Source organism: Lathyrus oleraceus, chromosome 2, assembly GCF_024323335.1.
Source record: "Lathyrus oleraceus cultivar Zhongwan6 chromosome 2, CAAS_Psat_ZW6_1.0, whole genome shotgun sequence".
Lineage (NCBI taxonomy): Eukaryota > Viridiplantae > Streptophyta > Magnoliopsida > Fabales > Fabaceae > Lathyrus > Lathyrus oleraceus.
In genome coordinates, this window is record NC_066580.1 from 108,732,532 (window position 1) to 108,804,620 (window position 72,089).

A 72,089-nucleotide genomic window follows, 5' to 3' on the forward strand; every position below is an offset into this window, starting at 1 on the left:
TTTCCCTTTATGTTTGTCGTTTCGTTTACCATTGTTGGATGTTGTTAGATTAAACTCCATTGCCGGTGTTACCTTCGTCACCACTATTTGTGCTTTTCAAAAAAATGAAAGAAGTTGTTTGAGAGAAGGTGGATTTTTTTACAAAGAGACGAACACCACCGTTTGCTCTGGCTTGTGTTTTGCCTTTGGTTTTATTTTGAGTATTTGTTAATATTATCATTAATGGTTCGGTTGGCTTGGGAAACAGAGCTAGCGGTGTTTGCTATACCCAACGTATATTTGATGTTCTTTTTGCCGTTTCCCCATGAGCAGCTGACTGTTGGTCTTTATTTGTGACTGTGCGTCACCTAGTCCCACCGCCCAAATGCTCGGCCCATGCTGGCATTTTGTTATTTCGTTTATTATTTTTTTTTTTCTTTTCTTTTTCTATTTATTTATTTATTACGTTGTTTATATATTTGAGTCACTGCAAGTCTAACAGTAAGTTAGTCATGGCCTGGTGGAAATAGAGGTAGCTCAACTCCTCTTTGGTCCTGTGTTCGACACCCATGTGTATGGTCTTGGTTTTTCAACATTTTTGATTTTCTCATATTTTCTTTAATTCTCACATTTAATTACTACTTAACTAACATGTCTCTATTGTTCATTCATTTTTTTTTTTTAGGTGATTATTCTTTCTTTGGGATTGATGTGAATTATTTATTTTTATGTGTGAGATATGTTTCAATCATGATAAATCATCTCAATTTCATTGATAAAAAAAAAAAAACATTAAAAAGAGTAACAATGATAAATATCACTTAATTCTCGATTCAACGTCGAGCCCATTTTCATACCCTTGTAAGTCGATTGCTTTTAAGCATCGCCATCAACCTCACATGGCTTACTCTTGGGCCTTCTTACAATGAACTTAACTTTCAATAATTTCAAACCTCGGTACTTTAATTGTTTTAATTTAATATTCAAATTGTTCTTTAAATAAAACGTGAAGAAAAAGATTACCTGGATGGAATGTCCAGTCGTAATCCCGAATATTAGGCTCAAGCTGTAAGAGCTTGCAAGTCGTTAATATTCGTCTTCTCTTTAATACTCTAATATTCAAAATCATTTTCTAAATGAAAATTGGAAGAAAAAGATTACCTGGATGGAATGTCCAGTCGTAATCCCGAATATTAGGCTCAAGCTGTAAGAGCTTGCAAGCCGTTGATATTCGTCTTCTCTTTAATACTCCAATATTCAAAATCATTTTCTAAATGAAAGTTGGAAGAAAAAGGTTACCTGGATGGAATGTTCAGTCGTAATCCCGAATATTAGGCTCAAGCTGTAAGAGCTTGCAAGCCATAAATATTCGTCTTCTCTCCAAAACATCTGTAAATATCTCAAACCATCTTCTTAATAAAGTTGGAAGAAAAAGATTACCTGGAGGGAATATCCAGTTGTAATCCCGAATATTAGGCTCAAGCTGTAAGAGCTTGCAAGCCATAAATATTCGTCTTCCCTCCAAAACATTCATAAATATTCGAATCATTTTCTTAGCAATGTTGGAAAGAAACAGACTGCCTGGGTGGAATGTCCAGACGTAGTCCCGAGTATTAGACCCAAGCTGTAAGAGCTTGTAGGTCACAAGTACTCGTCTTTCAAACTTAAAAATACCTAATTCCTACCTTAATACTTTTTCAATAAAGATGGAAATGGAACATGGTGTATACCATGCACTCCTGAGGCTAGGATTCGAGATGTATATCTCGCTCATCCAAGTTCTCGCCATCACTCAAAATACATCCAACCAATCAAACTCTTTTCTCGCCGCCGTGCGATTAATCGAAAACCTTTTTTCATAAACGAAAGATATATTGTCTTAAGTGATACAAAACAATGTTTCGGCCACGATTGTTGAGTAGAGATAAATGACGCTTTTTCGAATGTAGATTTATAAATCCGTTCGATGTGTGGTATGCGTCCACTCCTCATCTGTTTTGGGTAAAACGATGTTTTTATCGATTAATACAATATAGCTTTCGCTAAAATCGACCAACAAACAAACATTTTTCTACCCAGAACTACGTAAGCCTTGACTTCTCTATTGAGATACGTAGGAGCAGGATTTGTAAATCTTGTCAGGCCCACTAATAAAAAACTTAGGTTTAGTCCTTCGTCAAAAAAATCCAAAAATATTTCTTCTTTCTTCGATTATTTCTTTCCCACCTACTAATTTGAAAAGCCTAACATTTTAACTAACATTAACGCACACAACTGACCTAATGGTTCCCGTTGAGTACAACGGACGTGAGGGGTGCTAATACCTTCCCCTTGCGTAATCGACTCCCGAACCCGGATATTGGTTGCGATGACCATATCTTATCCTTTCATTTGTCTTGGGTTTTATCGATATTTCCCCTTTCCTTTTTAGGAATAAATAAAGTTCGGTGGCGACTCTGTTCAGTCCATCATTGCGAGCGTGCGATCGCGCTTTGCTTTGAAGTCGTATCCCCATTTTTTTTCGAGGTGCGACAGTAGTGTTGAAGACTTGAGGTCCTATCTTGATAGGGAGAACCACTTCACCATGGACAACACTCTTCGCACCATCGTAAGCACGCACCACAACGTCACTAGGTTTCAGTTCAATGCTTTTACAGTCAAGTTTATCGAGCACAGCTTTCGGCAGCACATTCAAAGAAGAGCCATTATTGATCAACACATGAGACAAGGTGATCCCCTTACACTCAATGGAGATGTGTAGAGCTTTGTTGTGATTCTTTCCTGCTGGCGTCAGGTCAGCATCGGCAAAAACCTAGGCCATTGTCAACAGTCAGGTTAGCAACATAGTTTTCGAACTGATCGACAGATGTCTCCTGAGGTACATGAGCGGTCTTCAGGAATTTTATCAATGCATTGGCATGAGATTCAGAAGATAACAACAAGGATAACATCGAAATTTTAGACGGAGTATGTGTAACACCCTTCTAAAATACCCCAAATGTTTAATAATAAAACAACAACAATTAAATCATACATATCAGAGTAATCATGCATCTCAAGGGTGTCACATAACAACTTCTTCACAAAAGTCAACATAAAATCAGTCATGCTCAATTTTATTCAGCATAAAACTTCTTTAACAATACGCAGCGGATAAAATATTTCAACATCTGTAATTCATCAAAATTAACATTTATTCAACAATTCAACATCCCGTCCCGATGTTACATCTATCAGAGCATGACCCTCTAACCACACTAGACTTCAAGCACTAGCTTCTATTCGACTCACTGCTCGTTACCTGAAAAATATAACTGTAAGGGTGAGTTCCTCAATCGATATAACAAATATTATAAATCATCATGTTACGTTAAGTAACTTTACACGTTAATCACCCACATCATATCATGCATTCGGTAGCAGCATATTCAACTCAACATCATATTCAAACACAACGTAAATACAACTCAAATGAGACTCGACTCTTCATGCATGTGGTACCATTTGGAGTAAAACTCCCAACTTAAATCATTGCCAGTTTGGTGGGCATCAAGGCATAAGCCTTCAACTTTCAACTTAAAAATTTGCCAATCCAGGCCAACGTGGTGTGAGCAAAAGCCCCATAATTTTTGCCAATCCAGGCCAACGTGGTGTGAGCAAAAGCCCCGACTCTATGCATATGAATGTATATGGCATGTACGACTTGCAACTTCAACAACATAATAACAACAGCAACACAACAGCTTTTTCAACAAAACAACTTAAAATCAACGTTGGCTCATCAGCCTACAACTTAGTATTTTCAACAGAACAACTTATATTCAACTTTGGCTCATCAGCCTACAACTTAATGTTTTCCACAAAACAACTTATCAACATATTTGCATCAATATTTCACAACATAAACTCAACAATTTTATTCATCACAATTAACTGCAATAGGCCAACTACCAATTGCATTTACAACATAAAAATCAACTATTTTTCCACACTGCAACAGTGTTAACCGGTTAACGCTATAGGTTAACCGGTTAACGCAGGACAAAAATACCATTTCTGGCAAAACGCAACAGTGTTAACCGGTTAACGCTATAGGTTAACCGGTTAACGCAGGCAAAACTCAACATTTTCTCAATTTATAACAGTGTTAACCGGTTAACACCCTGGGTTAACCGGTTAACGCAGGCGAAACAGCAGTTCCTGCGCTAACACAAGGCAGAATGCAGAGTTTCCGCATTTTCCGCCGTTGGAGGACTTCCGGACCTCCGATTCCAAATCCGTAAAAAGCGATACGTTCAGAATCTCACAACTCACACAGCTACCGATCTAATTTCAGCTTAAATTCAACTTATTCATCATAATATTTCAGCATCCATAATCTCAATTCGGTCAAATTAACAGCTTATCACTACCCATTACATGTTAATCGATAATACCCGTTAAACGACGATAAACCCCCCTTACCTGAGATAATCCGACAAATCTCCAAGCTTTAGCTCTTCCGTTCCTCAACCGCGCTTTACAGCTCTTTGCCCTTTTCCTCTTCTCTGCAGCTTCTCAACTTTTCACGTGAAAACCTTTTCCAACAAATGAAAACCTTTTCTTTATTCCCACTTATATATTTTCCAAATATTATTATTCCAAAATAATAATAATAATAATAATCCAATTTATTTAATTAAATTAATAAATATATTATCAACTTAATTAAATAATTCTTTTTTTCTTTATTTGGGGTGTTACAACTCTCCCCTACTAAAAGAGTTTTCGTCCTCGAAAACATACCTCAAACAAATAACTCTGGATAGGACTCTTTCATCTGACTCTCCAGTTCCCAAGTCACATTGCCACCCGCTGGTCCTCCCCAAGCTACCTTCACCAAGGCAATCTCTTTACCCCGCAACTGCTTCAACTCTCGATCTTCAATCCTCATAGGCGATATTTCAACAGTCAGGTTATCTCTCACCTGTACATCCTCTACTTGGATCACATGCGACGGATCATGAATGTACCTCCTCAACTGAGACACATGAAAAACTTCATGCAAATTCGCAAGTGACGGCGGTAAAGCGATACGATAGGCTACTTCTCCTATCCTCTCCAAAATCTGATAAGGACCAATAAATCGAGGTGTCAACTTCTTCGACTTCAAAGCCCGACCAACACCTGTTATCGGAGTAACACGAAGAAACACATGATCTCCCTCTTGGAACTCAAGTGACTTCCTCCTCTTATCATGATAACTCTTCTGACGACTCTGAGCAATTCTCATCTTCTCCTGAATCATCTTAATCTTTTCTGTAGTCTGTTGAACGATCTCCGGTCCAACCACAACACTCTCACCGGACTCATACCAACATAACGGTGTCCGACATCTCCTACCATACAAAGCTTCAAACGGCGCCATATCAATGCTCGAATGAAAACTATTGTTGTAGGTAAACTCAATCAAAGGTAAATAACAATCCCAAGCACCTCCCTTTTCCAAAACGCAAGCTCTCAAAAGATCCTCTAGTGACTGAATCGTCCTCTCAGTCTGACCATCAGTCTGCGGATGATATGCAGAACTCAATCTCAGCTTAGTTCCCAAAGCCCTCTGCAAACCTTCCCAGAACTTCGATGTAAATCTAGGATCTCTGTCCGAAACAATACTCGACGGAATACCATGCAAACTTACAATCTTCTCAATATACAACTCGGCTAGTTTCTCTAACGGATAATCCATTCTGATCGGAATGAAATGGGCCGATTTCGTCAATCTATCAACAATCACCCAAATAGCTTCAAAATTCTTACTTGTCCTCGGCAAACCAGAAACAAAATCCATACTGATACTATCCCACTTCCACTCTGGAATAGCCAACGGTTGCATTAGCCCAGACGGCTTCTGATGCTCAATCTTTGACTTCTGACAAGTCAAACAGGAATAGACAAAACATGCAATTTCTCCTTTCATTCCCGGCCACCAAAATAACTTTTTCAAATCATGATACATCTTCGTAGCTCCAGGGTGAATACTCAACCCACTACGATGTCCTTCTTCCAGAATACTCTTCTTAAGTTCGGTAACATCCGGAACGCACACCCGACTACCAAATCTCAAAACACCATTCTCATCAACTCTGAATTCGCCACCTTGACCTTGATTCACTAGAGTCAACTTATCAACCAAAAGCATATCAGATTTCTGACCCTCTCTGATCTCATCCAGAATACCACTTGTTAACTTCAACATTCCCAATTTAACACTATTGTGAGTACTCTCACACACCAAACTCAAGTCTCTAAACTGCTCAATTAAATCCAATTCCTTAACCATTAACATAGACATATGTAATGATTTCCGACTCAATGCATCAGCCACTACGTTTGCTTTACCCGGATGGTAATTCAACCCAAAGTCATAATCCTTCAGAAACTCTAACCATCTTCTCTGCCTCATATTCAGCTCTTTCTGATCAAACAAATACTTTAAACTTTTATGGTCACTGAAAACCTCAAATCTTGACCCGTACAAGTAATGTCTCCATAACTTCAGAACAAACACCACAGCTGCCAACTCTAAATCGTGCGTCGGATAGTTCCTCTCATGAACCCTCAGCTGTCTTGAAGCATAAGCTATAACCTGCTTATTCTGCATCAACACGCCACCCAAACCCAACAATGAAGCATCGCAATAAACTTCAAATGGTTCCGACGAACTCGGTAATATCAGAATAGGAGCAGTAGTCAGCCTTCTCTTTAACTCTTGGAAACCTCCTTCACATTTTGAGTCCCAAACGAACGCTTGCCCCTTTCTAGTCAACATTGTCAACGGTAACGCCAACTTAGAAAATCCCTCAATGAACTTCCTATAATAACCAGCCAAACCAAGAAAACTTCGAATTTCAGCAACAGACTTAGGAGCTTCCCACTTAGATACCGCTTCTATCTTAGAAGGATCAACAGCAACACCACCTCTTGAAATCACATGACCAAGAAAACTAACCTCTTCCAACCAAAATTCACATTTGGACAATTTAGCAAATAACTTCTTTTCTCGTAGAACTTCTAAAACCACTCTCAAATGCTCAGCATGCTCTTCTTCAGATTTCGAATACACCAAAATGTCATCAATAAACACCACAACAAACTTATCTAGGTACGGATGGAAAATCCTATTCATATACTCCATAAATACTCCAGGCGCATTAGTCACACCAAAAGGCATTACAGAGTACTCATAATGTCCATACCTGGTTCTGAAAGCAGTCTTCTGAATATCCTCGGTTTTCACACGAATCTGATGATACCCAGATCTCAAATCTATCTTGCTGAACACACTTGCACCAACCAATTGATCCATCAAATCATCAATCCTCGGCAACGGATACCGATTCTTGATCGTCACTTTATTCAGTTGCCTGTAGTCCACACACAACCTCATAGTACCTTCTTTCTTCTTAACCAACAACACTGGTGCACCCCACGGTGACACACTCGGACGAATAAATTTCTTATCCAACAGATCTTCCAACTGACTCTTCAGTTCAGTTAACTCAACAGCAGACATACGGTACGGAGCCATCGATATCGGCCTAGTACCAGGTACCAAGTCAATAGAGAACTCCACTTCACGCTCTGGCGGCAATTCATTCACCTCTTCAGGAAACACATCAGGAAAATCGCACACCACGGCTAGATCGCCAATCACTAGTTTATCTTTAACCTCCAAGGTTGCTAACAGCATAAACAACTCTGCTCCATCAACTACTTCTTCATTCACCTGTCTTGCTGATAGGAACAAACTCTTTCCTTCTTCAATCTCAGGAAAAACCACCGTCTTATCAAAACAATTGATAGAAACTCGGTTAAACACCAACCAGTTCATACCCAGAATAACATCAATCTGCACTAGCGGAAGACACACAAGGTCTATCCCAAAGTCTCTACCAAAAATACTCAAATGACAGCTTAAACAAACCGAAGTGGTAGTCACTGAACCCTTCGCAGGAGTATCAATTACCATACTACCAAACATCTCAGATATCTCTAACTTAAGTTTCACAGCACAATCCAAAGATATAAAGGAATGAGTCGCACCTGTGTCAATAATAGCTACAAGAGGAAAGCCATTAATATAACACGTACCTCGGATCAAACGATCATCTACAGAAGTCTCAGAACCCGATAAAGCAAAGACCTTGCCTCCTGACTGATTCCCTTTCTTCGGCTTCTGACACTGGCTTCCAATATGCCCTTCTTCACCACAATTAAAACAAATCACTTCCTTGTGCTTGCAATCAGCTATTGCATGCCCAGTCTTACCGCAACGAAAACACCTCTTTACTTCAACAGTGCATACATTACTCTTATGACCAGCCTGACCACATTTGAAGCAAACTATACCAACAGGAGTACCTCCCCCACTAGCTCTCTGAGCCGGAGCAGCTCTTTGCTTCCCTTTTCCAGCTGGAACATCATACGGCTTGCCACGACTTTGATGCTGCTTTCCCCTGCGGTCACTGACAATCTTATAATGAGCATTATTGTCCTCTTCAAATATCCTGCAGCTATCAACCAATTCAGTAAAAATGCGTATCTTCTGATACCCAACAGCCTTCTTAATCTCAGAGCGCAATCCGTTCTCAAACTTGATGCACTTTGAAAATTCAGCACCAGCACCAGTGTAATGAGGATAAAATTTGGACAGCTCCACAAATTTTGCAGCATAATCAGTGACAGACATGTTTCCTTGCTTCAGCTCAAGGAATTCAATTTCCTTCTTACCACGGACATCTTCCGGATAATACTTTCTCAGGAATTCCCTACGGAATACATCCCAAGTAACGTCTTCACCTGCCACGGTCAACCTCTCGTGAGTCTCTAGCCACCAGTCATCAGCTTCGACTGCTAGCATGTGAGTACCATACCGAACCTTCTGAGCTGGAGTGCAATCCATAACACGAAAGATTCTCTCAATCTCTTTCAACCATCCTAAAGCTGCATCTGGATCATGCTTCCCTTTAAACACCGGCGGATTCTCTCTCTGAAAAGTCGCCAAGCTACGTGATCCAGCATCTCCACCAGCATTTGGCAAGTTCTGCACAGCTTGTGCCATTGCTTGCATTGCAGCAGCCATTGCAGCGTCATTCCTTCCAGCCATTTCAACTTGTCACTACAACACAACTTAAAAGTTAGACTAGTAACAATTACACAATTGTTAGACAGTAACGACACGACAACTGGCCGGACAGACCGACCTGCTCTGATACCACTAATGTAACACCCTTCTAAAATACCCCAAATGTTTAATAATAAAACAACAACAATTAAATCATACATATCAGAGTAATCATGCATCTCAAGGGTGTCACATAACAACTTCTTCACAAAAGTCAACATAAAATCAGTCATGCTCAATTTTATTCAGCATAAAACTTCTTTAACAATACGCAGCGGATAAAATATTTCAACATCTGTAATTCATCAAAATTAACATTTATTCAACAATTCAACATCCCGTCCCGATGTTACATCTATCAGAGCATGACCCTCTAACCACACTAGACTTCAAGCACTAGCTTCTATTCGACTCACTGCTCGTTACCTGAAAAATATAACTGTAAGGGTGAGTTCCTCAATCGATATAACAAATATTATAAATCATCATGTTACGTTAAGTAACTTTACACGTTAATCACCCACATCATATCATGCATTCGGTAGCAGTATATTCAACTCAACATCATATTCAAACACAACGTAAATACAACTCAAATGAGACTCGACTCTTCATGCATGTGGTACCATTTGGAGTAAAACTCCCAACTTAAATCATTGCCAGTTTGGTGGGCATCAAGGCATAAGCCTTCAACTTTCAACTTAAAAATTTGCCAATCCAGGCCAACGTGGTGTGAGCAAAAGCCCCATAATTTTTGCCAATCCAGGCCAAAGTGGTGTGAGCAAAAGCCCCGACTCTATGCATATGAATGTATATGGCATGTACGACTTGCAACTTCAACAACATAATAACAACAGCAACACAACAGCTTTTTCAACAAAACAACTTAAAATCAACGTTGGCTCATCAGCCTACAACTTAGTATTTTCAACAGAACAACTTATATTCAACTTTGGCTCATCAGCCTACAACTTAATGTTTTCCACAAAACAACTTATCAACATATTTGCATCAATATTTCACAACATAAACTCAACAATTTTATTCATCACAATTAACTGCAATAGGCCAACTACCAATTGCATTTACAACATAAAAATCAACTATTTTTCCACACTGCAACAGTGTTAACCGGTTAACGCTATAGGTTAACCGGTTAACGCAGGACAAAAATACCATTTCTGGCAAAACGCAACAGTGTTAACCGGTTAACGCTATAGGTTAACCGGTTAACGCAGGCAAAACTCAACATTTTCTCAATTTATAACAGTGTTAACCGGTTAACACCCTGGGTTAACCGGTTAACGCAGGCGAAATAGCAGTTCCTGCGCTAACACAAGGCAGAATGCAGAGTTTCCGCATTTTCCGCCGTTGGAGGACTTCCGGACCTCCGATTCCAAATCCGTAAAAAGCGATACGTTCAGAATCTCACAACTCACACAGCTACCGATCTAATTTCAGCTTAAATTCAACTTATTCATCATAATATTTCAGCATCCATAATCTCAATTCGGTCAAATTAACAGCTTATCACTACCCATTACATGTTAATCGATAATACCCGTTAAACGACGATAAACCCCCCTTACCGAGATAATCCGGCAAATCTCCAAGCTTTAGCTCTTCCGTTCCTCAACCGCGCTTTACAGCTCTTTGCCCTTTTCCTCTTCTCTGCAGCTTCTCAACTTTTCACGTGAAAACCTTTTCCAACAAATGAAAACCTTTTCTTTATTCCCACTTATATATTTTCCAAATATTATTATTCCAAAATAATAATAATAATAATAATCCAATTTATTTAATTAAATTAATAAATATATTATCAACTTAATTAAATAATTCTTTTTTTCTTTATTTGGGGTGTTACAGTATGCCCCAACTGTTCTACCACATCAAAATCACTCTTGCGGATGATTTTCAGCATTTCTTCCATTTCTTGTTTGGCAATATCTTCGGTAATAACTTCGACTGGTGTCCTTGACTGAGAAGTATTGATTACTGGTTCCTTTCCTCGAGTTTCAGGGGCGGGAGGTGAGATTTCTGGAGAGAAGATCCTTCCACTCCGAGTAATTTTACTAGTCCCAACAATGCCATTAGGATTAGCAGAATCATCAACTTGCTTTATGCCGTGGATGTAAACATCACCTCCATAATTCCATGGAATGGCTTTGCTTGAGGAATACGGTATTGGGCCAGGTGTAGTAATAATTAGGGGAGCTACCTTGGGCTCAGCAGTAATCTTCACAGGCACTCTAGTAGCGGTAATCTTCACCGGAACTTTGGACCTAGCGATCACAGATATTTCTTCAACAGGGTTTTCCACTTTAGGAATCTTTTCAAAGAGAATTGTACGATCATCCATCAGCCGTTGAATACCATTCCTCAACTTTAAGCAATCACTGGGTCGGAGTATACAGAGATCACAACTTTCAGCACAACCTGGAAATAAACCAGCTTGCAATAAATTCTCCTTGATGATTAGGAGAGGAGATGTTAAGTCAGCTACTATAGTAATGTGAGAATTGTCATCCACGGCATTAACAATCTTGTCATGATTAGGCATAGGAGCAGTGATGACATTAGGGGTCTCCGGAGGATCAAATTCAATTTCTCCAGCGTCGATCATATCCTGAATCTTATTCTTCAACAACCAACAATCGTTTGTATCATGCCCGGGACTATCGGAGTGATATGCACACCTGGCATTGGGATTATAACAAGGAGAAGCAGTGTTGACATTTGCAGGAGGGCCTCTGAGGGTAATTAGATTTTCCTTTAGCATACCCTGCAGTGCTTGTGCTAAAGTCATATTGATCTTGGTAAACTGCCTTCTTGGCCTGTCTTGTCTGTGCTGGAAGTTTTGAGATGGCGGCGCTGTAATCGTAACTGCTCCAACAGTATGGTCACGATTTTTCTTGTTATGACCCCTTTGAATGTACACAGCATTTGATTCATTCTTCCCCTGATAGGACTTTTTGGTGCTTGCAGAGGTAGTCACCTGTATCTTTCCACTTCGAATGCCGCTTTCAACACGTTCACCTGTCAATATAAGTTCAGTGAAACTTGATGAAGAACTTCCCAGTAGATGGCTGTAGAACGGGCCAGTCAGTGTACCCATGAACATGTCCACTAATTCTCGATCAGTCATAGGGGGTTTGACTTTGCCAGCCAAGTCTCTCCATTTTTGGGCATATTCTCTGAAGCTTTCTTTAGAGCCCATAGTCATATTCTGCAGCTGTAGCCGAGTAGGCGCTAATTCAGAATTATACTGGTAGTGCTTGTAGAAAGTTGTCGCTAAATCAATCCAGGTGCGGATGTTAGAGCTCTCGATCTGATAATACCACTCTAACTGTGTGCCGGACAGACTCTCTTGGAAGAAATGGATCCATAGCTTCCTATCAGTGGTATACGGTTGGATCTTTCTCACATAAGCTCTCAGATGCATCTGAGGACAAGACGCACCATCATACTTAGTGAAAGCGGGGACCTTGAATTTGCAAGGAATGACCACATCAGAGGCCAAACCTAAGCTTTCGAAATCCAGACCGGGCGCCTTCTGACCCTCCATAGCTAGCATACGTTCTTCCAGCAACTTATACTTATCATCTTTCGGAGAGTACTGTTCATTTTCATAATTTTCATAGACGTCCTCAGGGTTGAAGGGATCAACATTCTCATCTTCCGAATCATTTTCTGTCTCATCTTCTTTATCCTTCAGAATTCCAAGCTTGACTCTTGGAGCCTGTCCTTTAAGCCTTCTTCCCGGGTTAATGTAACACACAGATTTCTTGTCCTTCTTCTTCTCGAGCAATAGAGTCTTCAGTTCCTCCCGCCCCTTGGATAAGTTCAAGATCATCTCCTGGAATTGAGCATTCTGAGCCTGGAGATCCTTGACAGTTTGTTCGAGGGCCATTTTTCTGTTTGAGAGGAAGACCGTGAGAACATTGATCCTTTAGAGTACCTGTTATGCAATGTTATGTTATGTTATGCAATGTATGAATTGTTTTCAAGGACTTTTGGAATTTAACTTTGCGTAAACCACCAAAAAGGGGAACTTTTATTAATAATTTCTTTAATCAATGTTCATTACGAGAAAAAATGAAAGCTCAAGTCTCCCAGGGACAGCTTCTTTTTGGGCGGAGATATGCATTGAGACTTCGTTCCTCATTAAACTGGATGGTGAGCTCTAATACTTTCTTCCTTTCAGCACAGAACTGAGCTTCAAAAGTATCCCTTTCCTCTCTAAACTGGATCCAAGATTTCTTCAATTCTTCAACATTGGTAGGCATATCTGGATAAGGAATGATCTGAGGGGTACCTCCTTCAACTTTTGGTTCAACAATCAGAGGTCCGATTGCAAGATATGGCATGATAAGCTCACGAGCTCTGGCGCCTACCCATCTAAGATAAGGTTCCATAGGAATAGAGTTTTTCTGTCCTAAAGTACTTCTTTTCACCCTGCCCCAAGCTCGTACAAACCTTTGACGGAGACCTTGAGAATCGTTGTCATAGTCAAACACAGTGCCTTGGATAATTATTTCATGTGGACCATCTCTTCGAGCATAACCAAACTGATGTAGGGCTAAAGCAGGATTATAAGTAATACCTCCTCTTATCCCCATGAGTGGTACGTTAGAGAATTCTCCACAACGGTCAATGATGATAACATTTTCTTTGGGTTGGGGACACCAATGGATGTCTGAATGGGAGAGCGACATTATCCTTTGAGACCATTTCAAGTTTTGCTCATTCTTCAAGACTGATTGAGGAAGGTGCGAAATAAACCACCTAGATAATAAAGGTACGCAGCACATGAGAGTCCCTTGCCTTTTCATAGTACGAGTGTGAAGGGAATGCAAAATGTCTCCAAGCAAGGTGGGCACAGGGTTATGAGTGAGAAATATCTTAACAGCATTCATGTCTATGAATTGATCCGGATTAGGAAATAACACCAAACCATAGATCAGTAATGCTAGAACATCTTCGAGAGCGTGGACACTCATAGCTTTTAGGAATTCTCGGGCCTTATTTATCAGAAATTTGGCAAATAAACCCTTAACTTCACTTCTTGTTACCCAATTAGTTTCAATGTCGGACTTTGTCATGTGTAAAGCCGCGGCAACCTCTTCAGACCTCGGAATCTTTTCTAAACCACTGAAAGGTGTTTGATCAAGGATAGGTATCCCAAGCAACCTGGAAAATTCTTCTAATGTGGGTACCAACTGATAATCTGGGAAGGTGAAGCAATGATGTTTAGGATCGAAGAACTGGAATAGAACTCTCATCATATCTTCCTTGAAACCGGTGGTAACTAAATTGAGGAGATAACCATGTTTCTTGATGAACTGAGCATGATCGGGAAGTTCTGACACTAAATCCTTGAGTTGAGGAGAGGTCGCTACAAAATTGATCTGGATGGTCTTCCTGGAATCCATAGCCCTACAAAACAGAGCAAAGTTAAATCCCTAAGTCCTCGAAATGGTTAGTACAATGCCATGATGTCATGATGTTATGATGTCAAGTAAGTAACAAGCACAAACAAGTCACACCACAATCATTCCTAGGTTTTAAGGCTTGCATGAGTTCCATAGGTAAGTACCCTCCCCACTGAAGTTTGGTTGGTTCAACCTGTCCTAGAATAGTAATCGGGTTCTAGAAGGATCTCAAATCATTGACCTTTCCTTAAGTCCACTTCAGTGCAACACCAAGCGGTTGACCAAAATTTCCCTAAAGTCCAATCTCAAAGAGTGTAGTATCGAGTATCAACCAACCCCAGTCGGAACCGAAGTCAGTTATCTCACTACTTTCTAATGGCTAGGATGAGTCAATCAGGGTTCTAAAGGTCTGGTTAATGCTTTGGTGACACCACGCAGACGCCAAATTTTTCCTCAAGTAAACATGAGGAACATCAGGACATCCAAAGTGTCACATTAACCGTAGCCATCATTTTAACCATTCCAGTATACGCCGGACAGTCACGATGATCTCTTGCTACTTACCTAAGGTACACTAGATCCGGGTGTAGGATCTTTCACTCAAGCATAGAATACCCAAACAATCCCTTAAAAGTAAATCAGACAAAGAAATAATTCGAAAACATAAGTGATCTTATCTTTAAGGTAACCTCTCTTTTTAAGATTCCCCAGCAGAGTCGCCAGTTCTGTGATACGGTGAACTGACTTTGGTGTTTTTGCTTTGAAAAGCTATGTTGCGGATAGCAAGAGTCGCCACCGACTTTTCTTTTATCCAATAAGGAAAGGCGGAAAAGAACAGGAAAGACCTTGATTAGATTTTGAGTTCGGGAGGTACATTATACAAAGGGAAGGTGTTAGCACCCTTTGTATCCATGGTTATCCATGGGCTCTTAATTGCTTAACTCACTTATGTTTTCCTTGTTTGAGAAAGTGTTTGAGAAATGTGGCGTGTTTAGAAAATATTTTTAAAGGAGAGTTTAACTTTGTAATGATTCTTGTACGAATGTATACAAAGTGTTTATCTCGTTTGATTTTGAAAGATGTTTAGAAAAATATAACTCGGCAATGATTCTGGTGCGAATGTATACCAAGTGGTGATTTTGTAAAAGATGTTTTGAAAAGTGTGAGGTGTGAAAAGTATTTTAAGCTGTGAGCAAGCATTTAAGAGTTATACCTAACCAAGGTCTTTATAGGTATTTCCTATCCTTAGGAGGGTAAAACTGTCCTTACTATTGAGAAGTAAGTAGTCTTATCCTTTGGATGTAAAGGGACATCGTGGGGTCGTCGATTGGTCATTGAAGGCAACATTTGTAAGGACACCTTAGCATTCGAAGAGACGATCATCATTTAATCGTAGGCTACAACGAAGGGTCATCGAGGGACAAAGTCATATATTAAAGGCAACGTTCGAGGGACAAGGTCATATATTCGAAGGCAACATTCGAGGGACTATGATTTATCTTGTAGGGACATTGACCTTTTGATCGAAGGGACTATGACTTATCTGTTTAGGGATGATGATGATTTAATCGAAAGGGTCTTTGCTAAGGGTATCCCCACATTCGCGGGACATGACCGTAATATCGTAAGGCAACAAAAAGAGGGTTACCCTAGAGGTGCAAGTGTTGAAATGATTGGATTCAGATATATTATCTTGAATTAATTTATCTAAGTTTGATTATTTATCTTTCCATGCAATCCTATTAGCATACATGTAGACAGTTATATTCACAGTATGGAAAAATTAAAGTGCGAAAAATAAGACTACGCTATTACATGGCTTCGGGATGGGGGGTACATAATTTAAAAGGGGATATAAAATATCTAAATCTTAATTAACGAGTACAAAATAAAAAGGGCATACAAAATAATAAAACCTAATTAAACTAAAAAGAAAGAAATAAAGAAAAATATAAAAACACTAAAAAGCTAAAAAATAGGTCCTGGGGGCTCGAACCCAGGACCTCTACGTTGCAACGAAGGGGAGCTACCAACGAGCGATGTTGGTCCATTCATTATTTATTCGCCTTCATTAAAATATATATTAATTCTACATGGATTTTTCCATTTTTGACACAACACCACCATGCATGTTACAGCTTTCTCTCTTACGGTAAGCTACTTTATTTTTTTCTCATGTTGTTTCATTCATGTGAATATAACAAACCTGTAACTTCATCTTATATCAAACCACACACATAAAATAAGATCATATGTAATCATCATGCAATAATAAAAATAGTCATGCACAAATCAAGAAGCTTATATTATTTTACTCATGTATTAGTTCTCTTTACGGCAAGTGATAATGATAAAATAAACCTTACACATACATGTTAAAGACAACCAAGGATTTATATTATCATCATTATATCATCATCATCATTATTATGTAATAACAGCATGTGAAATAAACATAATCATGCTAGAAACAACACTCATATAATAATAATTAAATGGCAGATATAATTCTTTAATCATGCAAACAGAATTTCTCCAACATGCTATGACATATCAAGAACAGATGCATACTTGAAAAAAGCAATATCAACATCCACCAAACCATGAATACATCATCTCAATATATATATTAAACCAATATTATTCATGCATGAATTAAGGAGTATTGCAAGGTAATCATGCTGGATGCAAATTCCCTAATGAACACTTACTGGGGATTTGATTCTTCTAGCTTGCTCATTGTATGTGTGTTGTTCTTATTCAGGTTATGAGTGTTTTATGGTTGCTTCTCTTTTCCCTGCCCGTGAATCTTCTTGCTTCTGCCTTGCCTTGTGTATCTTCTTCTGCTGTATCTCTCCTCCTTTTCGTCTTTTTCTCTTGTCTTGCTGCAGCCATATGAAGTATTTATAATGGTGTGGATTAGGGTTTAACCTTGCTAAATATTTGGATCCCTTCCTACACTTTAGGGTTTAATCTTGCTAAATATTTGGATCCCTTCCTATACTTTAGGAGAGTTATGGTTTAACCTTGCTAAATATTTGGATCCCTTCTTATACTTTAGGAGAGTTAGGGTTTAACCTTGCTAAATATTTATTAAATACCAATATTATTATAAATAATGAATAAATGGAACATGAGTCACTAAATTATAAAAAATAGTTATTATAATTTAATGAGCTTTAACAAATAAAAAATTAATTTAAAATTTTAATTATACAATTAAAATTCAAATCTATTTTTATTTATCATTAAATTAAAACTATTTTATTTATATATATAAAATTTATTTATATCATACAGATAACCAAAATTATTATTATTTTTCATATCTGTATCACATAATAAATAAATTAAAATTTATAATTTATATGAGAATGTATTCTAATGAATGAATGCAAATGTGAAATGAATGTCATGCATGAATCAATTTATCATAAAAATTAACAGGTAAATTTTGGGGTATGACAGTTGGCATCTTTCTAAAATAAGGGAAAGGTTAGTTAAACAATTATCAAAAGAATAACCAAATACCGAAAAGTCATCCATGAAGACCTCCATATGCTTTTCAAGCATGTCCGCAAAAATGGAGGTCATGCATATTTGGAAGGTGGTTGGAGCATTACATAACCCGAATGGCATTCTTCTGTATGTGAAGATACCATAGGGGCACGTAAAAGCTGTCTTCTCTTGATCTTCCGGCGCAACAGCTATCTGGTTGTATCCAGAGTATCCATCAATGAAACAATAGTACTCATGACCTGCCAACCTTTCCAACATCTGATCAATGAATGGTAGCGGAAAATGGTCCTTTCTGGTTGCCAAATTCAACCTCCGGTAGTCGATGCACACACGCCAACTCGTGACCGTCCTAGTAGGAAGTAACTCATTTTTTTCATTCTTTATAACTGTAGTTCCCCCTTTCTTCGGGACCACATGCACCGGGCTCACCCAAGAGCTGTCGGAAATGGGATAAATCAACCCGACGTCTAACAGTTTAACAACCTCTTTCCTGACCACTTCCTTCATCATGGGGTTTAGTCTTCTTTGTGGTTGCACCACCGGTTTGTGACCATCCTCAATGAGAATTTTATGCATGCACACCGTAGGGCTAATTCCCTTCAGGTTTTCTATTGTCCATCCCATGGCACTTTTGTGTTTCTTCAACACCTTGACAAGCTTGTCTTCTTGAGAAACCTCTAAATGAGAGCTTATAATAGCCGGGCATTTCTTTTCGGGATCTAGAAAAACATACTTGAGATTATCTGGTAACTGTTTCAGCTCAGCCACTTTCTTGGTCTCATCTTTCTTTTCTTCAACTTGAGGTTCCCTTAAGTTTTCCCATCTGAGTGATCGGGATCCCTTAACGGGCTGTTGTGTTGCCATCAGAGTTACCACTTCCATCTTCTCGTCACCCACTTCTTGAGTGTCTTCAAAAATTGAGAGACTTAGGACTCTCTCCAAGGGTAATTTTTGTTCCCCTAGGTGATTTTCTTGCAGAACCATTTGATCAATAACCTCTATGTGTTGGTTGGTGGCCACATCATCTTTATATTTCATGGTGTTGCGCACATCAATTTTTAACTCTTCGTCATAAACCTTTAGAGTCATGGTGCCTTCTTCTATATCTATCAAACACCTCCCGGTGTCCAAAAATGGTCTACCAAGAATGAGCGGTATCTCTTCATCTTCCGGCATTTCTAAGATCACAAAGTCTACCAGAAATACAAACTTATCAATCTTCACAAGAACGTCTTCCACCACTCCATAAGGTCTCTTCACAAAGTGGTCAGCAAATTGAAGTGTCATTCGGGTATCTTGTAATTTTCCAATCCCCAACCTCCTGTAAATGGATAAAGGCATGAGGCGCACACTTGCCCCCAAGTCTATAAGGGCCTTCTTGAAAGATCTATCTCCGATAGTGCAAGGGATAGTCACCGAGCCTTGATCTTTTTTCTTTATCGGGATCTTCATACCCTGCAAAATAGCATTGCAAGTTTTGGTTAGTACAATAGAGTCAGTGTCAGTGCTCCTCTTTTTTGAAATAATGTCTTTCATGAATTTATCATAAGAGGGCATTTGCTCAAGTGCCTCCAAGAACGGAATGTTGATTTCAAGCTTTTTGAACATCTCCAAGAACTTTTCAAAGTTCTTCTCATGTTTCTCCTTCTTCTTGTTTCTTGTTGGGAATGGGAGTTTGACAACCGACTTTGATTCACTAACTTTTTCTTTAGCTACCGGTTTAGGTACTGTCACCTTCTCACTAACAACTTCATTCTCTTTTATCTCCAAATCAACTTCAAGCAATTGGTCTTCTTGTTCATCATCTTTTTCGGGGACTTCTTTTGCCTTACCACTCCTTGTGGTAATGACACTCACATTATTATGCTCTCTTGGATTCGTAACTGTAGCACTCGGTAATGCACCTGGTGTTTGCGAACCCGCGAGTTGTTGAGCAATTTGACTCATTTGCACTTCCAGATTTTTTATTGAAGCACCAGTGTTTCTCAGATTACTTCTAGTCTCCTCTTGAAATTGAGAACTTTGAGCTGCCATTTTTTCGATGGCAATTTCCCAATCTGCTTTTCTGGGAACCTGTTGTTGGAATTGTTGTTGAGATGGATGAAACTGCTGCTGCTGGTAAGGTTGTTGTTGTTGTGGACGATATTGCTGTTGTGGTTGACTTTGATACTGGGTGGCACTTGCTTCTGAGCATTTCCTTGCTGGTCCTTCCAGGAAAAATTTGGATGATTTTTCCATCCAGGGTTATATGTATTGGAGTACGGATTATTCTGCTTTAGAAAATTAATCTCTTCTACTTGTTGAGCAGTTGCCACACAATGCATGGCGAAGTGCGGACCTCCACAAATTTCACAACTAACAGCTTGAATAGGTTCGATCGGTTGCACTTGTGCCACAGTTTGAGTGTCAAGAGTCATTTTCTTGAGCCTTCTCTCTACTTCAGCTGTTATTTGATCTTCCATCTTCACAACTTGATTTGCCAATTTAAGATCAATGATACCTTCGGGTTGACTTACACTGCGGTCATAGAGTTCCAGATGTTCATTTACTGCAATGGCTTCAATGATTTTCTTTATTCCAGTGGCTGTTGTAAAGTTTCTTGAGCCACCGACACCCGTGTCTATGAGTTGCTTAGTCTTCATTCTAAGTTCATTCACAAAGTTTTGCATCTGTTCAGTTGCATCCATGTTATGAGTAGGACAGGCAACCAACATTCGCTTGAATCGCTTGTAAGCGTCTCCGAGTGACTCTCCTTCTTTCTGTTTAAAGTTAACAATATCATATCTCTCACGGATATACACAGAAGTAGGGAAGTACTCATTCAGGAATGTTGTCTCCATTTGTTGCCAAGCTGTTATGCTTCCCGCGGGTAAAGAGTAAAACCACACTTCGGCATCTTCCGATAGTGTAAACGGGAACATAACCAACTTTTTAGCTTCTTCTGAGTGTCCCTCAATTTTCAACGATGTCGTCATGGTCAAAAATCTTTGTAAATGCTTGTTAGCATCTTCATTGATTTTTCCGAAGAACGGTCTTCTCTCGAGTTGACGAATCGTTGACGGGTGCAGCTGAAAGTGATCAACATTTACCGGTTGGTTCACAATTGTTAACCTTCCAGTAGGAACATTTGCACCCCCATAGTCACCCAAAAGTCTTTCTGCAGGAGGTGGTGGGGCTTCACCCTGTGGTTCAGCCATTGGTTCAGAAACAGCTTCTGAGTCTTCTGAATGAACAGAAATAGCTTCTTCTTTTTCGGACTCAGAAACAATAGGTGCTGATTCTGAAAGTTCCAACCTAGCTTTTCGTCGTCTTGCACGCAATAATCTTTCGGGTTCTGCGTCAAAAAGAAATTCAGCCGAGGCCTTACCTCGCATACACAGATTAGACAATTATTAGATTAAACAATAAAAATAAAAAAATTTAGCTGCAGAGCAACAAAATTCCAATTGAATTATTTTTCAACTTATACTTTTGGCAGTCCCCGACAACGGCGCCAAAAACTTGATCGGTAAAATAGCAAGTGTACTATTTGCACCAATGTAGTAATAAAAAGGGGGTTATCCCGAGTATCGGTCTCGAGGACTGCGTAGAAAGTATCAATTTTTATAATAATTGAATTAAACAAAAGTTCATATGGGTTGGATGTTTGTTTTCACAATTGATAAGGAATAAAAATATAAAGTGTATAAAACTCTTTTAGTCGATATAAGAAATAATGCTAATGTCAGGTGTATGAATTGCTGTGTATTCCACTTTTTCCATATCATATAACATCGATGCTATTATAATTCAAAACAGTTTCTCCAGAGTAGTTTTCTCTAATTCCTTAGTTAAAACCATGTAACAGGCAATTTCACTCCTAATTCCTTCGTCAGTCAAATTGTTGTTAAGAAATATTTATTTTATCAAGAATTTATGGTAACCACAGTTTGATCCTCACTCCTAAGTGATTAAACGCGGGTTTTATTATACAACACGTGATAAGGCGGTTTGTCCGACCTAAACCTTAACCAGAAATCAGAATTTCATTTGTCCAATAAAATTAAGCATTAAGCACGTTGTATAATAATTTGAATTACGAAAACATCAATGATTATAAGAACATGGATAAAATATTCATACAGTAGCAATTCAGGGACACCCCCTAGCATTGGGGGGTTTAGCCTCTCATAATATTCAAAGACAAAAGATTACAAATTAAAGACATTACAAGTTGTTGTTGATGAAAGTTGATCTTCAATTTCTTCCGATCTTGAAGATTTCTTCTCTTCTCCACACCTTGCAAGGTTGCTTTCTCTTTTCGTATCTTTTCTTTTTATGATCCAAAAGTCCCTTTCTCAGTGCTTCCAATCTAACTAAATAGTTTCCAAACAACTAAAAATAATGCCAAAAGCCAAAAATGCCCTCCGGATGTCCACAGGATTAAAAATTAGAAAAATCAGAATTTTGAGCGAAATGGCCAACACGGGCCGTGTCAGGTGACACTGCTGCCCGTGTTGGCTCCTCTGTAGGTTCACAAGGCACGTTCTGCTGACACGGGCACCCGTGTCAGCCCACTGTTTTACTGGGTTTCTGCTGGCTGTTCTGCACATGCTAACACGGGCCGTGTCAGGTGACACGGGCACCCGTGTCAGCCCCCCCTGTTTTGTCCATTTTTTCGCTTTTCCTTAAGTCTCTAACCTCCCTTCTTCCGGTACACACTTTCGGACTTTTAATCAAACCTGGAAACCAACATTCTACACGGAAACGCATAAAATGCGACATAATGCAAAAACTACTAATGAAACATAAAACAAACGGAAATTCATAGAATGCAATAAATTGAAGAAATCACTAAAATAAAACGCAAAAGTTACCGATTTATGAAGATTCCATGCTGGATAGATGATGAAACCTGAGTGTAAATGGTGGCCGATCAATGGATAAACAATTTCACTACGATCCTATTCAAAACCCGTGATGAAATGTAATTCCTTTCACAATGGTTGACATTAACAACCGTGGTGATATGTACTTTAATTTCAATTATATATATATATATATATATATATATATAATATATATATATATATATATATATAATATATATATAATATAATATATATATATATATATATATATATATATACCGAACCATGTCATTCCATGAATATATAATCACGGTTAATTAGTTTGACCGTAATGCAATGTTTTTTCGTAAATATAAAAAAGTAATGCGCGTCAAAAAATGAGGTATTACCACGGTTAACTGTCAGACCGATGTAATTTAGTGTTACAAAAGGTATATTTTATAGTAGCGACTAATTTTTATTTTCAATTCTCTCCTACCAACTATTATATATTGGATGCAATTGAGATTAACAGCGAATTTCATTCAGGATACTTTGAATTTCTTAATGTGAATTGCACAAACACACTAAGCATATCTTTTGATAATAGGTTACAGAAAAATATTTTCCTACATTTTACTGATGCATTAATAAAGCAAATGATGATTTAAAATAATTAAAATGGTAGAGAAAATGGTTGTATATATTTTTATTTTCGTGTGTTTTATAGTATCTTTGTTTATAGAGAAGTTCACGTCACTTGATGAAAAGAAACATCTTTAGGAAATGAAATCAAAACTTGTACAACTATACATTATAATGCTTGATATTCAGATGTATATCAAATAGACGTGTTAGACCGGTTGATAATAATATTGTCCTTGATACAAAGGTTGTGTGTTCTACATATGTGTTGGTTTACTTTTGAATAAATCCTATTACCATTGAACAATATTTTCAATAACAATGTATGTACATTATCCAGAAATAGATTGGTAGACAAGCTTTGAACCAACTATTCATTTGAATAAGTGTGCATAACTCACACATGAAATCTCGATACTTCAAAAGAATTATAAAATTGACACATTTAATACGACCTTGTGTCACATACCCTTTTCACGAGAATTTAAGAGTAAATCTCTTTAACTCTATGAAGCGGTTTCACTTCATTCTCCTATATATAAACTATTTCAGAAATGCACTCATAATTATATTTTCCAGCAAATATATGATATATGACTATTAAGAGGCAAACCTCATCCTACCACATTTATTCTTATGGTCCAAGTACATTTACTCATTGAGATGTATCTTCTGTCAAGTACTTCAATCACTTTAATAATGTACTTTCATCATTAAACTCAATACTTGATGTTAATCGAGTGTGAGTTGAGTTTCTATTATTGATGATTAATAAGATATGAGCTTGTATCACATCCCTACACGATGCCTTCAACATCGTATCATTGTCCATCATTTTGTCAAATAATTGCAAGATAGTTCAATTTTATGAATTTTGAATATTCAAACACACACATAGATATATCTTTTATTTATGTTTGATAGTTTAACCAACTATCGCACAATAATGAAAATGTAGTCATTGAATTACTTTTTATCTCATAGTAACATTTTAAATCATTCAACATTTATTATTAAATCATTTAATAACAAGCAATATGATTTAAAGTTTGACTTTTCTTTCAATATTCACACAACATATTAATACAATAAGCATGTAAAACAACTATGATAAACATGATTATCAAATTTTTATATCCGAAATAACCATGATCATGTATATTTTATCATATTCAGTATTTTATCATACATTCAATCATGTAAATTGTAAACACATATCAAAATTAAATCTAAATAAGTAGATTGATTTAATTCTCTTAAATAGACTTTTATCATTTACATGACATACAAAACATACATACATACACTTGAAATTTATTATACAACTATCAATCATTATATTTTAAATCTAAATGGCATAAGATTGAATTTTAAATCATAACACTTAAATATATTTAATAAAATAAAGAAAATAATATTTTCCATTTGAAATATAAATCAAATGACATTAGTCCAAAACATATTAAATTCAATATATGTATATTTTTTCATGTAACAAATTTTATTAAAGGAAAATTCAATATTTTTATAATTAATATTTATTAAAATATTAACAATCAAATTTCATTTTAAATTTCTTTGTAAGTAAATATAAATCTCACTCTCATATAAATATACCACACAAAAATTATACAAACCAAATAAAACCACATTATACAACACAAACTTGATTAAAACTTTTCCGTACACATTCTTAAAAGTGAGTAATATCTAGAAGTTACTTCTATGCAACAAGATAATCCTTCCGTACAATTGAGTTCTTCTCTTTATTCATCTTTTTCAATAACCCATATTCACTTTTAAAATGTTCCGGTTTGCCACAATGGAAAATACTTTCTTTCTTTCTTTTCCTTTGTCCATTTCTATTATTGTCATGAACATCTTCACCATGTATTTTCATATCATCATTAAACCTTTTAGATTTTCCAGCTTCCACAACATGTATTTTCTCATGAGTAAATTGGTAGTTAGCATCTTCTTTTTTATGATACTCTTCTTCTAATAGAATGTGATTACCCAATTGCTCAAGAGATATATCCTCATTTTTTATGTTTTCGAGACCTTTTTATACCCTTCCACGAAGGTGAAAGTTTGTCTATTATGGAAGACATAACAACAGTTTCGTCCATATGCATTTTGTATTGTTTGTGATTATTGAGAATACGTTCAATTTCATGCAATTATTCTATAAAAGGTATACTGTCTACTATTTTATAGTTATTGAAATGGGAAACAAGAAATTTATCACGTGTAGCATCTTCTTGCATGTACCTTAACTCTAGTTTATCACATAGATCTTTTACAGATTGACTGCTTTGATAGATATCGAAAAAAAAGTTTAACATACCGCTGAGAGTATGGCTCATGTAAATGTAAACATCATTATCCCATTTTTCCTCTCTCTTATTTCAGCAATTGTTTCTTCTTCCCTTTCTACTGGTCTTGTTGTATTCAAAATATATACCACTTTCAAAGTTGTAAGCAAGAATTTCATCTTTTTCTGCCAACGGATAAAGTCTCCTCCATCAAACTTATCCAATTTCACAAAATTAGATGTAATTTCTTTAAGTGACATTGCCATTGTTTAAGTAAGAAATTGAACCTAAATATTGTTGGATATTTGTGATTGTTGGTGGATGTAATTTCTTTGGGTGTGAATACGAAAGTAGAAAAACAGTCTAGAGGGGGGTGAATAGACCCAAAATAAAAAACGCAACTGTCATTTTCCAAAATCAAAGTATTTTCAAAATGAGTTGCGCGTGAATGGTTTTAAACGAAAATGAAAATTATATAATCGCTTATGATCAAGCAAACACACAGTTCATTTCACAAACATCTAAGATTATACACAATGAAACGTTTGGTATGAATTGATTCAAGTTGTATAGTCAAAAGAAGTGTACACAATTGATTAAATATGGAATACTAAATTCAATTAATTTTTAGATTTATCAATCTCAATACTAGCTTGACTAATTGTTCAATTCCAACAAAGCCTAAGCTTTATGTAATTAATCGCTACCAACAACAAAACGATATAATACGACGAAATTGAAAAAGCTAGCATGCAATCATTACGAAATATAAATGCAAGAGTATAGTTAGAGAGATGAAGCCGAGATTTATAGTGCGTGTAACACCCTAACTTTTAATTAGCGTATTTTAATTGTTTACTCGTGTTATTATGGATTATTGAATTTGATTATTTTCAGAGTGTATGGGTAATTTGGTAATTTGCTAAATTACCTTGGATATGAGATTGAGAGCTGATGAAATAATATTATTTGAATTACCACATATAATTAATAATATTAATTATTTGGTAATAAAATAAAATAACAGTAAATGGAGAATCCTGATTAAATAATTATTTAAGTTGAATATTTATTTAACTTAAATATTTATTTGATTTAAATAATTATTTAATTGAATAAATAAGAGAATGGGTCATTTTTGTGAATAATGGAGAGTGGGAGGTAGAAGGAGAGAGATTTAGATTTAATTGAGAAAAAAGTGTGATTTTGAAAAGTAAGGTCATATAAATATTAAAAAGTGGGGAGAAATTAGGTTAGAATGCAATCTGACAGAACTTGAAAGTGAGAGAATTCTAGGAAAAAGTGTAAGGTTTGGGAGCAGAGATTCAAATAAGTTCTAGGAGAATAAACCGTACTGCAAATTCGAGGTAATGGGGGGGGGAGAATTGTCTACTCTCGGGTGATTTCAGGCTTGCAAGATAGTGAGAGTTCATTATCCTCTTATCAACGCCTTATGGATTGATATATGTTTCCCTTATTTTTCCTTTATGTGATGAATGAGCTACGTGTTTTCTTGACTATTTTGGAATTATGTTGAATTGAGTATTTTTATGTGTTTGCTCTTAGACCTTAATAGGGGATTTGGGATAAATCCCCTCAGATCTCTATAAGTTATTGTTGGATGTGATAACCTTGTATTATGATCTTATTGTATGATTATCTGCTTCTTTGTTGGTTGATTTCTATTGAGTTGGGACTTTGCCCCCGGGGATTCGAACGACTCTGTTTGGGTCGTTTGATTACCCAAATGTGTGATATTGAGAACTTTGACATGTTTCCCTAAATTTTCTGAGTCAATTGTTTTTTTTCAAATTTTCCAAAATTAAGAGAAATTTAATTTTTAAGTTATTTTATGAAAAATCACTTTTTGGTAGAAACTTCAAATTCGAAAAATATTTTCTTTGAAAAATAGAACTTCGGGAAAAATCGGAGAAAATCAATCAGGGGGATTTCGGCCACGCCGCTGACGGTGGCGGCGACGAAGCAGTGCTGGTTGGCGACAGTTGAGCCGCGTCAGAAAGGCAGCGGCTAACGATCACGACAATCACAGTCGCGCGATTGTTGCCTTGGCGGCTAGGTCTCGTTGCGCTTTGGCGGTGGTTGTGGAAGACATAGCGTGGTGGCGAGTCGTTACGGGTGAACACGTCGTACGACACGGTCGCGTGATTCCTTGTCGGTGATTTTGCGGGCAATGCGGATGTCTGCGATTGCAAGTGGGTCGCATTGCGCCATGTCGGCGGCGGTAGTGTCACAGAGGCGACCCCCGATGGCGGCCGTCGGTGGTCGATATCGACGCGATATCGACTTTTCGGGCTAGTTCTTATTTTCTGACTTTTTAGGCATTTTCAGTGTTTTTTGAGTTATTGAGCATTACTTGGAGTTTTGGAGTTCGAGAGCCCTTCAGTGGTATTTTGGAGCATCTTGTGACATTAGAGTCCTTTTTGTGACCTTAGAGTCACTTTTGCGTAAATTGAGGAAATTGCTTGTCATTACCCTGTTGATGGTTCGACATAATAATAATAATAATAATAATAATAATAATAATAATAATAATAATGATTTTTGAGAGTTTTTGAGAAAATATGAATATTTGAGAAATTAAAAGTCTTTGAGACTTTTTGAGATGTTTTGAGCAATTCGATGAGTTGAGAATAATTGGTAATAACATAACTTTACCTTTTGAGATGAAATAATTAAACTGTTTTTGCATTTTTTCTATTAATTTGGTTATAAATAATAAATAATAAAATTATGTTTGTGGATCTCCACATAAACCGTGGGAATATGTGCGGATTCGTAAGGACAGGGGTGGGGGACAAAATCCCCATGTGGCGGGGATCCGAGACGGGGATGGGGAATAGATTCGAGGGTGGGGATTGAGGCGAGAATATATCCTTCGTCCCGGCCCTCCCCATTGACATCCATACTTCTATTCTTTAGACCTCACTTCGACAATTCTATCGTCCAATCAACCACTATTGTTGTTCCACCGTCCAACCAGTATTTCCCTTTCTACCCCCTTTCCTCGTCCGTTCTTCCAACATAACTCACAATCACAATATCTTTAATTTGTTTTGGTTAAAAATGGTGTTGAGAAATAAGTGCCAAGAACGAAGTAATTATGTGAGAAAGAGAGTGTTTCTTGAAAAACAAGAAACATTTTTTATTTAAGAAGAGAGATGAGAGATAAGAGATAACAAATATGGTGAAAACAAATTTTATATTCTATTTTACAAAGAGCGTTAGTTGTTTACAAGTGAATCACAATCATCTCTCATCTAATAAGTGAGAGAATAACCTACATATATACTACTAACATATATATCTAATGTATGATGATTAATCTATTACATGACATACATGGCTACTTCTTGAAAAATATACATGATGCATGTTGCAATAAACATGAACAGACTTCAACTACTGCATACATGATTAGACTTCGACTACATCATGTGAATTCGACCATGTCAAATTCTGAGTACTTCGACTCTTTCGAATCCTGAAGCTACCCCCTTAAAGTTTTGAGTTCGATCTAATACTATATTATTACAACAAGCTACAAATATCCATCTTGGAACAAACTCAAAAACCATGGGAACAAACTAGCTATCATCATGCAGTTTTATCAACTACATACATTGGAAAAACTTACAGCTTGTCAATGACTTGTGACCATATCAGCAGTATTGTGATCCGTAGAAACCTCTATCACTTCGACTTCTCCTCTTTCAATTATCTCTCTAACAAAAGGCATCTTAACATCAATGTGCTTGATTCTCTCATGATAAGCTCAATTCTTGGGCATATGTATAGAACTTTGACTATCACATTTAACAATGATTGCTTGGCTATGAAGTTTCAACTTCTTGGCAAAACCTTCAAGCCACAATGCATCTTTCACAACTTCAATGAGGGCAACGTATTCAGCTTCAGTGGTTGATAAGGCTACAACCTTATGAACTGTTTCTTTCCAGCTGATTGTTGTGCCAAACATAGTGAAAACATATCTAGATAGAGATTTTCTAGTGCCCATACATCATCCATAGTCAGAGTCCACAAACCTTTTGATTTTCCTTTAGACATCATGACCTTTGGCTCCACTAGAAATCAGGACCTTGTTCAGGGATCCCTTTATGTATCTTAGGATCCATTTCAAAGCTTGCCAATGAGCTTTTCCAGGGTTTGCGATGCACCTACTTACAAGACTTACTGCATAAGCTATGTTTGGCCTATAACAAACCATAACATACATCAAAGAACTTACTCTACTAGCATATGATATGCTATCCATATAGGCTTTTTCAACTTCAATACTAGGACTTTGAGTTATACCCAGCTTGAATTGTTTAGTTGTTGGTGTTATAACAAGTTTTGAGTTTGATATACTAAACATGTCGATAATTTTCCTTGGCTAGGACTCTTGAGATAAGCATAATTTGACTTCTTTTTATCTCTTTTTATGTCAATACTTAAGATCTTGGTTGTAGCTCCAAGGTCCTTCATTTTGAATTCCTGATTAAGTTCAACCTTCACCCTCAGTACTTCATCAACGAGGTCGTTTGCTATGAGGATGTCATTCACATAGAGCAATAGGATGACAAGTGAATTTTTAGGTGGGAACCTGAAATAGACATAATTATCAAAGTTGTTCCTTCTGAAGCCTATGTGTGCCATGAACTTCTCGAATTTCCTATTACATTTCCTAAGAGATTATTTCAGGCTATATGATGACCTGTTCAGCTTGCACACATAACCCTTCTTACCTTTTTATTCATACCCTTCAGGTTGCTTCATCAGGATTGTTTCATCTAGGTCAACATACAGAAAATCATTATTGGCATCCATCTGCTACAGTTCTAGGTCAAATCTAGTCATTATGGCAAGAAGCATTATAATGGATCTGTGTTTCACAACATGAGAGAATACATAATTGAAATTCATTCCTTCCTTCTGAGTGAATCCCCTTGCAACCAGACTTGCCTTGAATCTCATCGAGATAACGCCTTTGATTCCTTCCTTTACTTTAAAAGTCCACTTGCAGTTGACTAGTCTGGCCCTTGCGGGTTTCTTGACCAGCTTCCAGGTGTTATTATCATGAAGAGATTTGATCTCATCATCCATGAATTTCAACCATTTCTTCTTATTTCTACTCCTCACAACTTCTTTGTAGTCTCTAGGTTCTTCATCAAGGACCTCACTAGCAGAGATTAAGCCAAAAGCTATGAGATATGCATAACCAAGTTTATGAGGTGGCTTAATGACTCTTATCGGTCTGTCCCTTGCTAGCAGGTAGTCATCATCAGTTTCCTTATTTGCTTCAGCATCTTATGCTTCTGCTGCAACTTCATATTGGTTCCATCTTGACAATGCAATTCAGCTTCTTCCTGATATTGCTCCTCTTCATAGATATTTCAACTTGTACCACCATCATCATTTTTCTTAAAAACCATCTCATCTTCATTGACAACTACATCACGACGTGTGATGCACTTCTTGTTTCCTGGTTCTAGGCACCACAGCCTATAAGCCTTTACTCCCCCGGGATACCCAAGGAACATGCATCTCACAACTCTAGGTTCGACTTTGTCTTGCCTAATGTGAGCATAGGCTACACAGCCAAATACTCCAAGTCTGTCGAGATTTGGTGGATTTCCTGACCAAACTTCTTCAGGTGTTTTCATCCTTAGGGTAGTTGAGGGACACCTGTTTTATCAGGTAGGAAACAATCACAAAAACCTCGTCCAAAAATACCTTTTTCAATCCAACACTAACCAACATGCATCTCACCATTTCCATGATTGTCCGATTGAACCTCCCAGCCATGCCATTTAATTGACGAGTACCTGTAGCAACCTTATGCCTTGTAATACCAGACATACCATAATAATTATTTAATGTATCATTGTAAAACTCTAGGTCATTATATGTCATTAACCTTTTGACCTTCCTGTCTGTCTGATTCTCCACCATAGTTTTCTAACTTTTGAAGTTTTCAAAAGTCTGATCCTTAATTTTCTGAATGAATATCAATAACTTTCTAGAGTAATCATAAACTATGGATAAAAAGTATCTTGCACCTGAGTGTGATGGATTTCTTGAAGGTCCCCAAAGATCAGCATGGATGTAATCAAGGGATCCATTTGTTCTTTGTTGGCCTTTGTTGAACTTCACTCTACAAGATTTACCAAATATACATGGTTCACAAAACTCTAGATTTTTGACCTTATCACCACCTATCATGTTTTTTTCCTAATTCGATCAGGCCCTTTTCACTTACATGGCCAAGTCTGATGTGCCATAACTCAATCTTTGTCAAGAGCTTTGATGATGCAATATCAGTTGAACCACTTATTACATCGTCTTCAAGGGAATACAAGTCTTGCTTCTTTATGTCTCTCAAGACTTCCTTCGATACCTTCATGATTTTTAAGATGCCTTGCTCTCCTTTGAAAACATATCCTTTCTTATCAAATTCACCAAGAGAAATTAAATTTCCCTTCAGGTCAGGTATATACCTGACACCTGTCAACAACTTTATGGTTTCATCATGGAGCTTAAATCTCACATACCCAATTCCTGCAATCTTGCAGGCTTTATTGTTTCCCAGCAACACTGATCCACGATCTTGATCACATAATTCCTCAAACACATCTTTGTTTGGAGTCATGTGCAAAGTGCAACCTGAATCCATATTCCATTCTTTACTAGAATTGTTGCTAGAAACCACCAGGACATCAGATGATTCATAATCATCCTGAACAATGGCTTCATTTACATTGTCATTGTTATCACCATAATTCTTCGCCTATCAGGACACACCTTTCTTGTATGACCTTTCTTCTTACAATGACAACACTTAAAAGCATAAGCATCCCCACCATAAGACTTTTGTCGAACGTTACTCTTCTTCTTCTCAAACTTACCATCCTTCTTCGAGAAATTTCCTTTTACGGACAAACCTTCACAAATAGATGACAGATTGTGCTCCTTCCCTTTGTTCAAGTCCTTAGAGTACAAGGTCGATTGAACTTTTTCAAATGTTAGGCACTCTCTTTCGTACAAGAGAGTTTCTTTGAAATGGGCATGGGATCTTGTTAAAGCACACAACAACAACAACAACGCTTGATCTTCATCATCGATGTCAACATCAATATTTTGCAAATCAAGAATCAGTTTGTTAAACATATCCAACAGCTCATTCAAGGCTTTATCTTCACTCAACTTAAATGAATACAACGCCTGTTTCTGATAGAGATGATTGACCAAGGACTTGGTCATGTACAAACCTTCGAGTTTGACCCACACATCTGTTGCGATTTTTTCTTTGAGACTTTCCTTAGAACATTATCATCAAGGCTCAATATGATGGCACTATGGGTTTTCTCGATCATTGTCGCCTTATCTTTCTCCATTAGGGCAACATCCATGTTTTTAGATCCCTTCAGCACTTCGAGAAGACCTTGCTGAACAAGAAAGGTTTGCATCTTCAAGCGTCATAATCCAAAATCATTTACTCAAGTGAATTTCGCAATCTCATACTATGTTGATGACATCTATTTCACATTCACTGGACTAGTTTGTTGAGAAAGAGAGAGTTTCTTGAAAATCAAGAAACCTTTTGATTCAAGAAGAGAGAGGAGATAGGAGATAACAAAGATGGTTAAAATAGGTTTTCTATTCACTTTCACAAAGAACGATAATTGTTCGACTACTACTGCATGTGAATTCAACTCTATTGAATTCTGAGTACTTCGACTCAGTTGAATCCTGAAGCTACCCCTTACAATTTTGAGTTCGATCCAATAGTAACTTATTACAACAAAGCTACGGTATCGATATTATGATCGGATGTTACTATGTTTTGGTGATAAAGAAGAATATTAATGTATGAAATTTTATTATTAAATTGAGAGAAAATTCTAACTATTTTGATAAATATTTATAGTTTCTATAACTAATTTACATATTCAACGAGTCTCAATTGATTAGCCATATTTCAATATCACCATCAATATCATAGTTTCAAAAATTAGTACATTTGGACTATTGTCGGTTTCAATTGCAAGCATATTGGACTATTGTCGGTTTCAATTGCAAGCATATTGGACTATTGTCGGTTTCAATTGCAAGCATAAAACAATGGAAATGAACACAAACATGTCATGAATCATAGTTCAATCTTAAACGACAAAAAGTCTAAATTTCAGGTGCTTCAATTTTCCAACTTGCTGTTCATCGTCGCCATAATGTCAATGGTTTGCTGTGAAATATAAAATTATCCAAATATTAGTTATAATAAGGATGATCCTGAAACTTCATAATATGAATATATGGAAAGTTGTGATGTGAAGGCTTCACATACCTAGAGAAAGTATTTGATTCTGAAATGTCTCTCATGCTTAGTTTATTAAATGCTGATGCAGAATCATCATCTAATAGTTCAAATTCAAACAGAGCATCTTCAATAGCTTGATTCAATTTCTTGTCATCATCAGCATTATGGAAACACTTTCTTTCCTTTGCATCACAAACAATTTTTCTCCACACAGAGTTGCTATTAACCAATGTCGAAGCATTTCCTATTATCCAAACGCAATGCCTAGCCCTCGTGATTGCCACATTAGCTCTTTGTCCATTGGAAAGAAAACCAACTTTTCCACTCAAATTTGATCTAACTGTGGATATGATTATAATGTCTTCTTCGCCACCTTGAAAGCCATCAACAGAACGAACATTAACAGAAAAGTTAGGATCCGAAACCATGTACTGCTTCACTCTCTCTTGGATTTCATGAACTTGGGCCTTGTATGGAGATATGATACCTATGCTAACCTTATTCTTTGTCCTTACAAACTCTGCCAAAAAAACAAAAGATTACATAATGTATAAGGTACTCAATTAAGCCAAATCTGATTAACAAACTTATTCATAGAAGAGAAAGAGAAACTAACCCTTTTTAAGTCTTCCAACAATCTCACAGATAGCAGCAGCTTCAATCACATTCTTCAAACTGTGATCATGATTACACTGCTCTTTGCCCTTAGATATGTTGATGAAAGAGTATGAACCGAACAAATTTCCTTCAAGGAAACGTTTGTTATAGCTGTTTTCTCTTACAATCTCAGCATCAGAAAGTTGCTTATCATAGAACTCTTTGCTTGGAAACATGCTAATGGATGGATGCATTCTATATTGAACATTAAGCATATGCTTCTTGTATCCCAACATAACTAGCCTCTCAAATAAGCTTCTTCCAAATTCAGCCCTGTCAGCAATCTGAAACAAACACCATAATCATAAGCCAAAATAAAAATGTTACATGCAAAAAGTTAATCTCTGTCTTATTTTTTCTAACTACCTTGCTTTTGACCATTGCAGGAAGTTGTTTCTCGTCACCAATGAGAATACAGCGCTTGAGGCCAAATAGTTGCAACGGAATAGTTGATTCACATTCTTTAAGTTGAGCAGCTTCATCAATCACTAAAAACTCAACTTTTTTTATTCCTTCTGTGAACAATTTAGAAGAACTTGAAGCTGTACACAAAAGAATGCATGCATTCTTCAAGCAAAACTGTGATATTCCATATTTTGTTGTAAGCCTAGGAAGCTTAATAGTCTCTGAAAGATAACAAAGTGTCTCAAGCAACTCTTTTTCTAAGCTTAACCATCCAAACCAAGCAAAAATGACTTTTCGATCTTCACAATATTCATGAAATGCTTGTTTTTGTTTGCTTTGATTCATGGAAACTTCAAGAGATTCTAGCAACTCAAGAACTCTAAAAATCTTCGCCACCTCATTAATTGGAAGCAAACATGTTGGTAAATGAGTATACAAAGTTGTCATGAATGACTTTAACTTCTTTCCACACAAACAGAATCTTTGTCTTAAAAAGTGTTCCATACTCATACCAACACTTAACTTTTCATCATCTTTATAAATATCATATTGTTCTACAATATAACTATATTTCTTCTTCACAAACTCCTCCATGGTCACAGGACAATGATACTTACACTGTTTCTTGTATGAAAAATACGAACCTTTGACATGACTATAATTTTCAGATACAAATTCTTCGAATGGCATAACTTCGGCATTCACCCTATTCTTATATAAAGCATATTGCTCTTCAGGATCCTTGAGTAACTTGATCATTGATTCCAAACTATTTTTCCATCCGGTCAATGGCGAAAAACAGCATAACAATTCATCCACTCTATTATCTAAAAACACTTCATTAAGACCTTTATAAGAATCTATTTTCATTCTTTTACTATTTCCAAAGAGAACTATGTCACCAAGACCATATGCACCATGCTCAAGTGAATCCTTAGCTATGTTGTGAAGGCGCGAAGCCACAGCCAATACTGCAGTATTTGTTGGTGCGCATGTTACTGTTCTGATTCTTAACTTAAGGAGACAAAATAGCATTGAAGCAACTGTCGTTGTTTTTCCAGTTCCTGGCGGACCCCATATGATTTTTATAGGATCATTATGATGACACTTGTTCATATGAAGACAGCTTGCAACAGCATCTTCCTGAGATTTGTTTAGATTCTGAACTTCGATTAGGCTTTTTACTCCGGAGTAGGATTGACCGAAATTCATTCCTGATAGGCAAGTATCACAGTTTTGTTCCATCTATAACATATAATGAATTAATCAAATCATGAAACTTTTTATAACAATATCTAAAGTAATAATATCAATGAACAAGAATGAGTCCTGTTAGCAAGGTATTAAATAGAGGTTGCAGTAGCGATGCAGTTGTGAAAAATACAGATGATAGTTGATGCAGCCACAATTAAAACAGCAAAAACCATGAGGCCACATCAATTGCATTCGATCAAGATTTGCTGCGATATCAAGAAACATGTTGCATGTGAAATCTAGAGCTTTGATTATAAGACCTGAGGAAGATAAAATAATTTGGTGATTCTTACCCTTGAATAAGGCTGCAACACTTTTTTAATTATATTCAAGCTAGATCCTTCCATCTCCGAGTTCAAGGATTTCCAAATACGAACATTTGTGATCATGTTTACAAGATAAACAGCATAGAGTTTCTGAGCTTCGTTCGATCTCAAATCAAAGTTATTATGCATCTCCATGGACAACAGTATAGAAATCTCATCAGTAAATTCATCTTTTGATCCACAAACATAAGCCATATGACAGTATCTTTTGACCCTGCTCAAGTCATCCGGACTTTTCGGCCGAATATTTGTGAATGCAATGAGATCACCAGCCTCAGGTTCATATTTTCCTACACCGTACACTTCATCAGTAACGTTCTTCAATGAAATTTTATAGAACAAGTCGTACGGAGGATCGAATTCCTTGGATGTCTCCATTGTCCTAATTTCACAAAAAGAAGCTTGAGGAACACTCAACAAGCTTGAATATAGGTCACAGTGTGTTTCCTCAATCAATGCAGGAAAGAATGAATTCATGTAATGATTTATTGAATAGAACTTCTTTGGAATCTTCGGCACCTGTGCGAAATTTAACAGCATTTCAAGTTACCTTTACTAGGAGTACATGGAGAATTCTTAGCTTATTAAGAGTAGTGAAAAGTGAAAGAAAAAAAAAAGAACCTGGTAGTTGAAAAGATTTTCGTTGAGAATATCGTCAAGAGTCCAAGAGAATACAACATCTATTAATCTCGCATGACGAAGACATTCTTCCATGGTATAACATCTCTTTTCCATCTTTGTTTCTCAACACTAAATCTAACAGCATAGCACATAATCAATATCATCATGCATGGTATCTTGGATTTGTACTCATAAAAACACAATAAATAAGCAAAAAAAGAAAACAAAAGTTGGTAGCAAGTTACATACGTGAAGCTTGCTTTGAGTTCTTGGTGCCTGATTCTTCTTCTTCTTCTCTTTCCAGAAACCTTTTTCTTTCTACTTTGGAGAGATTTTATGTTCAATTTCTATTTATTTTTCTCCTTGATCAGGCTTCGGTTATTTACTTCAACCGCGAAGCCCACGATGCCTTCCAAATTTCAGTCATTCTCTGCCATTCGATCAATCAAAGTCGTTAAAATAAAGCCACGTGTCTTTTCTCTCTGGTTAAGTTTTCTCTTTCAAATATTTCTAGTACTACTTTTTCTGCTACTGCTACAAATCTTTCCATTTTTATTTTCGTTGTTTATTTAAAAAATCTATTTATAATAAAGCATTAAAAAATTAATTATATATTTTTATAAAAATCAACGTGATAATATTTCTTTATTTAATTTTTATGCTACAAATCTTTTCATTTTTATTTTTGTTGTTTATTTAAAAAATCTATTTATAATAAAGCATTAAAAAAATAATTATATATTTTTATTAAAATCAACGTATAAGATAATATTATTTTATTTAATTTTTAGTTTCATTATCCTTATTTAAAAAATGAAAATAAAGAGTGGTTAACCATCCTTGAAATTCTAATCATTTCATTAGAGAAAAAAAACTTATTAGCATTGTTATTTGAATGCTTTATTATTTTATTTTAATTTCAAATGACTTTATTATTATTTAAAATATAGTTTATTTGATAAATAACAAAGCACAAGTTAAATCGTTATACCGTAAATTAAATAATTTATTATTATTATTTTAATATTTTTTTAGTGTTATATTTGTGAAGTTTCTAATCGAGTCGGAGCTTTGTAGTCCTTAAGAAAAGTTGTGATCATAAGAAGGTATCACTTTGTTCCAAGTACCTTCCGTTTGTCCGACTATGGGAAACATGGGAAATGACAGTTCTTGGTCGGAGAGAAGTTAGAGTCAGTAGTTGATCCACATTCTCTTTATAAAAAATGGATTCAACAGTCCACTAAGTGGGCAGTGATCCTTTCCAAGAAAGCTTTAGGCCCAAATGCTAAAATGGATTCAAGAGTCCACTAAGTGGGTGGATAGTGATCCTTCCCAAGGAAGCTCTAGGCCCAAATGCCTCTATAAATATCTCCCCTCTTAACGGAAGAAGTCCATCTCATAATTGACACACAATACCTAAAGCAACATGTTTGTATATAGAGTCTTTCACCTCACGTGAGTTGACATCTCAAGTAACCGTGTAACTACTTGTCGAGTGACATTGGTGTATGCAGCAACTTCCACCCATTCGTTTTGTTCTTCAATAAAAGTCAATAAGAGCTGATTCATCGTGTATATCGTAATTATTATTCCACAATCTCATTTAATTATTACATTATTATTTATTTAATAATTATCGCACTTACCAATAATTTTACATATAAAAATATTTTTTATCATTATCTCCAATATAACAATTATTTTATTATTATTAATAACGTCACTAATTTCATTACTTAATACTTAGAATGCGTAAAGGTAGTTTTCATTTTTATTAAATATACTCCCTCGGTTTCTTTATAAGTGTCACTTTCTTGCAAAAAAAAATTATTTCTTTTTAATTGTCACAAGGTAGTATTAATTGTAATTTTGTCAAAATTACTCATAGATAATGATTGCAGAGAGAGAAAAAGTAAAGTGAATGTAATAAATAATTAAGGGTATTATAGGTAAAAAAAGAATTATTGTTTGAAAAGTAACAATAATGATTAACTTCCTTGGTATGTGTAAAAAATCAAAAAATGACACTTAAAAAGGAACGGAGGGAGTAAAAATAAATTAATTTCATTACTTAATACATAGAACACGTATTGGTATTTTTCAATTATATTCTTTTCTTTTACATTGTTTCTCTCTCCATTTCTTCATGTCGATTCTTTCTAAGTTTAAGCTTGAGCACTTGGGACAATTATTTCCATTGCGATACAAGTTTTTATTTTGTTTTTATATAATTTCTTATCATGTATATGCCTTTATTCATTTCTATGTAGGCTTTAATTTCAAATATGTCAAAGTAGATTTTTTTTTAGGATTTAAGGTAAGGAGGATGACAGATCTCAAATTGATTTTTTATAGTTCTACTTTCAACGGGGGTGTCTCTATGAAAGTAGAGATATCTTACATACCAAAGAGTGTGTTTTCAATTTTTTCAATTTTCTACAAAATTGTTTTAAGATAGGAATTATGAACCCTAAATCTTGTCTTTAAAATACTTTATTTTTTAGAACAATTATTTTTCCAAACCATAAAAATTAACAGTCTTAGATAAACACAGATGGTAGATCTAGATACTCGAATTGGCCTCTAAGAAATTATAACTCTTTTGTATAACTTTGATATTATCATATGCTTGCAGCGTGTCATCGTCACTAGTGAAGGTCAATTCAAGGATGAGTCCCTCCTATAATCTCTTAAGTAGAGACTCGGATTCCTCAAAATATTGAGTTTGTATCTTAAATCAAATTCTCCAACTAACTTTGGTTTCTTAAATTGAGACTCGGATTCTTCAAGTAGTTGAAACTCGAACCCGATAGCCTGGGCCAATTGCTTGTCCTCTTCGGCATTATGGAAACAACCCCTTTTCTTAGCATCAAGAACTACATTTCTCCAAATAGAGTCACTTTTGATTAAAGTAGTTGCATTCCCTAATATCCAAAGGCAGTATCTGAGGAAAAAAAAAACTCAGTTTTCAGTAAACATAGATACATCATAGCAAGATTCAAAAGAATACTAGTATATAACATACCTAGCCCTAGTCATAGCCACATTTGTTCTTTGTCTGTTTGAAAGAAAACCGACTTTACCACTCCCGTTAGATCTCACAGTAGATATTATAATAATATCCTCCTCTCCACCTTGAAAACCATCCACAGAACGAACATTAACAGAGAAGCCGGAATTAGAAACCCAAGCGTACTGCTCAACTTTCTCTTGGATTTCATAAACTTGAGCATTATAAGGAGATATTATTCCTATGCTAACACTCTTCCTTCTCCTCATGAATACTGCCAGAACAAAACAAAATACATTGTAACACATAATATAAGTACTACTACATACTGATTTTGAAAACTTCCTATTCAGTACAATACAGCATAAAAAATTAAAAGAAAAGAAAAATTGACCTTTATAAAGGTTTTGAATTATCTCAGAAATAACAGCAACCTCAACCATGTTCTTCAAACTTTGTCCATGTACAAGTTTCTCTTTACCCTTATCTATGTTAATGAAAGTATAAGAAGAGTACAGTTCTCCTTCAAGGAAAAACTTCTTATAGCTTTCTTCTCGGACAACTGCGGCATCAGATAGCTTTCCATCATAGAACTCCTTGGATGGAAACAAGCTAATGGATGGATGCATTCTATATTGAACATTAAGCATTTTCCTTTCGAATCCCAAACTTGCAAGCCTCTCAAACATACTTCGTCCAAATTCACACTTATCTGCAACCTAGAAAAAAATAATTTTGAACATTTTGAGAAAAAATCTTCAATTGCTGAGAAAAATCAATTACTAAATGTAATGATTAAGTACCTTGCTTTTGACCAATGCAGGAAGTTGTCTATCATCTCCAATGAGGATGCAATGGCGGAGACCTGTCAACTGTAATGGAATTGTTGATTCACATTCTTTTAGCTGTGCGGCTTCGTCGATTACTAAAAACTGCACTGGTTTCACCATGGGTAAGTTTTTCATTTTAATAGAACTTGATGCAGTACACAAAACTAGACGAGCATTCGACAAGCAAATAAGTGCTACTTGTTCTCTATTGCCAAATTTAGGTAGGGAAACTGTCTCAAAAAGCGAACTTAGGATGATAAGGCACTCGTCCTTTTTGACGTACAATGGTTGAAAGTAAGCAGGAATGCTTTCATCTATACAATGAAAGTTGGTTCCCTTGAATTTGGCTTGCTGCAAGGAATTTCCCAGAGACCTTAGCAAATCAAGAGCATGTCGCATTTTTTTGACCATTTCCGGTGAAATGAGAGATGTTGGCATGTGCGTGTATAAGGTTTGCATAGAGAACTTGACCCTCTCATTTAGTTCACCAAATTTCTTGTTGTATTTATTTACTATACTCTGCTTTTTTTCTTTAGCAAAATTCTCCATGAACTTAAGCAACCATATCATGGATCGCAAGCTAGTCTCCCATCCAGTATTTGGATCAAAACACTGCATAAGATTCTTCACCCGGTTATCAAGAAAAATATCTTCAAGGCCTGGACGAGAACTTAATTCCATCCTCTTGCTATTGCCAAATAGAACAATGTCACCCAAACCATATCTATCGTGCTCAAGTGAATCCATAACTAAACTACGCAACCGAATTGCCACTTCCAAAATTGCAGTATTAGTTGGTGCACAAGTCAGTGTTCTGGTTTTTAACTTGAGTAGAGAAAATAATAAGCATGCAACTGTCTTTGTTTTCCCTGTCCCTGGTGGTCCCCATATAAGTTTGATATCAGCATGATTACAATCTATCATACTAACACACCTTGAAACAGCATCCTCTTGGGATTCATTCAGCTTCTGAGAACGAATTATCGTGTCTTGTTTGATGAAAGAAGATCGACTATCTCGTTCAGACAGGCAAAATTGACAGTTTTGTCCATTCTGAAATACAAAAAAGCAATAAACAGGTTGCACATTTAATAACTGCAATAATATTTTACAGGACATAATGCACTGAGTATTTCACAGTAATTTCCCACGCAAGAAAAGTGAACATCAATACTCATTCAGATCAAAATATTATTCTTACAACTTGCTGTGGTTCCAACACTGTTTTAATTATGTTCACCGGTGAGATTGAATTCAAAGCATTCCAAATACGAACATTTGTCGTCATGTTCATAAGGTAAACTGCATAAAGTTTCATCTTTCTGTTGTACCACAAATCATAAGAAACATCTATCTTTGTGCATTTGGATGATAGCTCTTTGTTGTTCCACAAGTCATCTTCAATATCCATATCCATCTTCATGCATTCGCATGACAAAACTGAAATCTTATCAGAAAAACCATTTATTGCCCCATTAACATAGACAACGCGGTAGGGACTTCTGATTCTGTTCAAGTCATTATAGCATTTGGGCTTAATGTTAGTTAAAGCAATGAGATCTCCTGACACAGGTATGTAATTTCCATCATTTTCAAATTCATTAGTTTCCAACCGAATGATGTGATGAAACTGTATGAGTTGATTCTGAGCTTCAGAAATGGGAAATGTCAATTGTGTGCTTTCTTCAACTGCCATAACTTCACAGAAAGGGGCTTGAGACACAGCAATCAAGCTTGACGATAAATCAGCACGTGTTTCCTCAAACAATAGAGGAATGAAAGAGTTCTTGTAATCTGTAGGTGACTTAAACTTCTCTGGAATCTTGTGAACCTGACAGAACATGGGTTTTCCCAAGTAATTAGTAGAAGTTATAACATGCAAAGGCAAAAAGAAAAAATGTATTACAATTTCTGATTAGTGTTGAATAAAGAGGGTAATAGAAACCTTGTCTTTGTAAAGATTTTCATTCAGAACATCCTCCATGCGCCATGAGAGTACAGCATCTAAGAGTCCGTCAGGTTTAACATTCTCTTCACTTGCATCACAAGTATTCTCCATCATCTTGTCTTTCTCAACCTTTTAAAGCAATCATAAAAAAGAGTCAGTATACCTGCTACTAGCTAACCAAAACCCACCCAAGAAACTAGAAACAGTTTAAGATATGTCTTGTTCAACCTTTCAAATAGACATGATCAAGTTTGCAACTTAGAGTGAATATGAGAGGTTTCATGCGTGGTTGAGTAATATTAATGATTTTTTTTTTGTCAGTACTTAATGATTTTAAAATTTTAATCATGTGAGACGGGGAGAGAAAATTATGAGTACTAGTAGGAGTACTAGTTAACAGTATAATTAATGAAAGTGTTTTTAATCATAGAAATGCTAGTTTTAATATGGCGCATGATTGTAGTTTCATTGGAAATTACAAGATGTATTGTCTTCTAAACTTCTATAGCTCCTTTTCATGCATGAACTAAATTATATACTAGTACTAGCTCACAAGGATTATTAGGTACTAGGATAAAATAAACGCGGTATTTACTCAAAAATATTAAACAATGTATAAAAGTAAGGAGACCTAAAGCATTGTAATGTAAAAATAGCATTATAAATGTAAAATCACATAAAAAAATTATTTAATTAATAATTTAGTGATCATGTCATCTTTTATATTATTACTCCCTACGTTTCTTTAAGTGTCAATTTTTGACTTTTTACACATATCAAAAAAGTTAATCATTATTGTTATTTTTTAAACAATAATTCTCATTTTACCTATAATACCCTTAATTATATCCTACATTCATTTTACTTTTTCTCTCTATGTAATAATTGAATAGAGGTAATTTTGATAAAAATGCATTTAATACTACCTTGAATTCTTTAAGTGACAATTAAAAAGAAACAAAAATTTATCAAAAAAGTGACACTTAAAAAGGAACGGAGGAAGTATTAAATAAATTTTTATTTAAAATTTAACACATAAATTATTTAAAAAATATATAAAACTAAACATAACATAAAGATGAATTCAACAGAATGAAGTAATAGGATTTATGATTGGGGCGTTTAGAGAGAAAGGATTTTCCTTCTAAGACTAGAGTTTCCTGAATGGATGTCGTTTCCCCTCTTGTAGGGATCTCTCATCCGGTAATGATGCTTCTCTCTTCCGATATGGAGGCTCTCCTCTCCTCTATGGATCTTTCTCCTTCATTATGGAGTTTTTTCCTTTCCTTCCCATCCCATTGGACCATTCATCTTTGATGGATCTTTGTTTTACTCTAACTCTAACCTTCATCATGGTTTTAATCCTCTCCTCCAACAACCACCGAGATCTTGCAACGTCGAAACCCTCTTCAACAACCAATGGGCCAAAATCGCACAAACATGGAAAATGACCTCCTCTAGAGCCCCCGCCATCGGAAGATCCAAAATTTTGGAGATATTGTGTTTGTGATTTTGTTATAGTTAGTAATGGTGTGAATACCAGGTTAAAGAGTCGCTTATGAATCTCTTTTTAATCTTTTTACTATGTTGCGCACCTCCGAGGACAAAGGTTGATCTCACTACACCATACAACTAAAATGTTAACATCGATATTGAAATTTGGTAGAATTTCAAGGATTTTTATCTTATGGTGATTCCTAAGATTCTAGAGGTATGTTAGCCTGAGAATTTTGGTTTGCTATTTTGATATGAAAGTGTGATATAGAGGTATGAGATTGCTAAATAACATAGTTATGGTTTCGACATTTGATAACTTTGATTGAAAGAGTGAGTTCGAATCGCTTATCAGATGTTTTGAGACTTAGTTTATTTTGAGTTCAAGGTTTAGATAACCTAGAAAGCTATAAAGCCTAGTATGGAAGAATCTCAAGAACATATTCACAAGATTATGATCACTTTCTCTTCAAAACATGTTCAGAATTTCGAAAAAATCTATGGTGATTTGGCATATTTGATAGAAGTAAAAATGAGATAAATTCACAGGCTAAGTACAGATAGCTAAATCATTTTGACGTTATGCTCCAAGGTTCGATAAAAGCAATTAGGAGATTTAAAAGACAGTTTGAAACAACAAGAGCAGTTCAAGACAATTAAGACACGTCAAAGTAGACTAGAAGGCTGAAGCCCGCATAAGGGAGTACATGTCGATTTATGCGAGGATAACCTTTATAGATATATAACATTGTAATATTATATAAGACGAGTTAGGTCATGTAAACAAGGGTCGCAAAATTCATTAAGTATTCTCTATAGATTTTAAGTATCCAAGTCATAGAGAGAAAAGAGTTTGTGAGAAGATGATGAATTTGCATCCTTTCTTTTAATATTTAAGTTTGAAGCATTTACTTAAATGATTTTTTTATAATGTTCTTTGTTTATTCTTTATTTCTAAAGTAATTCTGCATTATTCAAGTTAGAGTTTATGTCCAAATTTTTGACATTCAAACATCAATATTTAAAGTACAAACATATTTTCTCAAATCTTCTGCACAATATGTCCTATGATTTCTTTGAGTTTAATCTTGTAAGTGAACGAAAACTTATAATTTGATTTACCAAAAACAAAAGTAAACGAGGCCCACTATGTATTCTACAGGGTCGACTAAATGTAAAGACAAGATCTGGAAATGTTGGGCCTATTACCACTTCAACTGGGACTCGCACACATATGTTGTTCCTTCTGACTCTCTAACCCCATAGGAAGTGTTCATGAAAGAGGATTTGATAACCTCATAGGATAACTTGGGCTACAAAGAGAGTAAAGGTCCTTCGGATGGATGGTCCTCTATGCAAGAGACACGACTCATTAACACTCGAGTGGTAGTGGACCCAATCGATGCTCGAAAGAATAGAGAAATTTTTGGTGAGGAGGAGAAATTTATCTTTATAATTTCCTCTGATATTCTTTTAACACTTGCTAATGTTCTTGGATATTTTTTATAGATGTCATGGCGTTTTTCAAGAATTTTGTTTAGGAGGAGGAAAGTCGGAACGACATCTTATATGCTCCAGACTCTTCTTCCCATTCCAATTTTAATTCAATAGTATGTGACAATGCAACAACCCTCTGTGAACACTGAAGCTTTGCTAATTGCTCAGACCGATCCACCTCACCTTGAGCAGGATGGAAGGCGGAACAAAAAGTTAAATGATCGACCCACTTCAACGGCCGAATGTAACAACAAGTTTTGAAGTTGATGGTATATACGACCTTTCACATATTTTGAGGCGTTTCCTTAATGAATATATAAGTTGCTGGTCATGGAGAAACACTTGCTCTAGGTAACCCTTCTAAAGAGAATGAGAAATGGAAGGGAAATTACGAAGTTCCTGCCTATGAACGAATTGAGCTTCAAAAAAAAGGTGTTTGTGCTTCAAAACGAGGTGGAGAGGTTGTCTAGTCTTCAAAAGGAAATGGATGCCGATGACACTCCTTCTGACCTGGATGCAAAGGTTACCAGTCATCAATGGTCTCTGGATGATAAAGAATAAGACCTAGAAAAGGTGATGGCTTCCATTGAGATGTTATTCTCTCAGGCTACTACAACTGAGGAGGCCTTAAAGGAGGAGAATGTGACTCACGAGGAGCAGATGGAAATGTTAAAGAGAAAACATGATTATGTTGTTGATGAATGCCTCAAGGATGTCTATGATGATTTTAAGAATATCTTCGACCAGGTTTAGGTGATGTGCCCAGGTCTCCAAGTTCTTCAAAATAGGATGGACCCAAAGAAGGTGGTTGGTAACAGGGAGATTGTTAACCAAGAGGAGAATGAGAAGAATGAGGGATGATATTTATAGTATTTAATGTTGTCGAGGCTTATTGTAACAAATTTAATTTGAACAAGATATTGTTTCCTGAAAATTTAGTCTTTTTCCTTTGTTTTGTGTTTTGTATTGCTTTCTATATTCTGCCGTTTTGACGGTCGACAACTTTATTTGATCCTTTAATCGCTTACAATTTTGTTTCATTGTTTATCTGCCTACGAATTTATGGCTTCGTTTGTCTGCTAATAATTTTGTTTCATCATTTTCGCATATGTTTGTGTTTCATTGTTTTCACCTACAATTTTGTTTCATCTTTTTTGCATACGCTTTTGTGTCGTTGTTTCCGCATACAATTTTTTCATCATTTTCGCCTAAGGTTTTGTTCATCATTTTTGCCTAAGATTTTGTTTCATCGTTTTGGACTTCGTGACTTTATTTCATCCTTACCCGTCCCATCATTGGGAACTGACTTGAGCTTCTACGTTAATGAGGATTGTTCCCAGCCAAGGGTTGGGTCCCCTTCTCTGCCCCCAAGTTTGAGCCCTATTCGAAGTCGATGAATCCAAGGCTTCATTGCCTACGCTCTGGAGTGGCTAGCTACTAATGCGGGGTGTTCCAGTTGTGGCTTAGTGTGCCATAATCACTTTGTTCCCTACTTTCTTTAATGGGAATTGATATAATTCTCACAAAGATCATTGTATTATTCATATCAAAATATTTCATAAGAGGATAAGTAAATACAATCTCTAGGAGAACTTTGGAATACTTAGTTATAACATCGCTTGGGTTTCTTCAATAGTTTGTAGAACGACAAGGTGTGTTGCGCCGATTTTGACATGAACACGTTTAAGGTTGTCATCATCACGTTCAACTTCCTTCTCGGTCACTGGTGCTACCATACATATGACTACCTCACATTTATTTGAGTTTGCTTTTGTGCCCCTCTTCTATAGATAAAAACCTAGAAACATGTTGACTCTGACTCCAAAGGCACATTTATTTGGATCGAGCCTCATGTTATATTGTTGGACTCTTTAGAATACATGGGTGATATATTGGTCGTGTAATCCCTCTTCGTCGAACGTAACGATCATGTCGTCCATGTACACCTTCGATGTTTCACCTATATTTATAAAAAAAAAAAATATTCATCATCCTCTAATATGTTGTGTTGCATTCTTCAAGCCAAAATGCATCGTGTTATACTGGTAGTTGGCTTGTTTGGTCATGAAAGTTGTTTTCTCTTTGTTCAGTGCATACATGAGTATTTGGTTGTAGTCGGAATATGCACCTATAAATGGAAAAAAGCTTGTACTCTGCTGAATTGTCTACCAACTTATTTGTGCTTAAGAGTGGGTACGAGTCTTTGGGACATGCTCTATTGAGGTTGGTGTAATAGAAACACACTATTTACTTTTGGAAAGCTTTCTTCATCGACACCATATTGGATAGCCATTTGGCGTACCTTATTTTGGATAAAAAGTTAGTGTATTGCAAACCCTATAACGTCTTCGTGGTCACCTTAACCTTCTTAGGATACGACCTCCTTCTCCGCTAGGATATGTATCAGATATTAGGATTTATGTTCGACTGATGACATGTTATATCATGGTCTATTCTTGGCATCTCGTGTGGAAAGACGACAAAGAGATTAACATTTCCTTGAAGCATTCAACTAATTTTTTTATAACAGAGACATGTAGGTAATCCCCTATCTTCACTGATTGTATTAGGTTGTCATCTAGATGGATGATTTCTAATTCTACATCTAGAGCCTACCTTAAGACCTTCATCTTGATCCCGGTCGAGGGACCAATTTCGTCTCCCTAAAGGGTTCGCGTACATCAGGATTGACTACAGTTGTTGCTTCACATGCCTTCTTCCTTATCTTTTCAGAGATAACGATCGCTGATATGTGACTCCTTTATATTAATTCATGTATTTGTCGTACCCTAAGCATGTCAGTTATGAATGCAACTGGATGTCCATAATCATTATGGAACTTCACTATCAGGTGGAGGGAGGAAGCCATTGTGCCTAGATTTCCTAAGAATAGATGATTGAGGATGCCGTTGTAAATGCTTTCACAAGGATCACAAAGACGTGAATGTTCAATGTTCTTTTATTTCTCCCTTCTCCCAAGGAAACTAGTAATCTACATGTCTACATGGACTAGTAGAGGAACCTTTGAATGCTAGGAGGCTATGGCCTTCGTACGACCTCGAATCTCGCTTTCTTAAGCCCATCTCTATGAAGATTATGAGGCATACCAAGTTGCATGAACTTCCGCCATTAATGAGGATCCTTGAGACAAAGTGATTAGAGATGGTAGCAGTAATGATCAACACAAGTGTTGCGTTAGGAATTCCATCCACCATTTATTGGTCTTGAAACCCTAAGATTGGTTTATCGTTGTTTTCTCTTCTCAATTAGTGACATTGATTTAAGAGAATCCTACGGTGGAGATTCTTCCTTCTTGAATAGATCTCCACCAATGGCATCTACGACGAACACTAAAGATGACCTTGATTTGAAGGATTCAGTATTATTTTTGGAAGTGAGATCTGAATCTGATTCCATATTAGCGTAACTTTTAAAGTGGACGAGGTTTGGATTAGAAGATCTGATTGAATTAGAAGATATCTGATTGAATCAGATGATACTTGATTGAATTATAAGAGAACTAATTGTGGAAATTCGCCGGAATTAGAAGTAGATTCTCTCAAACAACACCATTGATTCGTTCGATAAACAAAATTATTGGTCTAGATTTTTGATATAATTGTTCATATCACCAGTACAATTATGTGGGATGGATCTGTAAGATTAACACTCCAACGTCCGAATTATTGAATGAATTATGATAAAAAATCATATCTTATATTTCACACGTGATAAATTTAATATGATGAAATATATTAAACATGGTGCATGCATTTAACCTAAGGAAGGAGTTGGACAAATGGTAAAGAAACTGCAATGTATAATGAGAATGTGACACAAATCACAATTTAAAAAAAATGTCAATGTCAATTTAAAATAATAATTTAGTTCCAACAAAAGTCAATTTACATAAACAAATTAACTATTTAATCATTGTTTTAATCATGTAATTTCTTATGATATAATATATTTTGTGATATAATGTTGCATAATGAAATTATCTTTATTATGATATTAAAATAAGTTTGACTTTTATTTTAAAAATCTATTAAGTAATGTTTGCATGTTTAGGTTTAATGTTGATGAAAACTGGTGCTATCCTATAGCATGTCAGGATCAATCTATACTGATGGTGTGATATATGAATTTAATTGGTTTAAAAATACCATCTTGAATGTTGCATGTGTTTAGTTATAACTCGTCTCTCAAAATCATTCTTCATCCTTCACCACTCCGTCGGCAAGGAGACAAACCATGCGAGTTGAAGATGCCCGAATTGAGGTGAATGCATGTGATTGTTCTAATCTATGGTATATTTTCATTTTGCTGTTTTATACGCTCTGAAGTTTGGAATTATAGCTTGATATGTAATTTAAAATCTGAGTGTTTGGTTTTAATTTGTGCTAAGATTTGATGAACCCTAAAAAATATATGCATCATTGGTATTAAACTATTATCTATATTAAAAACATGTGCGGACTGGAAATTAACAAGGTTAACTATGTTTTTCACTAAATTAATAGAATGATAAACCACAAATATGATCCCAACAAGAACAAATAATTCAGCACTACAAATGTGGTTCCACCCACCTTGATTTTTATGATTTTCCACCTAAACTTAGTTTCTGAAATGGTGACTCAGATTCTTCAAGTAACTCAACCTCAAACAAGGCCTCCTCAATAGCTTGATCCAGTTTCTTGTCCTTGTCCGCATTATGGAAACAATCTCTTCTTTTAGCATCAATAACTATTTTTCTCCAAACAGAGTAACTGTCTATTAAAGTATTTGCATTCCCTAGTATCCAGAGGCAATACCTAGCCCTAGTGATTGCCACATTAACTCTTTGTTCATTGGAAAGAAACCCAACTTTTCTACTCTCATTTGATCTCACCGTCGATAATATTATAATGTCTTCCTCGCCACCTTGAAAACCATCAACAGAACCAACATTAACAGAGAAGCCGGAATTAGAAGCCCAAGTGTACTGCTTAACTTTCTCTTGGATTTCAGAAACTTGAGCATTATACGGAGATATTATTCCTATGCTAACTTTCTTCTTTGTCCTCACAAACTCTGCAAGAAAACAAATAGTTACAAGTATGAATGCATATTTCATATTAAATTAGAGTCAATAACAGCAACCTCATAGTACAAAACAGAGAAACTAACGTTGTTTTAGGCTTTCAAGTATCTTAGAAATAACAGCAACCTCAACCATGTTCTTCAAACTGTGTCCACAGCCAAATTGCTCTTTACCCTTAGCTATGTTAATAAAAGAATAAGGACCATACATTTCTCCTTCAAGGAAATGCTTGTTATAACTCTCGTCCCTGACAACAGGGGCATCAGAAAGTTTTCCATCATAGAACTCTTTGCATGGAAATAAGCTAATTGATGGATGCATTCTATACTGAACATTAAGCATATGCCTCTTGTAGCCTAAATTAACCAGCCTCTCGAACATACTTCGTCCAAACTCACACTTGTCAGCAATCTACAAATAAATCATCCAACAAGCTTCAATTAATGAAAAAACTCCACAATTCATACAAGAATATTAGAACATTTATTAAATACTACCTTGCTTTTAACCAGTGCAGGAAGCTGTCTCTCATCACCTATAAGGATGCAATGGCTAAGACCTGGAAGCTGCAAAGGAATTGTTGATTCACATTCTTTAAGCTGAGCTGCTTCATCAATAACTAAAAACTGCACTGGTCTCATCTCTTCTGTGTAGAATTTAATAGAACTTGATGCAGTGCACAGAATTAGAGTAGCATTCGACAAACAGAATTTTTCTACTTGATCTTTCACTTTAAATTCAGGAAGTTTAATTGAGTTAGAAAGCAAACTTAGTATGCAAATGCACTCATTTCTTTCCCGGCTTGATGGTCCAAAGCAAGCAGGAATGTTTTCTTCAAAGTCATTGACAGTTTGCTTAAACTTGGCTTGACTCAAGGAAATTTCTAGTGACTTTAACAAGTCAAGAGCTTGGAGCATACTAGTATTGTTCACTGAAATGAAAGATTTCGGCATGTGAGTGCATAAGGTATGTATCAGGAACTTGAGCCTCTCTCTTAATTCTCCAAATCTCCACTTTACAAATTGCTCCATAGTCATCACACTTTGGTATAGCTCTAAAATGTCTTTTCTTGCCCTCATCACATAATCCTCAAAAGTCACACTATCATCATATTTATTTTCACCCTTATTTTGCTTGTATGTACTATATGTAGATACTAAAGTATTATTCATAGCAAAATCATCAAAGGACTCATACCCCATCTTTGAGAAAATTTGACGTCGCGGGTCCTCCAACAGCTGCATTAAGTTTGTGTATAATGTTTGCATGATAAATTTGAGGCCGCTCGTTCTCGATTTCTCAATTCTTTGTTTCACAAATTTCTCTGTTATCAGCATACATTCCTTTTTATTATGCTCATCTAATCGGTATATCTTTGTGATGTCTCTCCATGCCTTTTGAACAAATACCTCAAACTTCATAACAAGACCTTGCTTATTGTATGCATGATATGCATATGCTATAACACTATCTTTTTTCATAACAAAATCTTTTTGGGACATCTCCAAAAAATACAGTTCTTTAGGGTCCCTAAGCAACTGGATCATTGATTCAAAGTTATGCTTCCATTCAGCATAGCACTGCATGAGACTTTTTACACGATAATCCAGAAAAATATCTTCAAGACCCGGATAACAATCTAACTTCATTCTCTTCCTATTCCCAAACAGCACAATGTCACCCAAACCATATGAATCATGCCTCAGTGAATCCACGACTATGCTATGCAACCTTGTTGCCACTTGCAACACTGCAGTATTAGTTGGAGCACAAGTCAATGTTCTGGTTTTTAACTTGAGTAGAGAAAATAACAAGCATGCAACTGTCTTTGTTTTTCCTGTCCCTGGAGGCCCCCATATAAGCTTTGTATTTGCATGTGAACAATTTACCATACTAACACAGCTTGAAACAGCATCTTCTTGTGATGCATTCAGATTCTGAGAATAAATTATGTCTTCTGTAATAAAAGAAGCTTGATTGTTTGATCTTGACATGCAAATTTTGCAATTCTCTCCGCTCTGAAATACAAACCATTTTATAAGTTACATCAAATATTTAGCTTCACAAAAGAGGAAAATAAATAATACAATAGTATCCATAGTCCAATACTGCATAATCATTAAAAAAAAGTGAAACTTTTAAAGAACTGATTTTGTGGGTGTGCTTTTCATAAAACAATTCAACAAGTGCATTTGCAAAGTAATTTTCCATCCAAGAAAAGTTAGCATTGAGTAATTTTGCCGGTGGCATTTTGAAGTACTGGCACATCAGACACCAATAATAATTTGGGAAAATATAACTGATGAATGTATCACATGTGTTAATAAATTGCTGAACACATTGGTGCTACACAGTATGTGATCATAAATTGCACACTGATATTAAAAAACAAAATACTCATCAGAAAGATTGTTCTAGTAACTCTTACATTGAGACCAGGTTGCAATACTTTTTGAATGAGGTTGAGGTGATCACCCTTTGACTGAGAGCTCAAGGCTTTCCAGATACGAATATTCGTTGTCATGTTCATAAGGGAAACTGCATACATTTTCTGTGTGTTGTTTTTCCTGAAGTCAAATTCAGAAATGAATTTGGATGACATAACTGAGATTTTATCAGAAGATTGATTTCCTCCCCATTTAACATAGGCAATATGGTATGGACTTTTGAGTGAGTTCAAGTCACTTAAGCTTTTAGGCTTAATGTGTGTAATAGCAATAAGATCTCCTGATCCAGGTTCATAATTTCCACCATTTTCAACTCTGTCAAATTCAGTAGTATTCTTCAACATTAAGATAAGATTGAACTGTGTCAATTGCTTTTGAGCTTTGGGTTTGCCTTCTTGAACGCTCTTGATTTCACAAAAAGGAGCTCGAGACACACCATGCAAGCTTGAAGATAAATCAGAGTGTATTTCCTCAAACAACAAAGGGATAAAATAGCTCTTGTAATCCCTTGCTGAGTTAAACGTTTCTGGAATCTTTTTAACCTGAAAGAGAACAATTTACAGAAGACAGGAAAATGTTAGACCTGGGCAATTTTCAAGAGACAAGTTCATTTTTTTCATTGCAACTGTTTAAAAGGTGTAAAAATAAACCTGGTCTTTGTAAAGATTCTCATTGAGAACATCCTGAAAAGTCCATGAGAGTACAACATCTAAAAGCCTGTCAGGTTTAAGATCATCTTCACTTGCATTTGTAGACTTCTTCATCCTATGATCTTTCTCAACTCTAAAGCAATTGTTAAGAAAAAAGAATTTAGTATCAATGCATCTATATGAAAATGCACCATATGATATAGAGAATGGAACTGGTTTAAATTTAACTATACTCACAAAGTTGCCACATAGAGGGAAGAAAACAGTCACAGTGAAAATGTAAACGATTGTGGCAGAATATGAGACGTTAGAGGTTTATGAAAGTATATAATGTTGGTGGTGCGTTATGGGGAGTTTCATATCATAGGAATCCTAGTTGTGGTGTTTAATTAATGAAAGTTATGTTTAATTATGGGAATACCAGTATTTGTTGTTAACTGCGCATGAGGGTAGTTTCATAGGAAATGACGAGTCTTTTCAACTAACTGCGTTTCATGCATGAACTGAATTATGGCTCTTAAAGATATATAACTGTACCTATGATATCTTTGAACCGGAGAATGAAAAAATAAAGAGGATACTAATTTTTTTTCAGATAATATTCAACTCTTTCATGTCATAGTCTGAAAATAGTCTTGTAAAAAAATATAGATTTTCAATTTTGTGATACGATGATTCTTTCGTTTTTTACTGTTATTTGTTTTTAGAGAAAAATATAAATATACAAAACTACTTATCTCACAAAATTTTCTCAAAATCAAAATTTATCTGTATCAAGTCTAAGATCGAAGTCAACACCATCACTACATGATTTACTTGTTGGGGAGAATCCGGTTCCTCCAGGAGAAAGTATGGTTGTCGGGTTTTTACAACAAACATGTTACTTGCTAACACTGTCACAATCCGGGGAAAGGTGAGAATCCAAAATTACATTCTCGAATGAAGACACAACTGATGTTATTCCTAACAACAATGACCCCATAGTCATCATGATTCAATATGATAATTGGAGGTGAAGTGAATGTTGATCGATCATGGGTAGCTCGAGACGTCTTGTCCTGGAGCGCCTTCCAGAGGCTCTAACTCGACCCCAATAGAATCAAAATATTCCAACGTTCTTTGGTTGGGCTTTCAGACAAGCATGCAAAATCCTTGGTTTCTTGTTGGCCAAGATGGGTATATTGGCAAATTTAAACAAATGCCAAGCCAGCATTGACAAGACGAGTCATTCCAATGTTAATGAGGTTCAACAACTAACAAGCCGCATACCCTCACTATCTCATTTTCTTTTCTATGCAGGTGACAAGACTTTCCACTTCTTCACCACACTGAAGAAAAAGGAGAGATTCGAATGTACGAGCAAATGCGAAGAGGGGTTCTCAACCTTAAAAGCATTTCTAATGGCGTCGCCCATCTTGACACATTTGATAACATGCTCTCCTTTATACCTTTATTTGTTTGTTATTCACCAAACGATGAGCTTTGTACTCGTCTAGGAAACATATATAGTGGAGCAACATGTCTATTTCATGAGCAGGGTGTTCAAGGGCGCTAAGACCCCATATCAAAAGATATAACTCCAAAGTGGTTTGAAGGAAAATGTAGGAGGGCGACAGGGTGCTGAGATAGGTCATTGTGTCTGCCCAACAGAGGAAATTACAATCCAATTGGGAAAGATCATATTGCATATACCAAAAGCTATCTTACGAAGCCTACAAGCTCAAGTAGTTAGATTCATGACTCATTCTCAGAACTTGAAATTCAATTAATCTAAGATATTGTTATAGTTAATTGTTAGAAAGATGTGTCGCCTATCAATGCATGAATCTCTTTGAAAAACCTTTTATTATGTGCAACAAGTTATTTTGGTTTTATTTTAAATATAAATGATGTAATTCCAAAGGATGATCATTGTCGCATTAAGAAGGTCAATATAAATGGTGCGCTTCTAAAAGAGGATCCTTGCCACCTTAAGAAGGGCAATATAAATATCGGACTTCCATAGGAAGATCCTCGTCGCCTAAAAAGGGCAATACAATTACTGGACTTTCAGAGAAAGATATTTGCCACCTTAAAATGGCAATATATATGTTGGAAGATCCTTGTTGTCTTGGAGAGGGGTAACGTAAATGTCGTCTATGTAAGACATCTCAAGTGAAGTCTTGCTTGAAGGACTTGTAGTGATATATTTATGTAGGACCCACGAGGGACGAGCAAATTATGTCGCCAACAAAGGGCAATGGAATCTTATCGCCTCCGACACTCCCCGCTCGCCTAGTATAGGGAAACGTGGAAAATGACATGTCTTAGTAAGAGATAATGCAGTAAAGGAGTCAGGGGAATAACCCACTTCTCCTTAGGAAATAGGTACTCAACGATCCATTGCCATTACTAAGTGGGCGGTTCCAACTCCCAAAAAACCCTAAAACCTGGTCCATAGGTCTCTATAAATACCTTAACCTCTCGGTTGAGAGGATCATTCTAAACACACATAAAATACCCCCATATACAAAGCTTCTCATCATGTGAGCTTGCTCTCTCCACACCAAAAACACCCTCGAAAAAGGGCCTTTCAAGATCGTGAGTTTGTCCTAAACCACAAAAAAATCCTTAAATCCTCTAGCCACTCCTACCAGCATAGGGGTGTCATGCATATGTACTTTCTTTAGAAAGTATAATGGATCACACCGTGGGACCTCAGTAAAATTAATCCAAGACATACCTTCCATTATCAACACCATTTTCATTACTTTTCCCCGATAAAGACATATACAGACCCAAGTTTCATGGTTAACACCATAGTCAGAGGTTTCACTAGTGAATGAAGTTTCAGCTATTCATGGAGGAAATATGCCATGCAAGTGCTGATTGCGAATGCAATATCCCCAGGTCTCTCTAAAGCTACGCGAAGAAAACCGGGGGCTAAAATCATTTTCTCTAATAGTGTCACCACCAGAGTCTACACTCGTGACAACGACCATGCGATTATAATCATGCAACACGATAATTATGATATCGAGCGAGTCTTGACTTATTTCATTACATACCTTCCCGGCCAAATCTTTTTTTATTTTTTTCCCTAAAATGTCTAATCCCTCGTTGCATGTTGAATCTCCGCACAAGATTTATCCTTCAAAGAAATGAGTTGAAGATTCCTTTAATGTTGTTGGTTGATCTTTGTTCATTTCTTCCTTTAAACTTTTTTATTTATCTTTGCTTCTTGGCGGGATTAGAGTCGAGACACATTATTTTTAAATTACGATGTGTTGATTATCCTTATTGACTTGTTAATTCATTACATCTTTTGCATCTGTGTTGTCTCCAACGATGTTGTCTGGAGTGTTCTATGTGAATCGTCTCCTAAGCTCAAGACTTCTCTCCATTCTTCCCCCGTCAAGACTATTTCCCAAATCAGATTTTGTTTTTCCTCCAACGTAACTATCTTCTTTGTGTCCCACTGTTTACTGTGGAAATTGGTAAACAACCGCTGGTCCTCCCTGGTCTTAAAACGAAGGGTTACTTACAGGATCGACCACTTGATCCTAGGACATGTGCTAGTGCAAGTGGGACTTGTTCGGACTTTCGACGGAATGACTCTGTGGGGAACGGCTCCCAACAAAGTGTCGAACAAGTGTAGGGGTTTTCCGCACGAACGGTTTTAGACAATGTTATCGCCTGCAGGTGACTCGTGACCGACAACACTATAACATTCAAAAGATGTATACTACGAACACGCTTTTGGTAAACTCTATGATCGTGATAGAGTCAGTGTCGACAACATAAACGACAACGTAAAATGATAAATCAAAAACAAAAGAAATTAAGATAAAATGTTCAACGGGAACAATTGAAAAGTAGGGATGTTGCATTGAAATAAATGTGGTGATTCACGTACATAACACTCTCAAAGAAACTCTTGCTTCCTCGCGCTGGGAATGGGAAGTTTTCTTACAAGTGGTTTCGTAGTACAAAGTGAACACCTCTAGCCCCTTGTGGGATACTCCTATTTATATTAAACTAGAGGAACTACTCCTAAAATAATTTCCTAGTAGCTAGCGGATGTTGTGACCCACGATTTGCATAACCACTGCACCCACGTCTTGCTAACTGCTCCACTTGTGGCGCTCTTTTTTCCTTTTGGAACTGCTATTTTATTTTAAATTTCAAATTTCTCCCGCCCAGATGTTAGGGCGAAGCTGTCTCCTGCACCTTTGCTTAGAATTTCTTAAGTCCCAAACCTAACGTTGGTCGACAAAATGACCTGTCGACGGAGATGTCGTTTCCTGTCGACCTCCTCTTTTAGTATGCTTTTCTTTCTTGATTGCGTTCGACATCTTTTATCTTTGGGTAGGGTATGATCCCCCCAATCATAGGACTCTTTCATTACTTGTGCTTTCAACCTGCCTTAGGGATATTTCATGGTAACAAAACGCCCCCCAGATATGCCATTTTCGACTGTCGATGATGATGAGACGATGGCATCTCTGAAACTGTCGGCTTACCCTTTACTGTTCCCGCTTCTACTTAGTGGGGTCTCTGTGTATCCCATGTGGGTGAAGTCAGACAATCATGGCGAGTGTTTCCACTTCTCCTCGAGACGCACAAAATCATGTCTACATCACTTCACGTCTCCAAACTGAACGTGTTTTGTCTTTTCGTTTACCTTCTCTCCTCCACGTGTCTGTAGGCGTGGGAACGTGCGTGTACGTGTCGGCCATGGAAGTGTAACCGCTCCCTCTTCTTTGCTCAGGGTTTAAGGGCTATAAAACCCTCATTCTTCTTCCTTCTTCTCTTTTTTGGCACTCTTGCTTCAGTATTCACTTGTCTTTATTTGTCTTCTGCTTTTTCTGTGAAAACATCTCCTACTTCATAATGAAGAACCCTCTTGTTATCTCCATGGCCACCTCCAACAAAACCTCAGCTGCTGAACTCTCGCGCCCTATCAACATTGATGGCAGGGAATACGTCCCTGAGCCTCCATTAGTAGAAGAAAAGGAGAAAATATGGCGTTCTTAGATATTGATTCCTTTCTCTCTAGCTAATGAACCCTTAGCGTTTCTAGGTCCTCTCCCAGAAAACCGACAGCCAGAGATCACTAAAAATGACTCTTCCCTCTTTCCCACCAGTCACATTTCTGAACCTGTGATATCTGCTCAACAACCCTTCTCCCTTCGATACGTCGATAGGAACTTCAGAACCGCTCCCCCCAGGAATTGTCCTAAGTTTTGTGCTTGGATGGAACGGTTGGAAACGGAAAAAATCGACCACTGGAAAAGAACAGGCATTTATACCCTCTTGCAGATTGCCCGCTGTGGCCCTCCCCAGTCTTGTGGCATGTTATTAACCTCCCTTCAATTATGGGAGAGTTTGACCAACTCCTTCCATACTAGATGTGGCATGATCACGCCAACACTTTTAAACATTGCTGCCATCACTGGCTTGAGACCTTCTGACGTTGGTGACTCTCGCAAACCAACATACAACAACTTCATTGACCATCATGCCACTTCTGCAGGTCTTGTGACCGACGAGGAACACGTGGCTTTTTTGACCCTTTGGCTGTCCCGTTTCGTCTTCTGCTCACGGTCGATGCAGGTAGCTAAGCATTTTGCCCTCCTGGCGACTCAATTGCACCAAGGACGTGATGTCGCCTTAGGCCAACTGATATTAGCCTCTCTCTATGAGTCTCTATCCGAGGTTGTCTGCCAGATTCGACTCTTCGACCCTGAGAACTCTAGAAAGAAGAACGTATTGGTTCATGGTCCTTTTTGGTTCCTACAATTGTGGCTCAATGCCACTTTTCTCCAAAGAGGTAGCCTCATATGGGATGAGGGGGGTTGCGTGTCCCCTAGAGGAACGCCATGTTATCTGGAAAAGGTTGATTCCCTTGACACCCATCGACAAGAACTTTCCAGACCTTCGAGTGTTTCGACTTATCTTCGAAATTATGTTAACTCGTGTCGACTTCCTACCCTCTATGGCTCCTTTTTGCCGTCGAACTGAGGGTCATGAGTGGTTTATCAGACCTTTCCCTCTGACTGACAGAGAACTAAGGACTGAATCCTTCCTCATTTTGAGGCGATTTTTGGTCCCACGCTTCTTGTCGGCGGAGACTGCCAGCAGCAATCCAGGTCTAGTAGCTTACCAGCCTAACCTTGTGGCCAGGCAATTTGGTCTTTGCCAATTTATCCCCAAACCTCTGTTTTCTTCTCAAGAGTTACTTGCCAACATCCTTTGCGGCCAACCTTGGAGCGAAGTTGAAGAGGAACTAGAAAACATTTGGAAAAACCGACCCCGCCTTCCTTCTTTTTCTTTTCGACCAGCCCACTACTGTACCAAAGAATTTTATGATTGGTGGCAGTCCTATTTTTCCCTTTATGTTGGCGATCCTGATGCCAAGCTTGCTGAATTGACTGAGGCTTTTGTTTGTTTGCAGGCGAAGTCGACTAAATGTAAGACTCTTCACGTTAAACAAATTTGCGCTTTCCAGAACTACTTCCAAGTTGTGTATCGACCAGATAATCTTTGTGGGACCATCCGAGAGGCTGCTGTCGAACTGAAAGCAAAAATAATCGATCAACTTCCAAAACTCAAAATCCCTGATCACGTGAAAGACAAATATTTTTATGCTCTTCATTTTGGAAAAATAAAGTTCCCTCCTCTGCCATCTAGTCCTTTGTCTTTGGCCTTTGGTCATTTGGTTCCGGTGTGGTTCTACTGTCCTATTTCATACGTACAAAACGCCTCTAAGAGAAACAAGGCCGACAAAGTGGTCCCCACGAAGTATTATTTGCCTGACTACTCAGGGCCGCTCCATATCGATCCTCGATATGTTAGCGTGTTCGAAACCACACAACTTGGTAACGCTTTCTTGGAAATTTGAACACTCCTTTCCACCTGGACTTCCTCGCTCACTTGCGTTTCTTTCCTTTATTTGCAGCGCTCCCTCTGAAACCTGCAGACTCTGCATCTGCTGACCAACCCACTCCTTCGACACAGTAGGCTCAGGTTTGACTCTGGCTGAAGTACTATTTTTTCTGATCTTGACTTTATCCTTAACCATCTTTCTCTTCTTGCAGGTTGCTCCTAAGCAATCTTCTGACGATGATAGGCGCCCCATTTCCCAAGTCTTGAGAAAAACCAGTTCTTCTGTATACTCCTCTAACGCATTTCCATTTGCCTTTGCCTTCTAGAGGGGGAAAATTACGTGATTGCTAATATTTTTTTATGCGCAGGGTCAACCCCGTTCGACAGAACTTACTGTCTCTCCCTCCTCTAAAAAATCCAAAAAACACAAGCGTTTTGCTCCCGCGGGCTCTGAGGTATTTCTTGTCGGCACGTCTGCTATTTTGGCTAGACTATTTGCTTATAACCTCTCTTCGTGTCTTCAGCACACCTCGCAACACAAATCCAAAAGTCATCATGGCCATAAGAGGAAGAAACATGATTCTCCTTCCAAGAGTGGCGACCATAAAAGGAAGAGGCATCATGCAACGCCTCCCTCAGAGGTTCCTGTCCAAAATGCCGACACTCCTCTAGTCGACGCTTCAGCCCTCGGTGCAGCCCCTGCTCCAGTCGTGGAAGCTTCGTCGTCGGTTGGTGCTTCCCCTGCTACTGCCTTGGGGGACACACATCAGGATGCAGTTTCCCATGCATCGACACAGGTATTATCCGTATTCCTATTTATTCCTTTGGATTCTTTGTTGCGTTTTTCTTACTTAGTTCTTCCTTCTGCAGGCTGATGCTTCTACTGAACTGACTCAGCCTGTTGCTGATTATACTCCTGCGTCGCTGGTTTCTTCCCCGTATCGTCCCTTTCAATCTGTCGACGCCGCTGGTGAGTCCATCGAATTTCCTCTCCAAATTAGTGACAGTGATTCTGACTCAGTTACTAGTCCTGTGACACATCTGGATTCCAGTTCGACTAGTTCTGACTCGAGTCTCTCCTCAGCTTCCTTGCAGGACTTATGGGAGTCAGTCGGTGTCGACACCAACAAACAACAATCCTCCCAAGCTACCCCGTTGTCGACCACTTCTCCTCAGGTTACTTCTCCGCCAACAACTTCTCCTTCGACCTTCCCGGGGTTGGCGATTAAGCCTTCTGCTTTGGAAGCAATTGCCAGGCTACGTAATCTGGTGAAATCTCGTGAGGTCTCTATCGCAACCTGAAAAAGGAGATGCGAAAAAACAAACGGCGAGAAAGAAAAAATAGAAGAGTCGCCACCGTACGTTATTTATCCCAAAGGAGGGAAAGGAAACGCTCGAAGTAAACCTGGAAAAGGGAAAGGAAAAGACAAGGTCTCGCAACCAAAACTTGGGTTCGGGAGTCGATTATGCGAAGGGAAGGTATTAGCACCCCTACGCATCCGTAGTAGTCTACGGGATCCACTTTTGTTGTTCTTCTCTAAAGGGTGTGGGTTTATCTAATGTACTATTTGCTAAAAGAGAGGGTCAAAAGAAAATGACTCGCACGGATATCGTATCCACTGCATACGTATCTCATTTGGATATGAGAATCAGAGTTTTCGTAGCTCGGCTGCCTATGGGCTAAAAAGGAGTGTGCTCGCTAAGACATCGCATCTTATGCCTACGTATCTCATCTGGAATGAGAATTAGAGCAAACCGTAGTTCGGCTAACTATGGGTTAAAGGTTGTGTTTTTTAGATGAACGGCGTTACTATGCAATCCACCGGATGCTCGACCTTTGGAGACTTACTCTCTTGTAGTAGAAGGAGTTAACGTGTTCTTAGGAGAAGAAAAATCAATGAGTTTGTTTGTGTTTTAGGAACGCTCATGCAAAAAAGGAAGTCCTAGACAAAGGAACAGCGCTACCTTAATTGACATGCAAACGAGAGACTATACGAAGCCTAGCAATCCTACGGGGAGACGATCACACCATACAAAACAAACATGCATAAAGTAAAATGCCACCAAGGGGGCTCAAACATACATGGGTAGGGCTTTAGTCAAGAGGGGTCATATCCACCTCGACAAACAAGCCATGGAATAGGTAATCAAATGGGCTCTGAACCACTGACACTGAACGTCAGGGTGAGCAGATCGGAAGGGTAATGAGGATAAGATCTCATAGCTCTTAACCCTGGACAGGGTGAGCTCATGACAAAACGTGGGGATTCAGAAAGGTGGAACCCCCTCCACTGACTGACCGGACAAAAGATATTGGGCTTTTGTTCTGAAGCATCAGCATGTAGTGTGAGCATAAAGAACGATACACTGAATAATGGGGGATTGATTACTAATCCCTTTTATCCGTCAATTGCCTCTTCGTGGAGGTCTTTAGCACTAATGCCTCTTCTTGGAGGTCTTTGGGCACAAAAGTAAACAAACAAAAGAAAACATTGCCTCCTATTGAGGTCTTCCAGCTAAGAAAGCGGTAAAATGCGGGAAAGATAAAGGGATCAAGAGGTCTACCACACGGATAAAGATCCGAAGTAATAACAGCTAAAGAAATAAGAAACTTAGAGATCTCTCGAGCTGGCATCATCAAAGAAAGCAAGTCAATACAGGTAATCGGAATAAATCTCCAAATGGTATCCCACAAATAAAATGGAATGCCAAGCAAGCTATCCTTTCAGGAGTCATGTGAGCCCTCACAAAAAACTCAACAAACAGGTTAGAGTGACAAGATGGGGTGCAATCAAGAGTTTCCCCAAATCAAAATGTAACCACATGAATCATGCCATTAAAATTCACAAAAAGAGCTCACAAAAAGCAACCAAGTGTAGGAGGCCTAAACGTCTTGTCAATCACATGCATCAAAAGGGTATTAAAATTCAAAGTCAGGGGGCAAGGATCCACACATCAAAGCATGATATACATACTAAAACATGTGCCCACATGCAAAACCTAACGATACCCACTCTTCCAAATTCACCCATAATACCTCATACATTCAGAAATTTCAGGTTGAAAGTATAAAGTAGTGGAAATAGGGCATACCTGATTGGGGAGGATCGATTGAAATTGAATTGCACCGTTGGCTTTGCAGAACAATCTTAGGGTTTATATGAGAGGGAATTGGTTCTTTGCAGATGAGTTCCTTTCAGTTTCTGGAGGTTGCTCTGAATTAGTTAGAATCTCTCTAGCCTCTTGTTTCAAGAAAACTTCAGAGTGTTTTCAGCTTTCACCAATTCTCCCTCTCTTTCTTTCTTTTTCCTTTACTGAAATTTCAGAATTTATAACCTGATTTTCGTGGCTTTGTGGGCTCAAATGAGAGAGGTTCAAGTCCAAGATTTTTCTGTTATATTTTATTTATTTATTTATTTATTTATTTATTTATTTTATTTTATTTTCGTTTTTCGTTTTTTTTTATTTCGTTTTTTTTTTCAAAACGCGTGGGCTTCGCCTAGCGAGCATGACAGTTCAAGAAATTCCTCTGAGCGTAGGTGATTCTGGTGGCTTTTCTTGGGACTCGCTAGGCGACCCATTTTGCTCGCCTAGCGAGCATGACAGCTCATGAACAAACTTTTGCTCCTTCAAGATTAACGTTTTGACTGATGAATAGACCCCATTTGAACATGTTGGAAGTATCTCAAGTCATTCCCTTGTGTTGACTGATCACCCAGATAGGACCCACAAAGTGTCTTGGACGATATTCAAGCTTCTTGGATCTAATTCTGATTGACATGATGAAATGCAATATGAAATGTTAAATGACCTAAAAATGAATGCATGAATGAGGGGGGCAAATTTTGAGGTATTACAGTTGCCCATATTCAATCAACTGGAGACCCGAAAAGAAGATAGCAGCGGCTTTCGCACTTTCGAGGTATCAAGGGATTGAATACAATAAAAGCCTAAAAATTTGCACTGAAGTGAAGTGAAGTAACAATGCCTGTCAGAATCGGCAAAGAGGCGGTCTTGAAAGAAGAATCCGTCTGGTACGGTGAGAGTCAGTCTGAATACCGAAAAAGAATGTTAACCTGGATACAAAAATAAATGGTAACACAGAAATAACCATGGCCTGAATGCCGCTCATCAGTCTGAATACTGGAAATGACTTCGATCTGAACATCGGAAGATATGAGATTATTAATATCGGTCTGAACACCGAGAGGCTGGCCTGAATGCCACAAGTTGCGTCGACCTGAATGTCGGAAACTTCTTCGATCTGAACATCGGAAAACTGGCCTGAATGCCACTTCGGTCTGAATACCGGAAACTGGCCTGAATGCCACTTCGGTCTGAATACCGAAAACTGGCCTGAATGCCACAAGTTGCATCGACCTGAATGTCGGAAACTTCTTCGATCTGAACATCGGAAAACTGGCCTGAACGCCACTTCGGTCTGAATACCGGAAACTGGCATGAATGCCACTTCGGTCTGAATACCAGAAACTGGCCTGAATGCCACAAGTTGCATCGACCTGAATGTCGGAAACTTCTTTGATCTGAACATCGGAAAACTGGCCTAAAGGCCACTTGGGTCTGAATACCGGAAAAACATCATGCCTGTCAGCATCGGCAGAAATAGGGAAAGATAATAGAGGCGGCGCATGGGCCAATGACACTTGTTGGGGATAATAAAGGTACGTCATGAACAATCTTCAGTCTGAGTACTGGAAACAACTTCTGGCTTATCACTTGGGATACCGAGAATGTTTTATGCTTACATGCGTATGTTTGAATTTTTCAATGGCGTAATGCTCCATGAAAATGGAAATGCTATGCGATTTGGGAGGATGCAATGCAATATGATTCTACATGTAGGGATGCGAAATGCTGGGTAGAATGCCAAGCCGAGGCAAGGGAATCTGCTGGGGAAATGATCACCATCTTCTGGACCCTAGCAAGGCTGTTGGAGATGCACATCGCAAAGAACTCTGTGGGGAAATGACCCGCCACACGGTGTTCTAGCAATGACGAAATACCGAGACTCTGACTGGGGAGAGAACGACACTGAAAACCTGCTGTTGGGGAAAACGATAGTGGTTCTGGCAACCATAATCTGCGAGAGAGACGACTTAGCAGGGGAAGCAAACACCGATACGGTACCGAGATTCTGCTTCAAGGAAAAAGACCATGGATCTGGCGTCGAGATCATCGATCTGGCATCGAACCCTGAGGAGCAGCCGCTTCTGCTGGGAAGATACAGTCTGGCACTGTCAACTCCGCTGGGGATATATAGTCTGGCACTGTCAACTCTATTGGGGAGTGTATATTCTGAAACAACCACTTGGGGGAGGTACAGCAGTGAGAGCCTGCTGGGGATAGAAGAATCCAATCTCTGATCAGCTCTGCAGGGATAAGATACCAACTTCGACTGTTGGGGGAAAACATTCGCGATCATCAGCTGGGAACCTTAAGGAAATGCTCCGAGGGTACCTGTTCTGAATAGACGATCTAAAGCACTTAACATTTACATCAATTTTAAATGTTTATTAAGCATGTACTTGTAAAGCTCTTATGTTTCATGATGCAATGTTTATCAAAAATTCGGACGTCATTTTTGCAAACAAAACAGTAAAATGAAAATGAAAACAGAGATATATTGAATAACATGATTTTATTGATTGAATGGCCTCTGAATAGGCATTTACATCAGGAAGCAATCCCTGGAAAGAGGTAATCGCACAAAAGATAAAAACAGAAATTAATCTAATGGCAATGTGAAATGGATTTCTATTGGGTTCCAATTCTGCTATGACTTGCTCGTCTTCAAGATCCTCCAGATGATCATCTTTCTGAAAAGAGTGATTGGACTGTTTCCTATCCTTCAAAAGTTTCCAGTCATTGACACGAGATGAGATTCAGAACTACTCAGAACGCAGTCATTCGTTTAATCCCTAACTTTTGCCTGGATCGCCCTTTCGGGTTTTCAATCCACCGGGATACCCATTTTTGCCTAAGTTGCCTTTTCAGGTTTTCAACTTACCGGGTGTACGATCTTTTCATTTTTAATCCCTAATTTTTTCCTGAACCTTTTCATTTTCTTGGTTCGTCGGGATGCCCATTTTTGCCTGGACTATTCTTTTTACTGTCCAGCGAGTCTATTTTATGCGAAGTATTTTTTAACCGCGTCTGAGTTCACAGGGGAAGTGAAGTTTTCACCATCCATAGTTGCAAGCATTAAGGCCCCACCATCAAAAACCTTGGTGACAATATACGGTCCATCATAGTTAGGAGTCCACTTGCCCCTGTGATCTGTCTGAGGAGGAAGGATCCTTTTCAACACCAAATCTCCGACCTGGAAGCATCGAGGACGCACTTTCTGATCAAAGGCTCTCTTCATCCGACTCTGATACAACTGCCCATGACAAATGGCTGCCATTCGCTTCTCTTCGATAAGACTCAACTCATTGAACCTTGTCCGAATCCATTCAGCTTCGTCTAACTTGACATCCAACAGGACTCTTAGAGAAGGAATCTCCACTTCAACAGGTAGGACTGCTTCCATACCATACACAAGGGAGTAAGGGGTTGCCCCGGTCGATGTACGTACTGAAGTACGGTACCCATGCAAGGCGAAGGGTAGCATCTCATGCCAATCTCTGTACGTAACGACCATCTTCTGCACAATCTTCTTTATGTTCTTATTTGCTGCCTCAACAACACCGTTCATCTTAGGGCGATAAGGGGAAGAATTGTGATGCTGAATGTTGAAGTTCTGGCACAACTCCTTCATCATTTTGATGTTGAGATTAGAACCATTATCAATAATGATTCTTTCGGGAATCCCATAGCGACAAATGATTTCTCTCTTAATGAATCGGGCAACCACATGTCTGGTGACATTCGCGAACGATGCTGCTTCGACCCACTTGGTGAAATAGTCGATGGCAACAAGGATGAAGCGATGCCCATTGGAGGCGGTCGGCTCAATCTTTCCAATAATATCGATGCCCCACATAGCAAAAGGCCACGGCGAAGACATCACATTCAAAGGATTTGGCGGCACATGTACCTTATCAGCATAAATCTGGCATTTATGATACTTCCGAGCATATTTGAAACAATCAGATTCCATGGTCATCCAGTAATATCCCGCTCTCAACAATTTCTTAGCCATTGCATGTCCGCCGGCATGAGTACCGAAGGAGCCTTCATGAACTTCCTGCATTAACATGCTTGCTTCGTGTCTATCCACGCATCTGAGCAAAACCATGTCGAAGTTCCTCTTATACAGCACATCGTCTTTGTTCAAGAAGAAACTGCCTGCCAATCTTCTCAAAGTCTTTCTATCATTGTTGGATGCCCCTGTAGGATACTCTTGATTCTTCAGAAAGCGCTTGATGTCGTGATACCAGGGTTTGTCGTCAACTACCAGTTCAGCAGCAAACACATACGCGGCCCTGTCGAGGCGCATCACATCGATCCTGGGAGCGTGGTTCCACCGAATCACGTTGATCATGGAGGATAGAGTGGCAAGAGCATCTGCCATCTGGTTCTCATCACGAGGTATGTGATACAACTTTACTGTTGTGAAGAAAGTCAATAGTCTTCTCGTGTAATCTCTGTAAGGGACCAGATTGGGCTGGAGGGTGTTCCAATCACCATTCACTTGATTGATCACTAGAGCTGAATCTCCGAAGATGTCCAGAGTCTCGATTCTCAAATCAATGGCTTGCTCAATACCCAAGATACAGGCTTCATACTCAGCTTCATTATTTGTGCACTCAAAAGTCAGACGAGCGGTGAAAGGCATGTGGGCACCTTTCGGAGTAGTAATGACAGCGCCAATTCCACTTCCTCTAGCATTGACAGCCCCATCAAACAACAAAGTCCATTTTTCGTCTGGATCAGGTCCCTCCTCAACAACTGGCTCTTCACAGTCTTTCATCTTGAGGAACATGATATCTTCATCTGGAAAATCAAACTTCATCGGCTCATAATCATCAATCGGATGCTGAGCAAGATAGTCTGGCAGAATACTCCCCTTGATGGCTTTCTGGGATGTATACTGGATATCGTACTCTGTCAGTACCATTTGCCAACGAGCAACCCTTCCGGTGAGAGCTGGCTTCTCGAATATGTACTTGACTGGATCCATCTTGGAGATCAGTAAGGTTGTGTGAGACAACATGTATTGTCTCAAACGCTTAGCAGCCCATGCAAGTGCACAACATGTCTTTTCAAGCATCGAGTATCTCGACTCGCAATCTGTGAATTTCTTACTCAGGTAGTAGATGGCATGCTCTTTCCTACCTGTCTCGTCGTGTTGACCAAGAACACAACCCATGGAATTGTCTAGTACTATCAAATACATAATCAGCGGTCTCCCTGGGACTGGAGGCATAAGGATATGAGGATTGTGCAAATACTCTTTTATCTTCTCGAAAACCCTTTAGCAATCATCATTCCACCTGATAGCCTGATCTTTTCTCAGCAATTTGAATATTGGCTCCCACGTGGCTGTTAGGTGAGAGATGAACCTTGCAATGTAGTTCAACCTCCCTAAGAAACCACATACCTGTTTCTCTGTTCTTGGCTCAGGCATTTCCTATATCGCTTTCACTTTGGTCGGATCCACCTCAATCCCTTTTTCACTAACAATAAAACCCAGTAATTTTCCAGATCTCACCCCAAAAGTACACTTGTTCGGATTAAGCCTCAGCTTGAATTTTCTCAAACGCTCAAACAATTTCTGCAAATTCACCAAATGTTCTTCTTCCGTCTGAGATTTGGCAATCATATCATCAACATAAACCTCGATTTCATGATGAATCATATCATGGAAAAGAGTCACCATCGCTCGTTGATATGTTGCTCCGGCATTTTTCAGACCAAACGGCATCACCTTGTAGCAGAAGGTGCCCCATGGGGTTATGAATGTTGTCTTTTCCATGTCTTCTGGTGCCATCTTAATTTGATTATAGCCAGAAAATCCATCCATGAAGGAGAATACCGAGAACTGAGTTGTGTTATACCAAAACGTCGATGTGAGGTAATGGGAAATCATCTTTAGGACTAGCTCTGTTCAGATCCCGGTAGTCAACACACATCCGTACCTTTCCATCTTTCTTAGGTACTAGAACTATATTCGCAACCCATGGCGGATAATTTGTGACTGCTAGAAATCCTGCATCCAACTGTTTTTGCACTTCTTCCTTTATCTTGACAACCATTTCTGGTCTTATTCTTCTGAGCTTCTGCTTGACCGGAGGACAACCTTCTTTGAGAGGCAAACGGTGTACCACAATATCTGTGTCAAGCCCTGGCATGTCCTGATAAGACCAGGCGAAGATGTCAACATACTCTTGCAGTAATTCAATCAGCCTTTTCTTCACATCGTCTTCCAAAGCAGCCCCTATCTTGATCTCTCTCTTGACGTCCTCGGTGCCGAGATTAATCACTTCCACAGACTCATGATGCGGTTGAATGACCCTTTCCTCTTGTTTTAATAACCTGGTAAGTTCTTCAGGGAGTTCACAGTCTTCATCACCCTCTTCTTCAGCTTGAAAGATTGGATTTTCAAAGTCAAAGCGAGCCATAGCAGAACCGTTATCAATAGGATCCGGTAACGTGCATCTTCATGAGTGATGGTATGTGCTTATGAGTGTGAACAAGAAGTGACAACTAAACAAAACATTGCCAAATATTTTTTGATTTTTGAAAACTGCAAAAATAGAAAGACAGTGAACAAAATATTTGAATACAAAAAGACGTCCTTTATTTATGATAAAAAATGCAAGTATCCACATAGATGAGCCCTGCAATGAGTCATTACGCCCTGGGCGGAACGTAAGACTTGGATATGCATGAACAAACAAAGAAAATTACTCCTCCAGAAAAGTGCCTTGGACAATCTCCTCAGAAGACCAATTGTTGATGACTTCACCCGGGATCCTCGGACGCACCCAATTATCGATGTCGCAATCACTATCCCCATCTTCTTCGTTGACCGCAGAGACCTGGCCATATTGGATGACACCAGCACTGGAGAAAGTAATCGGCCCCTGACGAGTCTGAGGCGTTGAAGTACACACATCCGAAACATCGGAATCAAGTTCAGCAAGTACATCAGAATCAAACGCCATGTTTGGAATATCAGCGACAACATCATCATGGATCACAGAATCAGTAGGAACAACATCTGCGAATTCATCAGTAGCATCTTCAACCACCTCTTCCTCAACCCTTTCCGCAGACTCTTGGACAGACAAATCTTCAACCTGGAGGATACCTTTGTCGAGCAAGGCCTGGATACCTTGCTGTAGCTTCAAACAACCTCCACTCTGAGTAGCGCAATCCAAACAACCCTTCCCACAACCGGGGAAAACATTGGCCTTCAACAAGTAGCCCTTGATATCCGAGAACGGAGTCTTCAGCTTCAACGTATCTTTGACGGATCTAGGTTCCCCTTCCATCATATTAACATTTGCACCACCATGTCGGGGCATGAGATTGTTGACGACATTCGGAGCCGGTGCAAGGTCGATGACCTTTGAATCTATGAGGTCCTGAACTACGTGTTTAAAAGCTTTGCAGTTCTCAATATTATGGCCAGGTGCCCCAGAGTGGAAGCTACACCTAGCGTTGGCGTCGTAACCCATCGGAAGTCTACCAACGGGAGGAGCCAGAGTGCGTAACTGCACAAGTTGTAGTTGTTGAAGACTAGAAAGTAGCTGAGCGTACGACATTGGAAGAGTGTCGAAACGGCAGTCTATCATCCTTTGCCTCT

The 72,089-nt window shown here is 37.7% G+C and overlaps 3 protein-coding genes and 1 long non-coding RNA gene across 5 annotated transcripts; 1 reads left to right on the forward strand and 3 right to left on the reverse strand.

The window, feature by feature from the left end:
• Window positions 1-33,935: 33,935 nt before the first annotated feature.
• Window positions 33,936-37,852, reverse strand: LOC127118319 (uncharacterized). The gene is made up of 7 exons (XM_051048491.1): window positions 37,736-37,852; window positions 37,487-37,621; window positions 36,833-37,384; window positions 35,247-36,530; window positions 34,840-35,164; window positions 34,251-34,743; window positions 33,936-34,148 (listed from the first exon to the last, which is right to left on the reverse strand). Exons 2-7 carry the CDS (start codon window positions 37,598-37,600, stop codon window positions 34,121-34,123), a joined length of 2,796 nt encoding a protein of 931 aa, XP_050904448.1. The 5' UTR covers window positions 37,601-37,621; window positions 37,736-37,852; the 3' UTR covers window positions 33,936-34,120.
• A 2,292-nt stretch (window positions 37,853-40,144) lies between these two features.
• Window positions 40,145-43,385, reverse strand: LOC127122116 (probable helicase MAGATAMA 3). Its single transcript, XM_051052511.1, has 6 exons — window positions 43,272-43,385; window positions 42,528-43,157; window positions 41,300-42,379; window positions 40,891-41,215; window positions 40,512-40,770; window positions 40,145-40,430 (listed from the first exon to the last, which is right to left on the reverse strand). Exons 1-6 carry the CDS (start codon window positions 43,383-43,385, stop codon window positions 40,145-40,147), a joined length of 2,694 nt encoding a protein of 897 aa, XP_050908468.1.
• A 6,952-nt stretch (window positions 43,386-50,337) lies between these two features.
• LOC127118321 (uncharacterized) lies at window positions 50,338-53,532 on the forward strand. Of its 2 annotated transcripts, none has more exons than XR_007802180.1 (3): window positions 50,338-50,575; window positions 51,864-52,317; window positions 53,022-53,532. It is a non-coding gene; the product is annotated as an uncharacterized LOC127118321 (long non-coding RNA). The 2 variants fall into 2 exon arrangements; XR_007802181.1 differs by having other exon boundaries at window positions 50,338-50,546.
• Window positions 50,762-54,575, reverse strand: LOC127118320 (probable helicase MAGATAMA 3). Its single transcript, XM_051048492.1, has 5 exons — window positions 54,449-54,575; window positions 53,780-54,340; window positions 51,849-53,369; window positions 51,438-51,762; window positions 50,762-51,341 (listed from the first exon to the last, which is right to left on the reverse strand). Exons 1-5 carry the CDS (start codon window positions 54,560-54,562, stop codon window positions 50,866-50,868), a joined length of 2,997 nt encoding a protein of 998 aa, XP_050904449.1. The 5' UTR covers window positions 54,563-54,575; the 3' UTR covers window positions 50,762-50,865.
• Window positions 54,576-72,089: the final 17,514 nt, after the last annotated feature.

Coding starts and splice junctions, on each gene's coding strand:
- LOC127118319 (XM_051048491.1), bottom strand. CDS start 37,600: ATGGAAAAGAGATGTTATACCATGGAAGAATGTCTTCGTCATGCGAGA. Junction 37,385..37,486: donor AAAATCTTTTCAACTACCAG/GTTCTTTTTTTT, acceptor AATTTCGCACAG/GTGCCGAAGATTCCAAAGAA. Junction 34,149..34,250: donor GAATCAAATACTTTCTCTAG/GTATGTGAAGCC, acceptor TATATTTCACAG/CAAACCATTGACATTATGGC.
- LOC127122116 (XM_051052511.1), bottom strand. CDS start 43,385: ATGGAGAATACTTGTGATGCAAGTGAAGAGAATGTTAAACCTGACGGA. Junction 40,771..40,890: donor AATTCAAAACCTTTATAAAG/GTCAATTTTTCT, acceptor TTGTTCTGGCAG/TATTCATGAGGAGAAGGAAG. Junction 40,431..40,511: donor GTGGCTATGACTAGGGCTAG/GTATGTTATATA, acceptor TTTTTTCCTCAG/ATACTGCCTTTGGATATTAG.
- LOC127118320 (XM_051048492.1), bottom strand. CDS start 54,562: ATGAAGAAGTCTACAAATGCAAGTGAAGATGATCTTAAACCTGACAGG. Junction 53,370..53,779: donor TATTGCAACCTGGTCTCAAT/GTAAGAGTTACT, acceptor TTTGTATTTCAG/AGCGGAGAGAATTGCAAAAT. Junction 51,342..51,437: donor ACTTGAAAGCCTAAAACAAC/GTTAGTTTCTCT, acceptor GTTTTCTTGCAG/AGTTTGTGAGGACAAAGAAG.